We start from the raw sequence: 63,013 nt of genomic DNA on the forward strand, positions 1-63,013 counted from the left end.
GCTGCATATAAAACCTCCAAACTTTACCCTCATAAATTAACTTTTCTCTTTTGAATACAATACTTCACACACTGCAGATTTGGTTTTTGAATACATCAGAGTCAGTTAATGGGCTCAGATTATTCCTGCCCGGGTTTCAGCCAAAGCCAAAGTGGCAGCAGTACGAGATGCAGCCTCCAACACGTCTTTGAGCAGAGTCCTGCTGTCTGCTGTGCAAGGATGACTTGCAAAGTAGGCAGATATAGTTCTTATGAATTTCATAATGCTGGCACTCAGATGCCATGGTGCAGGGTAATCCCAGGGATCATGGAAGGAATATTTTGACGGCAGAGCTTCAAAGCAGTGTCTAGATGCTGCAGGAACTGATGCTGGCATGGATTTATTTCCCAACCATCATTTTCTCTGCTCTTTTCCTAGCTACTACAGCCCTTGTTTTAATCTCAGGTGTCGAAGCAGGGCAAAGTGGATCAGAGGCAGTCAATTCCATGGCTAGAGGGGACAATCCCTGCTTCCTATGCATGTGTGAGCTGGGCACACAGGGAGGGAATCTCGAATTTGTCACCCTCCAAGCCAGGCTCACAGGTGCTTCTCATGCTGTTACTCCTTGTGCAAGCACTCATGAACCTGCTAGAGCCTCACAGCAGCACCACAGCTCTGTGTGTGGAGGTGCTGCAGTGTGGTAGGCACAGGCTGGAAGGCAAAACCAGCGTGGGCAGCTTCTGTGAGCAGTTCAGCGGTGTCCAAAATCCAGCCACATGCACACAAAGTATGATCACACACCAATAAATAAGATAACAGAGTTATGGTGGGCAGTGCTCTCTACTAAACAGGCAAAGTCCTATTGGGTTATAGGACAAAATCAACATCATCCTGGCGAGTAACTTGGGAAGTAATTAAGAGCAGTTTAATAGGTGCCAGATCCCGCTGAGCGATAGACCAGTAAAAGTGTGTCTGAGTCTTCTGAGGGATGGATGTGAGATGGAACACACAGGCCAGGCTCACACTGCAGGTGTGGCAGTGCCTGCCCACGCCCACCTCCTCTGACACCCGGAGAGCTCAGGGCACTTTACCTGGGACCCAGTTTCCCTCTCACTCCTGTGCTCCACATTCGGGACTGGCCCCACCTGCTTTGGAGCTGATTCACACAAGGCACTAACCAAAAACAAAGGGCCAAAAGGCCAGACCAAAACCTTTCAGCAGTTAAGCTCTGAGACCACAGTGAAGGAGCAGTGCTGCCAGGGTGGGCATTCCCTGCCTCCCTCTGACCTGATCGCCAAACACCTCCAGGATGCGCATCCAGAGATGGAGGTAACCGGGAAGAGCCGGGGGTTCCCCCAGATCCAGGCTTTGGGTTCCAGCAGCTCAGCCCCAGCAGAATGGGCAGGAGGCTCTTTCCAAGATGTCAAAAGGAAACACCGCAGTGGGACCCACCAAGCCATTGGGTCCTCGCTCCCTGAATCCCGCAGCCAGCGCTGGGCTGACCCAGCACCAGGGCCCAGGAGCCAGCTCATGTTCCCAGACCAAGGCAGCATTTTTGTCGTGCCAGTTTGTCTGCCCAAACCCTCCCACACTTCCAACATTATGTAAATAGAAGTGAATTAAAATGATTTTTTTCCATCACTGTTTGAAATGTGCGATGCTCTTGCGATGCTCACATGAGCAGAAGAGAGTGGGGACTGAAACAGTTCCCTGGCCTCCAGCCAGGTCCCAGCAAGTACTTTATATCTCACTTCAAGACAGTCAGAGCAAGGGTTTAAGAGGCTTTGAACACAAACAGCGTTAGGTTAGTTAAGTCCTGCTTTGACCAGTGGTGAGCAACGGAGACATAAACAGATTTCATTTGAACCGGGCTTAATGTAGCTGGGTTTACAGAGTCCCAGCTGATTTCCACATACATCAGAAGTGGTGTATATTTAGGGTGGCGGCGTGGTCCCAAGGGGAGGGCAGCCATCCGTGTAGGTGCCCCGGCGCCGGCGCTGACCCCCCGTGCACCTCTCAGCGGTCCCCACCACTCCTTTATCTGCAAAATGGAAAGAGCTGACCTACTTCACAGAGCAAACCTGGAATCAATTAATGTCTAGCCTGCATTTAGGAGAGGCACAACACTATATAAACATTATGTATCATTTAGCTTCTGAGGAAAAGCCATCGCCTGACAAAAGGGGCCTCTCCTTTCCATTTTATGAAGTCTGGTTCACACTGGTGCAGGCCTCCTTGACTTTTTTTGGCCTGGTCCTAATTTTCACCAGCCCAGATTGCGGGAGACTCCAACTCACAAAGTGCATCAATTTCCCTCAGGAATGAGTGGGGTCTCCTTGCTGAGAACCCCCATTCCTGATCTGTCTGCCCAGCGAGTGTCCCCAGGACAAAGCTGAGGGCCAGCATCACACTGTCCAGCACCAGGACGGCTGCTGGCTCCTCCCGAGAGCAAAGACATTGTTCAGAGAGCTGCCTCTCACTGCCCTGACTGCCTGAACAAAGGAATTGAGCAATATCCCAACACACCACTTCTCCCAGCAACCTGTGCCAGTGCCTCTCCACCTTCACAGGGAAGAATTCCCTTCCAGTATCTAATGTAAATCTACCCTCCTTAAGCTTAAAGCCATTCTTTCTCGTCCTGTCACTTCACGCCCTTGTAAGCAGCCCCTCTGCATCTCTCTTGTAGCCACTTTGGGCACTGGAAGAGGATCTAAGGTCTCCCTGGAGCCTTCTTTTCTCCAGGCTGAACAACCCCAGCTCTCTCAGTCCATTGTCATGATTCTACCACTCTCTGCTACTTGTGATGCCTGGCCCCGAGTTACTCACCAATGTCATTGTTGCACTCTCCTGCCATTAACATTTTATTTTCAGTTAAAAAATACCTCCAGAGCCTTTATGACACGTGTCCCTTCACACTGGTTGCTGTCCTGCATTCTCCTGCCCTTGCACACAATTCCTTCAGCCTGTCTGAGCCCTTCCTATAAATGAAGGAAGGCTCAGGATTGTTTTTCACACTACACAAAAGTCTTCTCTCACCACTAAAACAGTGAAAGCCAGGATTACCAGCAACCCACATCCTGAACTGGGGGTGCCAGGCAGGGTGCTGCTGCTGCAGGTGCAGTGCTGCTGGTGAGAGCCAGCCCTGCATTTTTGAGCACCCAGGGACAGCAGCAGTCCTGGCTCATGGATTGAAGGTGACCCTCGTCACCCACCCAAACACAAATGCTGCAGGAATTGTCCCTGTTCAGTGGCAACAGTGGTGTGGCCCAAATAGAGCCAGTGATTCTGATACCTCAGTCACACCCTTTGTAGAGGGATTTGCTAATTTAAATAATCAAAGGTCCTTTAACCTTGGCACCATCAGCTCTGAAACCTGCAATAACTGTTTCCAGGGGCAGTGTTTGCTCCCCCCAGTTAGGCTCTGTCCTTGAAGCCAGCACAGGACCTGCAATCCAGAGAAAATTCCAAACAATACTTTTCGTGTCACCCACAGGCCACAGAGCTGGGCTACCCTTAGTAAAACAAAATGTAAAAAGGAGGAGAAAAAGTTTAAATAAATAATTGGCAAGAAAAACCGCCTGGTGTTTGTACATGCAGAGTTATGTGGGCTGTGCTTCTGGAGGAGTGAACATGGCTGGGGGAAGATCAGGCACCCCACACCCCACTGATTTTCCATCTCACTGGACCATATGCTGTGGAGATGTCAGAGGAAAGCAGGTTTTCATCTCATCTCTCCACCAAAAGGGTCACATCATGAATAAGAGCACCACATATGTTTCCATCATGTTGGCTAAGTTTTAGGAAGTATCCCTCATAAAACACAAAATGATTACAAATGAGAACATGAAAAACAAATTCAGCAGGAGCTTGTGTCACTGGTTTCTCCCTCACCCTTTTACGAGGAGCTCCTGTTCTCAGCTCTCAGCTGGCTGGGGAAAGGCTTTGGGGCACAAACACTACAAATGGCAACCCAGGGCTGGGACTGGAAAGGCAGATTTTGGAGAGCAATGCACACGAGCTCTCTGGGGATGGTGAGAGGCAGGCACAGCCTCAACAGTGGCAGGAAGAGCTCTGCAAGATTGACCCACTCTGCTCCGTAGGAGTGCATCAATAATTTTGCTTAGATACTGCTCATGTTGGGGTTTCATTTATTTTATGGTTGAAGGCCATAATATAGGGGAAAAGACGATATTTTCTAGAAGTTCTGCCCTGTGAGGGTGGTGAGGCACTGGCACAGGTTGCCCAGAAACCTGTCAATGTCCCAGCTTGGAAGTGTTCAAGGGCAGGTTGGACAGGACTTTGGAGCAGCCTGGTCAGGTGGAAGGTGTCCCTGCCCATGGCAACAGGGCTGAAACTAGAGGTTCTTTGAGGTTCCTTCCAACCCAAACCATTCTGGGATTCCGTGTTCCTCTGGCAATGCTGAACTCCCGTTGATTGTGCAGAATCACAAGAAATGGTCATACAAAACTGAGAAAAACTCACCGATGTTACACCAGCAATGCCATGAAAGGCACAGCTTGTGGCTGCCTGATGGTCAGGTCATGGAAGGTGTGTGAGCCCGTTTGCAGAGGAGCAGAGGAGAACCCCTGAGCCCCCAGCATCCCCGCTGCAAGGCACACACGCCTCTCCCCCCACCACCCAGCCAAGAGAGACCAAACCCCCAAATGTACATTCCCCCCAGGCACTTTGCTCCCCTTGGTCACCCCCACAGTCATTTCTTGGTCCCTGCCATAGCGCCAGAACGGGAGACTGAGCCGGGGGCAGAGTGAAGCTGTGCAGCCAGTCCTGCTCTGCCAATCCCCACTGCCTGCATGGCTGCAGGGCTCAGGGTGCCTCAGCCTCCACCACCCCTGGCACATCGGCCTCCGCCATCCAAGTCACCGTGCCCAGCCTCGGGGCGCAGCTCTGTCCTGGCACGCCTCGTGCTGCACACGGGAACGGCCGCTGCCCCCCGATCTCCTCTTTCCTCCCCCAGGTACCCCGAGCTGTGTGGGGGTGTTTGCACTAGAACTGCCAGACGAGGCCAAGCAGGTTGTTCCATGGTGCTAACCAGCATCAGAGCACAGGAACGAGCTGCTTTGCTCTGAGGCATCACAGCCCATTTCCTCGGTGCGGGTTGGTTTGCTGACCCGGAGCGGCTCGTCTGCTGTGCCGAGGCTGCTCCATCTTAGAAAGAGGGAGCTGGCAGGGAGAGCACTGGAGGCCTGGGCTCTAATCCCAGCCTCGCCACAAGGTTTCCAGGAAAAGGACCTGGGCTGTGATCCGTTCCCAGCCCACAGCTGCTCCAGCTCTCAATGGCGACATTCCTCCTCCCTCCATCAGCAGCTGCCCTGAGCACAGGGCCCAGAGCTGATGGCTGCACTTCCACACATTTAGCTCACAGAAAAAAGAGAAGATATTTTCAGAATTCTTTTCAAATATAAAGGCTTATTCGTTGATCATTCTGGCTTATTCCAATGAAGGTTTGAAGCACAGGTTGTAGGCAGAGCTCTGATGGCTACCAATGATCACATTCCTGCCCTTGTGTGGGACCCAAACCACTGACCCACTCAGTCTAGTACTGAACCAGAGACTTTCTGGCCCAAAGGCAAGAACACTCTCAAACGAGTCATCCTGAACTGGTTATTTTGAAATTACATTTGCTAAAAGCAAGAATGAGCAGAAGAGATGGGGGAAGCAGGGAGTCACATTGCTCTAATCATTTACATTTCAGTGACAGCTTTACTGCATTTATTTCAAGACAGCTTTGCAAAAGCCCTTTATCAAGCAGTGGAGGGCTCTCCTGCAGAATGTGTTTCAAGTCCATTTTGGATATGTCACAGCACAAGATGTGCAGGAAGGAGCACGACCTCCTGCGAGCGCTCACAGAAAGTGAGTCCGAGCCATTCTGGACAGGGCTCTTGGCTTGGCATGACCTAAAAGGGGTTCTTTCTGAACTCCCCTTTGAAGTTAAACAAACTCTTACAAATCACAACAAAACTGATTAAGAGCTTTCCCCCACCTTTAAGGTCTGTGTGCTATTTGAATACTTTTAGCTGCACATGTGATGAACCTACCAAGGAGATATATAAGATCTACAACCTGGATAATTATAAAAGTGAGCAAGGAAAGAAATTTTTTTTCCTCCACTGAAAGTAGTTTATCCACATCTTTCCCTGCTAAACAACACCTGACATTTGCAGCCAGTGCTGACTGTCCGCAGCCCACCTGCTCCAGTGTGACAGAGTTGCTCATGTTCTGAGCGCAAACTGGAGATAGAACAATATCTCTGCTGCCCCAGTGCCTGGCTGCTCCTTCCCTGCCATGCAGGATGGCTCAGGACGAGAGACAGGAGTCTGCAATCATCTCTCACCTCTAAACCTACTGAGTTTGGTAGGAACTCCTGGAGGAGCCAGCAGAGACCTTTCCTACCTCCCTGCACACCAAGGTCTCTGGCAGGCGCAGCCTGGGACCAGCAGGGGAACAAAAACCGTTCAGCCCCCAAATCAGGCGACATTTTTGCCAGGTTGTGTCATGACATTGGGCAAATTTGGGCTGGGGCACACGTTCATAAAGAAAACCAGCCACCCAGAGCTGGGGGTGACAGAGGGGCCATAAAAGTCTCCCAGCAACTGCAGGCAGGCCAGCGCCTCCCATGCAGGACCATCAGCTCAACTGGGGCTGCCAAGGATTCTTCGCCTGCTTCAGGACCTGCTGCAGAGTCCTGTGAGCTCTTATTAAGAAGGAGCTTTGTGGTTCACAGCCTGCACAAGCAGTAAGCTACATTGGAATTAATCCCAAATATATTTTTAAAAAGGAGAAAAGTTGATTCTTTTAAGTTTTCTTCCCGCCCGTCCCTGCCCCTTCTTTTTTCAGAGAAAAGCCTGGCTTTTTGAAAGTTTATTTTGAAATTGAAATAAGGTTGAGTGGGGCCTATACTGAAACAGGGATTGCAGCTAACAGAACGTCTCTGTATGGAATACAACAAGGAAATTATTTCCTCAAGGTGGAAATTTATTGCTCCAAGGTGGAAGGCAGAGTGTTTTAAAGAGGTTTTTAATTAATAAAGGGAAACGTGCCAAGAATGCGTTGCATGCTTGAGCTCTCTGCATTAAATACTGCTAGCCTTTTGAGGACTAATTTAGGCTTCGATTAATAAACAACAATACACACAGAGGCATAAACAGCCTCCTGCACCTTCAGCAAAATGCATTTCGATGGCTCTATCGCATTTTAAACAAATTTTAGGCAAAGAGGTGTTGTCTCTTGGGGTGCCAAGTAGCTCAGAGCACTTGTCTCCTCAGGCTAGGGCACAAAGCCAAGTACCAAATGCCCATGGAGCTGAGAACAGCAGTGTGGTAGGGCTTGGCAGGATATTTATAGCATCCCTGGAACAGGAAGGGACTGTGAGACACTAAAGAATTTTTCTGTTTGGCTTTTTTTCCTGCAGTAATGCCATTCTAGGCATTCTCACCAAAAGCCAGGATGCAATTTCCCAGTGGTCCCAGTCCCTTAGGTGTTAAGTCTCACTGACTTCCATCAAAACCTAATCCTGCATGGCCCAGATTTTCAAAGGCATTTAGGCTCTTAAACTTGCAGATTTGTGCTGAGTGGGATTTTTTCCAAAGCACCTCAACATTTTAAATGTCTCAGGGGGGATTGGTGCCAAATCTTATCCTATAGGTTTTCTTCCTCCTGGTCCCCAGGTGAGGCATCTCCTGGCACTGGGTTCCACAAGTTCAGAGTGTGAGGCTCCACCAACAAACACACACGTACTCTGATTTAAATTTCTCCCCACTTTGCCTTGAGTCAATTTTTTCTCTCATAGACAGTCAGCCCCAACTGGAGCATCTAATCCCCCATGCATAAATCATTCATTATTTTGTGCACTTCTGCATGTCCTCCCTTCTCCCAGCGACACAGAATAATTAACATATAAAAGTCTGGTGATAAGTGAAGTTTACGATCCAAACTAGAGGAATGAAGGCTCAGAAGTGAACATTATAAGAGCCCTGTGCCCGTAAACATCCCACTTCTGGTGGGCTACCCAGCCAATTAATTACAGGCTGAAATTCTGGCTGAGCATTCATTGCCGACATAAGCTCCTTGCTGAAAAATAAACCTCCAAAGTTGTCAGGAGAAAACGAAGTAGGAGACTGTGCTGGAGAGAAAAATAGGAATAGACACGGCCTGTGTTTTATAGGGGTTTTTTTGTGTGTGTGTCTACTCCACTGTAGTAAAAAAAGGAAAAGCCCCCTCCTTTAGGGAAAAAGAATACAATGGCCAAGCAACAGGCTTCTCAAAAAATCAGGAATTATTAATTTTCACCTTTTCTCATAAGCTAATAAAAGCACCAGCCCTCTTGGACCAGGTGGCCCCTGACACCTGGGTACAGGAGAGCCTCACCAGCTCCTGGGTTTGGATCCTCCTCTCTGGTGTGGCTTAACCATTAAGCAGAGCTCCACACCCATCCCTCTGCTGTACCAGAGCAGCCTGAGCATGCAGAGGGTCTGGAAACCTTTGGTTGTCCCCTCCAGGGTGTGTGTGGTGCTGTCCACAGGTGAGACACTCGGGGCAAAGGCAGTGAGGAGCATGATCTGAGATCACTGAACCCCAGAATGCTTTGGATTGGAAGGGACCACAAACACCATCTCCTTTCACCCTCGGCCATGGGCAGAGATGCCACCCACTAGATCAGGATGCTTAGGGCCTCATCCCACCTGGCATTGAACACTTCCAAGAATGGGACAGCCACAAATTATCTGGGAAAACTGTGCCAGTGTCTCATCACCCTCAGAGTGAAGAATTCCCTCCTAATATCTAATCTGAACCTGCCAGTGTGAAGCCCTTCCTCCTTGTCCAGTCCCTTCAGGCCCTTGTCCAAAGTCCCCCTGCGGCTCTTTTGTAGCCCCTTTAGGCACTGGCTGGGGCTCTCAGACCTTCTCCAGGCTGAACAGTCCCAACTCTCCCAGCCTGTCTCCAGGGCAGAGCTGCTCCATCCCTCTGGGCACACTCTTGTCCTCCCCTGGACCCGTTCCATCAGGCGCACATCTTTCTGTGCTGAGCACGCCAGTGCTAGTCACAGTGCTGCAGGTGAGGTGTCCTGAGAGTGGAGTAGAGGGCCAGAGTTCCCCCCCTCGACCTGCTGCTGCTGCTGATTTTGGAGCAGCCCAGGGTGCAGTTGGCTGGAAGAAGTTGCAGCGCTCCCTCAGCAGGGGATGGGAGCTGTGTACAGCTTCAGCAGAAGCTCACTGTGTAAACAAGGAGAAAGATCTGTTACCTGGAGAGAGGGGGAGATGAGCCCAGACAGCTGCCTGTGGCTGCCAGACCCTGTAACCGAGCCAACACGTTCACTTCATGTCCCAAACCACATCTCTCTGCCCACAGGGACCGTTTCAAGTGCGAGGCAGCTCACTCTGCCACAGCCACCATGGGTCAGTGCCCAGTGTGGGAGGGTCCTGTCCACACATCCTGCACCCCACGGGCCCTCGGAGCCCAGCACGGGCCACTCACTTCCCTGCAGGGAGCCTGGTCCTGCAGCCAGAGCTCTTAGAAACCTCCAGTGCTCGTGACTGGCTTTCCTGACGTTAGCCAGGCCTGGCTACATATTACTGGGATATACAATTAAGGCTCAGAGGTTTGCAAACAGTAGCTGGCTTTTGTAAGACAAGGAAATCGAGGAGTGTGACCAAGAGGGATTTTTCAATGTGAAAATTGAGTATTAAAAGGGTGCTTAAGGCAGCTGAGCCAAAACCACAAGGGGGAAAGGGCTGCCTAGTAAAGGAACAAACAATAGCATTTTAAGAATGGTAAGTATCAAACAGGTGAGGGGATCTGAAGCTGAAATGCATTTCATACAGACTCGGGGCCAGTGCAGGCAATGGCACAGGGGAGGACAGTGAACTGGCAGCCACCCCAAGTGCCCACAGGGGCCAAACCCCCATGCCCTCCATCCATCCCTTGCAACAGCCTCAAGCAAATGTTATAAGAATATAGTAAGAAAATTGGAGGCAACATACCTAGGAGGGAACTGGATGCTCCATGTGCCATTTCCACAATGGCTCCATGGAACAGCTGGGTGCTTCTTACCATCCCCAAGGGACTCTTGGCACAGCTGGGAGGGTGGAACTTGCTGTTTGATGTCACCACCTTAGGAGGGCACTTCCAGAAGAAACCACATGGGCAAATGCTGGGGCAAACTCCTGGACAGACAAAGTCCCGGCATTAGCATGGGCTGATATTCTTAATTTACTGGGTTTGCATTGCTGAGCAGTTTAGGACACAGCTGCTCCCATCAGGAGGAGGAAATCAGCCATGATGAAGCTGTCATGGGATGACATGGCTACCATCCCTCCTGGCATCCCAGGGGAGCAGCCTGCCCCCATGCAGTGAGATGCAGAGCATCCTCCCACTCTGTCACCTGCCTAAAAGCAAAACTGCTGAGCACTCCCACAAAGAGCTGTGCCTTTGAGCTTTAGGGGGTTATACTCCCTTCTTTGTGCACCCATCATGTCTGGAAGCAGGGCAGGAGCCCAAGCACAGAGCTTTGCTCTCACTGGAGCCCTTCCCAAGGCTCCAGCATCCCTGCAGTCTGTGTGGACCAGCTGACTCAGAGCAGAGAACCTCTGGCAGCCATCCCCGGGCTCTATCGAGTTCACTTGCAAACGAGTTGCCAGTTCCTCACCAAAGAATCCAGCTCTGTGACAGATCTTCAGCTTTTATGTAAACATGCCAGTAGGATAGCTCACATCCACAACTGCTCCTTGCCTTGGATCTCTGGGAGAAGGAGCATTAACAACTGCCAATTTACTTCAGTTAGTCAGCAGCTCTGTGCTGCGAGTCTGGACACTCCAGGAGCACTTGTTCCAGGACACACACACGCTTCCCGAGGTGCAACTTTGAGCAAGCCACAAGTATTTGTTTCTTGGAGCAAACAGTGGTGAAAAATCAAAACTAGCTCATGCAGAAGAACTCATTAACTTCATTTAAATGACATCCCTCTCATTAATCTGAGGCTGAAAGGCCCAGAGGAAATGCACATACCTAGAAGCAGCTGTGGAAAGTGCAAAGCTTTCAAAGTTGTTTTGTGCAGGATTGAAAAACCTCTCAGAGGAGGGAAAGGCAAAGCAGGGTCGAGGACCTGGCAGGCTACAAGACAGCACAAAGACAGTGCTGGAGCAGGACAAGCTCAAACCCAGGAATTGTGCTCATCATCCAAATCCGTGGATGCTGCACCCCTGGCCTTGCACTGAGCCATCTCGTGCACATAAACCAGCCAGAAATTCCAATAGGATCCATGCTGTAGTTTTACTCTGCTGAACCCCCAAAGCTCCAGACAAGGCCAATGAAGAGGCAGTGATGACCAGCACAGCAGCCCAGACATGTCCCAAGGGTGCTGTGATCCCTCCAGCCCCACCCTGGAGCCAGGAATGTGTCCTGGACATGTTAAAAGTAACCACATCAATCTATCCTTCCAGCCTGGAGAGCTGCCTGGGTGAGGACATGCCCTCCTCAGCCTTCTCATGTCCAAAGTGTCCGAGGTGAGAGGTTAATTAAAAAGAAAACCCAACTCTTCAGCCACTCCAGCACCACTCTGGGCAGGAGGAATGCCGCTGCATCCAGACTGAGCCATAACTTACAAACTTTTGCTTTTTAATGTGCTCCTGCAGAGCTGTGGGACCCCATTCCCAGAGCCCCAGAGCACATCTGATGGCACTGCCTCTCATTTCAATATGATTTTTGCAGTTTACTGGACCTGAGCTCCCACTATGGGGAAAGAAAAGGATTATTCTCTGGCCCCGTTTCAGAGCTGGTGCTGTGAAGGAGCTGAGCAGTGATCCCAACACACAGCACACCGCAGGCATCCCTCCTACTCCGCTTTCAGCCTCGAGTTTTTGCTTTTTAATTTCCTGTGGCCACAGAGCACCACTGGAAGGTCTCCCAGGGACACAGTTTCCCATACACCACCGTCTATGTTGGTTATAGGTTATATCAGTCTCAGCACAGGGAAGTTGCCAGCAAGAAGGCTGCTCCTGATGGATTATCCAAATATTTCAAGCCACAATCAGCCTTAAAGCAAAAAAAAAAACCCCTAACACTTAAGAGGAATATTTAACCTTGTGGCTTGGTGATCTGAACCTGGAAGCAAACAGGGAAAGGTGACTGCAGGAGCAGCAACACTCTGCCTTGGGGGGCAACTTCATGGGCTCTTGAGGAGCAGGTACCAAGCTGCCCCTGAGGAGAAGCCAGCACAGCAGAGGAAGCTGCATTTTGGGCAGCTGCTTGAGCCCTGTCTTCACAGAGCAGCACAGCTCCAGCGATGCCACCACCTGGGAAAGGCCCAAACCTTGCACATGGGCTACCTTTGCTCAGAGCAGAGCACATTATGATCTTCTCAAAAGGAGCCTTAGGCTGAGTTTCCTGCCCCCAAACCAACACTTACCACCAAATCCTTGATGTCCAAGTTTGCTGTGAAGTTCTACCTCGGAGAGACTGTGCATTCCTTCCCCACTGTCCTATTTTTCTATTATTATTTACATTTCACAGCAATGCTCACCCTGCTTACAGGTCTCTGGGATGTCCCAGAAGCTATCAAGAAATTACTATAGTATGGCTAAATGACTAAAATTATGGCTAAATAAGCACTGACCATAAAACTTGAAGCATTTCAAAGCCATCATTCTTATTCCTGAGTATTTCTGCCTCTTTGCTGGTCAGGATTCTCAACACCCCCAGCACAGCTTTGTGCCATAGCCAGCCAGTGCAGCTCTCTAAGCTGAATTAGTTGACGGGGATTTTTTTCCTCAGAGTATGTAAATAAATATCAATATTCTAAACCAAAGACCTCCCAGTAACTAAATATTATTTATCTTAAATTTATCTTCAAACTAAACAGCTTTGTCACATATGTACAATAATAAAGAAACAAATTACAAAGGAGGAATTTGATTTTATTGGTTTTATTCAAAGCCCACGCATTATGTATCAGTTCTGAACAACAGATTTTCACAGCTCATTAGAGATGTTGTCAAAACTTTGGGTGAAGCTCATTTCACTTCCCCACCAGAAAGACGAGACATCACAGCCCGGTTGTTTTAGTTTTATTAGCTCTTCACAACAGTGACAATTTTCATACCATATCAGGGAAATCCTCCACTTCACTGGGGAAAGGCACTTGTGAGAAAAGAACAGCCGAGCACGTAGTCTGAATTTGGGTCTTTTTAGGTATTAACTTGATATCCCAAGCAGGGTTACTGACAATAAACCCCAATATCTCGCTTCCTGTGTGTGACCAATTAGCACGTGACGGCGTGTTTGCTAAGGACTTACAAAAAATACCCTTCTCATTTTATCCACGCAGCCACTTGGGTGGCAGCTCATGGCATTTTGCATCCCAAAATATCTGCGAGGCCACACACCTCGTGCATACCCCGATATAGATTCCGGCCCATCTCACTCCTCGGTAGCTGGTGGCTGTGCCATCCCAGCGGTGACATCCCAGCGATGCGCTCCGGCATTTGGGAGGTGTCAGTCTCCGGGGAACGCTGCTCGCAGGGCATGACAGAGCACGCTGGGGACACCCAGCACGGGGAGAGGCCCTCCTGCAAGCTCTGAGCAGGGTGAAATCTCCCTGCCGGCACTGGAAATCTGTCTCGGCGAGGATCATAGGATAAAAACAAAGACATTCGAACCACGGAAGGAATTATTTTAAATGCTGTCAGTGGGATCTATGGCTCCTGCAACAACGTTTGCAGTAAGTAATTCTAGCTATGAAAGAAAAAGTGGGTGAGCATAGCTTCAGTCAAGCCCAGCTTAGCAAGAATCCTGCTAATGCCGCTTTCTTCACCCCCGGCAGCCCTGGCCAGGGCTCAGGGCACTTGGCCAAGCCACTCCCTCCTGATCCAGTAGGTACTGGAGCATTACAACACCAACAGTGGCTCAGTCCTGCAGGGTGCTGAGCACTAACCTGGCCAAGCACTTAACACATCCTTCATTTAAAGGTGTGGGAGCTGGGAGCTCACCGAGACTTTTTTGTATTTGTTGTACCAGCGCTAAAGTTTTCAGCAACTCCAAGATCCAGTCCTGCACCTGGGAGTGTCCAAGCCAGCCTGGATGGGGCCTGGAGCACACTGATCTAGTGGAAAGTGACCCTGCCCACAGCAGGGGGTTGAAAGGAGATGAGCTTTAAGGCTCCTTCCAACCCAAACCAGTCTGTGGTTATGTGATTCTACACTGTCAGATGGGGAAAGGCTCTCAGGCAGCAACTCTGGATACAGCTGTTCCTGCCAGTTGAGCTGCAACTCCAAGGACACATCAGCAGCAGCTTGCACTGCTCTCCCCAGTGTCCTTGCACTTGTCACTGGCAGAGATGATAGTACCAAGCCAGAGAGGACTGACCTGGCCAGGCTGTTCTTACACTGTTTGAAATGCAGAGATGTACAAATTTATAGGAGGGAAGTGGCCAGGAACGGGGGAAGCTCATATGGCAGCTGCCACCCGTCCCTGTGGGCTTGGGAACACCAACACACATGGGTGGGCTCCTGGTTTTCATCCAGTTCAGTTTAGTTTCTAAAAAGGGATTGTTCAAAACTTATTTATTGCTGGTTTATCCACCACATCCTCCTGCAGAGCCAGCAATAGGAAAGGACAAGCACACACAACCAAAGGGGTCTCAAGACTAAGGTACTGAAGGTCAGAAAAGCTCAGCGACACCTTTTACAAAATATCTATCCTCTACGGGTTTTGGAAGACAGGATTACAAGGAAAGAGGGATCCCATTTAAACACAAAATATAGGTGGACACTGTATTAAAGCTATTTAAATCCTGGTTAAACTGAGGCAGCAGCTTTGTCAATAAACTGAGCCAGCTTCACGTCTCTCTTGGTCAGCCCAGCGCAGTCATGAGAAATCAGAGTTATCTGAACCTGTCACAAAGGAAAAGAGAGAGGTTACAAAGGCAGTTTGATCTCTGACATCTAGGCTGAACAGCAGTTCATTGGAAATGTCGTGTGAGCGGGTTTTACCCGGTGCTCCTGGCAAGCTGGACCCTCTGTGCTCATGTAAACCAGAAGAAGCTGTAGGTGAGGAGGTTTTACAGAGCCTGGAATCTCACCACATGAGCCCCTTTGCAGAGTAACACAGGCTTTGCATTCTTGGGCTTCATCCAAGAAGAGGTGTCTGATTAAATCATTCAGCCTTCACATTTAAATTCCATGGATCAGTTTCATGGAGAACCCAGGCTAGTGACCAAGCTGCCAAAAGCTGGGTAAGGGGCTCACATTTTGTTAAAAAACAGCATCCCAAAGGTAAAAAAATTCTTAAGCTTGCTGCAGATTAATGGGAAAAAAAAAAAATAAAAGGTCTTGGTGACACAGCTGCATCACAGGTCTGTTTAGACTGAGCCAGATGGCAAGTTGGGCATTGTTTTGTTTTGCCTTTGACTGAGATTTTGGGAAGACTAAAAAGGGAAAAAAAAGACAAATTCTGAATATTCTAGAAATCCAAGAAAATCAGGAAGAGTGGATGATCAGCTTTTTTTTCCAGTGATTAATTAATGTCCCTTGAACAGGGTCACATGAAGGGCTGATGAGTGAGAGTCTCTGCTGGGAACTCCAGCTGCAGGGAGAGGTGGGATGTCCTGCTCTGGGGGCGGCTGCTTGTCCACATGTCCTTTCTTTTGGTGTACTTCTAGTGGGATTGCCATATATTCACTAAATGCTACAACAAACAATGTGATACAATGCAATGAGAAGTATTAGAAAATAAAACTGAAGGGAGAGCAATAATTTTTCCCTTCACACAGCACCTTTCATTCGAGGGTTGCAGTAATCCTTGTAACCCTTGTAAATATGAGACCACCATCAGTTAGGTAATATTATAAACAAATTTTATAAGCTGCTATGTTGAGACATAGGAGCCTACAATTTTTAACAAATCAAGTCTAAATTGAGCCTGCCAGGCTCCCATTAAGGTACCAACAGTCTGCTACCCTACACCGCTGAGTTCCTGACTTGCTGCACAGAAAGGAGTGAGAGCAGGCGAGTAGTTTTAAAACAGTAATTTATTCAGGTTGGCTAAATAAGATTTTAAAGGCTTCTGTTTTATTTTTAGATCTCAGCCAGAGAGGTGAAGCCACAGGCCCCAACTATACAGCTGGCAGCAGGCGCGAAGAGCTTCATTCTTGATTCCTCAGCACTGCAAATCTCAGCATCTCTTTAAAATCTCAGCATCTCTTTACAGAAACACTACCCACTCCCTTACCTTGTAGACAAGCTACAAATAAAGGCAGAGAGAATGGGCTGGGGGTTTGGTCTCCTTAACTCCACTGCTGTGTAAATAACTAGAGTTGGTGAACACATTACCTTGCTGTAGACATTAAACCATTCTGGGTGGTGATTCATCTTCTCTGCTTGTAGAGCAACACGTGTCATAAATCCAAAAGCCTAGGGAAAGAGAGAGCAAAGAGGAAAATACTCTACCTGCCAGGATTGGCACTGGATTGGCAAGATTCACTCCAGAATCTCCTCAAGATGCCCCAGATGGCTGGGTCTGTGCGTGCTGAAGAGGCATTTGAACTTCTCACGCCACTGGTGCATTTCCCAATATGGTGAAATGATCCCCTGCAGACCCCAGCAAATCACCCTACTCAATGGGATTTAGCCCAGGACTCAAAGCTATTGCATGACAGCAATAATTTTACCTCTAGCATTAGCAGGGATTTTAAATATCCATCCCAAGTCCCCCATCCCCTACTACATCTTAGAAACGTGCCATTTCTAATTAAGCCCCGTGCCACAGTATGACCAGCACTGCTTCCAGAAACACATCCCTCCATTTAACCATTTTGCTGTTTATTTCACTGGAGAGAAAAAGGCAGCAGGTGAGCCTGCCTCTCTGCTTTATGAGATATATTTTCCCTTTAAATCAGTTAAAATAGGTTTTCCAATCCTCTGTCCCTACAAGTTCCCCCAGGACACAGGTTTTAACATAGGCTCAAAAGGAAAATAATAGCAGGCCCTTGCCAAAATAACTAAGGAGCAAATCACTGCATAATAAAGAAAATTAGAATGTCCATGCAAATCAAGACTGTGATTATGCGGCGGGGCCTGGGCCTGGGAGCGTGAGCAGGACGCAGGCAGCAGGCTTTGTTCATACCAAGCTCCATCCATCGGGTTCAGGACCTGAATTAACATGCAAACCTGGAGGAACATCCTCGTTACAGTCTGGTTCAGATTATAATACTCGCTACACAAAACCATACCTGATTTAGGTAGGTTTGTAGTGCTAATTTATGGAAGAGAATGTATATAGCCCACATTCCACCAAGCGATGGCCATTTCAAACAAACATGTGGTCAATGAATAACATATAATGGTTGATAATAGTTTCAAGTCTTTTTCCCTCTCACAAATTGCAAAAACCTTTAAGGAAAAAAAAAAAAAGAATTGGTGCTTGGCTGAAGAATGACTTTGTTGGTTGCTTTGCCAGTCAAATGAATGCAAACGTTATAATCAGAGAAAATCATTCCAATGAGGTTTGTCATTTGGAAATCACCAAACTGTCAGCAATTAAAAAGCTTTTTTTCTTTGACCCAAGAGCTTTCCAAAATTCAGAAGAATCTAACTTCCCTTGAAGCTCTCGCTTGGTTTAGTTTTACTTTGAGTGAACAATTACTTTTAAAAATTTGCCCATGTTTCAGCAGCAGGCTTTGAAGTAGAAAGCTTCAAGTTGTGCATCAGATGTTAGCAATGATTTGGAAAAAATTCTCCATTAATAGTGTTGATTTAAATGTTTCTGGAGTGTCCGTGATCTTAATAAGAATGCTATTCCCAACAAAGCAATTTATAAACAGATATATCCTCAAAAGTTTAAAACAGTGATGTGTCTGCAACCAAACTGCCTGTACAGAAACAAATAGCAAGGGAAAAAATAAAAATAAATTTATAAAACCCCCTAGCAGGTTTGTGTGTGCTCCATTGGTGTCTGTTCATCCCAGGAACTCACCCCCCCATGTACAGACCCGGGTCACACTGCAGTCACTGATGGTGAGACAACAATCATTGCTCCAACGAAAGCACACAGAGAGAATTACACCAGCAAATTACTCTAAAAAATTAATTTGCTCCATATACCTTCCTCCACACTTCAGACAAATCCTCCTCATCAGGAGACCACCAAATCCCCCAGTCAGTGTACCAACACGACATCCCAGTGACCCTTCCCCATGGAGAGTAGAGTCTCCAGCTGGATAAAATGATATCGGCCACAAAACCGTTCATCCTACCGAAGAATGCTCAACTTGAGGCTGTCCAACTCATGAAAAGGGATAAATTCCAGCACAGAGGACTCTTCCCAGGACACGTCCTGCCGCTTGTTGCTCCAACTGTCCCAACCAGGGCAATCCAGTGTCACAGAGAAGGACAAAGCCTGCCTGCCTTCGTACATGCCTTGCTCTGCTTGGAGACGTTCTCCCCCATTGCACATTACCCACAGCAACTTACCCCTTGCATTTTAGTTTACTTTAATTACACACAAAATGTATCCCTCACTAAAAAAATGAGCTATGGTTCTACTGAGCAATTTCACCAACACAATCTCCATTAAGGTCTTAAATACTTCCTTTGCTAATTAAATGAATTGGAACGCTATTGTTTATTAATCACCTTTATATTTGTAGAGCCTTAACCTTTCTTTGGGAAAATACAACTGGCTCTGGAAGGAAAAGATCTTTAGGTTTGATTAGATATGAAAACACTATTACACAAAATCAGTTTGGACATTTCTTCACGTCTTGAAACTTGATCGGTAATTTGGTCTAATTGGTGATCAAGGAAACTATCTTGTGATCAATTAAAGTAATTACCGCATTCCGGCAACACAACCAACCTTAATTTGAGCAGGAGTCTGCACTTCTTCAACTTTAATTAAAAATAATGAAAATTATTATGCAGTCTGCAGTGCAAGATCATTGTCAAGACTGCACTGATGGGCAGAGTTTATCAGACCATCACACATTTCTTGATGAAAATGGGAGAACCACTTCACTCATGACAGTGAGACCCAACACAGTCTTGAATTTCACTCTGTTAATAAAAGGGATCTGCAGTCACTTGGCCCCAGACAAGAACTTTTTCTGATTTTTCCCTCAAAAATAAAGACAGGAGAAAGAAAGGTTTTGTGCATTTTCTAGAAGCCACAAAGAAGTATTAAAAGAGACTTCTATGTAGTAAATATTATGAATTATTCTGTTTTTTTCAGTAATAGGCATATTACACACATTTTTAACCTAACCCTTTTAGGACATTTGGGCTAAAATAGTATCCAGACATTCAGGGAACTCCACATAAGTAGATCACACCACCCAAGGGGTGGCAGAGAGCAGAGTCCCTGCAACAAAACATGAAGAGCAATATAAGTAAGGAGTGAAGCAATGCTGCATGGGCAAGATGCCTTGGGTGCGCTGGTACGTCTCTTCCCTTCATGTCTTTTAAGATCATGAAGAAGGAACTAAAAATTAACAGTGTTTCAGTCATAACATCACATCTAAAATGTTTCTTAAATACTAGCAACCCTGATATGTCTCCATGAATTAAAAATTAGGGTTACTCTTGGAAAAACAAGCTAACCTAAAAAAGTGAAAAAAACCCAATGTAAACTTTAAAATAATATCTCTTAATGCTTTGTGACTGGTCAAGCTGCTGAAACTGATATAATCCACTATCACAAAGTAAGACTTAATGTTACTTTTGTTGCCTGAGAATGGGAAAACCAGGGCCAGACACTTTGCTGTCAGAACTGGGAGGAAAGATGAAATTCCATCCACCCCTCTGCTCCACACAGCGCTGCACAGATCTGGAAGAACCGCAGGATCCCGGAGCTAATCTGCTATTTTTCTTCCTTTCACACTTCTTAAGCAAGGAATCCATTCATCTTAATACTTTTTAAACACGCTGCTTTTGTACAATGCTTGCCAACATTATCTTGATGAGTTATACATCAAAGGCTCACAGGTCGTTGTGCTGCGCTCATACATCACCCACCACAAGTCCCCCGTGATGGATCACCCCTGTGCATCTCCAGAAGAAAGCAGCTGTCAGTACTTGACTCAAAGTGGAGATATTTAAGCAAAACAGCTGAAAAGCTCAACAATATAACTATGCACACTTTTTATTTGTTTGTTTGTTTAAAAATGAAGTGTGCACTTGGGCTTCTTAAATCTTCTGGATGCCCAGCCAAGGAAAGCATGTGCTAATCACAAGTACATTAAGGTTTCTGCTCCCATCTGTCATTATAACGCTGGAGGTAGCATTAACCCTGACCTTCTGCGGTGCGAGGGCTACCTGTCTTCCCTTCCCCTGCCACCCAGGCTGCATCTGTACAATTCACCAGTGGGAAATTAATAAATTACTCAGGTTACAGTGACACTGTCACACAGGAGATGACTACACCTCACACATTTGCTCTCTCCACTCACCTAAGTAAAAAGTACCCAGGGTACAGCATGTATTCTCCTTAGCAGTTTGACACTTGTAACAATAAAATCAACCATTAAGGTTCACTCCCAAACTCCAGAAGCTTTCACATATCCAGCTGACACCACTACCTAACAGTGAGCTACAGGCCAGCAGATAAAAGGAAAAAGCTCTTTAAAGTCAAGATACTGTAACTCAGGATTAGCTGCTAGTCATGAGGGCTCTCACGACATTTTCTCTTGCACTGTCAGGAAAATATTGGATTAGTTTTATTTTGATTCTATTTACTCCATTACTAAATACTTTTATTGTATAAATATTCATAAATCGTGTCATAAAGCTACACTCTTTATTTGAAAATGACAACATAGTTAAAATACAAAAAAAGAAGAATCTAACTAGTATTTATTTAGGAAGGTGATGGCAGCACAGAAGGACACATATTCATTCCCAAAACCACATGCCCATATTGGGATTCTTCCCTGCTGGCATCATCAATCTGCCTGAACCATCCTCCGTGACGCTGGATCCACATGGCATTAGATATTTTCCTCCTTTTTTTCATCTGTGTCTGGATTCATACACAACATAAATTAGGTGAACATCTTATCATTGCTGCCCCCCTTTTTAACATCAATCCATGGATAGAGGGACAGTAATTAAGAATGCAGATAATCATGCACCAAAACACAGCAAAACTCAGGTTACTCATGTCCCACATCTCTCTGCTGAGGCTTCAAGGCACGGACATGGCAAATCAGGCCCTGTGCCTGCAATTCCCTGCTCTCTCCATTCCACCTCATACTGGCATGGGTAGCCAACAGGGTCTGAAAGTGAACCATACCTGATGAACCACTGGTAGAAACTTGGTTTTCTCCTCTTTAATAGCTTGAGCAGCAAAATATTGTGAACGGAGGCAACCCTCTCATTCCACAGCATCACTTGAGACTGGGGAAAGCAGTGCTCTTAACTCTGGAGGATATTGAGGGGAAAGGATGGAAGAATAATACAAAAGACACTCTGGACTGAGATGCCATTTCTGTCTTCACAGCAAAATCTGAAACTGTAAAAACCCCTAAAGCTCCAATTTCCAACTGAATTGTCAATGCTTTTCTGCATTTACAAGGTTCTTTGAAAACCCAGAGGTGACCACTCGCATCCCCCGTGCTTATCTGCATACATCATTTACACAAAAGTGCAATGCTGCTTTACACTCTAAAAAAAGTTACCTATTTATATTCCTATTGCATCTGTAAACATTGCTGCATTAGATGTGCAGCGGAGAACGTGCAAACCTTTACACCATGTTCTCCAAAGAACGCCGTTTCTGTCTCCCAACACTTGTTTACAATTATGTCAGTGAAGAAACCAGCTTGCCAGCTCTATATCAAACATTTTTGACAGCAAAAGCACAAACACTGATCTATTCTAAGTAGTTTGCCACTCTGTGTAATCTTGGAAAAGGCATTCTTGCCTTTGATTCTAAAAATGTTTATATTTCGTACATTATGCAAATAGTTTTTATATATTAAGAAATAATGCAAGCAAAGCTCAAGTTAAATTAAATTCTTCAGCAATAACCTTGCCAAAGCACTGATTTTCCTATTAAAAAAATTATTCCAATTTGTTGATCTTACATTGGATGAAACATACTGTAACAATCTTCATAATTTATGTCCTGTTGGGACACTATGATTTAAAGTAACATAATACAGACCAGCATCACTGCTAATCTAAACCACCTGACCAGATAAACAACAGTTTCCCCTTCTCTCTTCACTGAGAGTATTTCTGTTTATTGTCATATGATTTACCAATCTGAAGAACGTGGAGAATAAATGGAGGCAGAGGGGAGTGGACTGGGAGGCACAGCCTTGCCTCGATGGGGACGTTTCTCACACAGGTCCCGGTGCAGCGTCAAGAGCCGCAGGAGATGACAGAAGGAACTTTCAGGAATGCTGTCCCAGGAAAACCCACGCCACTTGTGGCAAAAGGAAGTTTGCACTCACACAGTACCCTCCAGACACAGCGCAGCACTGGACACAACACCCTTCTGACAGTGCTTGAGATGCAGCTCTCCAAAGGGGTTGGAGTTCAAGGCTTCATCTTCCCAGCTCAGCACTGGCCTAAGCTGTGACATCACGGAACCAGAAGGACAGAATGGTGGGCTGGAAGACACTTTAAACACCATCCAGTTCTAACCCCCTGCCACAGGTTGGAACATCTTCCCCTATTCCAGGTTGCTCCCAGCCCCATCATGTTACCCTGGTTTTTCTGAGTTTCTTTATTAGCCTTTTGATTTTCATAGATGGAGTCAGATCTTTTAGTTACTGTAGAATATTAGAGCAGTTTTCTACCTTTCCCACACAAATAATATAAACAAATCCTTTGTTTTTCATTCTCTGTCCTTTGTTTGCATATTTCTAACCTGAAAACAATTGTAACTGACAATTCGTCTGGCCACTGAGGCTGAGGGCTGGAAACCCCAAAAAGCCAATCTTCTGCTAGACCCACAAATGTATAAAAAGTAAAAAATAAACAAAGGGGTTTCTTCTCTCCGCTCTTTCAGCTGGAAGCTGGATCAGAAGAACCTCTGCGAAAATCTGTCCGCGTGTGATTGCTTTGTGTGTCTCAGTGACACCATCAAACCTGGTCTTGAACACTCCAGGGATGGAGCATTCACAGCTTTTCTGGACACCCTGTGCCAGGGCCTCACCACCCCCACAGAGGAAAACTTCTTTCTATATCCAATCTAAATCTACCCTCTTTCACCTTAAAACCATTAACAGTCATAAAGCAGATGCAAGTGTCATTTGCCCCATCTGAGATTCAAGCAGTTTGAAAAGCAAATTCAATTATTTTGCTACGGTCAATGGACATGGATCAGTGCAAGGAAAGGGACTTTGAGGAAGGTAGAGAGCACTCAGCTGCTGCACTCAAATCCTGCTCCTTGCTTTGCTCTCCTCCTCCTCTCAAGCTCATTAAGTACGTAAAAAACCCCTTGTGTGCAACCTGCACAACAAACCTCAACCTGGTCTTTTCTAAGCCTGTTTATGTCAGGATTTTAACAACTGCTGAATTTAGGTCTTCTTTCTCTTATTGATAATAATAAATCACAAAACGTTACACTTATTACCTTCTTCTTCATCACATCTTTACTTTTCCAGCAGCCTCCATGCTGAGGATAAGGAAAGTGATTACACTTGCCATGGCTGGCTTTCATGAACAGAACACCAATAATATTCTTGGTCATTCAAGAAACAGACTTCACACTAAAACTAATCACTTCTTCCACCTGATGGAGTAGAAGTGAGGGAATATGGAGATATCTTAAAGCAGCATAAAAAACTTTCTGGAAGTGATAAAAGTTTCAATGCCAATACAAACATATTACAAAATACATTAATTTGTTTATAGGTAGATAAATGTAATGATAGTTGCCCATAACAACTTCTGCAAAATAAGTAGATACCCTAAGACCCAACCACACCTGGAACTAGGTCAAGTGGTATTTGTGATGCATCATTTCATATCAAAATATAGAAAATAAATGCTTTTATTCTTCCTTTTATTTCTCCAGGTCCCTCAGCATTTATAAATATAGACTTATAAATATAGACTTATAAATATAATTTTATTTATTAAAAATTGTAGATCTCTAAATTTCATTTTCCAGAAAAAAGAGGGAAATAATCCCAAGTTTCAAGACTGAACTAGAACATGGAAGAAATTCTTCAGCCACATCATAATCTCAATGCAGCTCTCCACCTCCCAAGCCATTTTTGTGTGTTTTGTGTTAAAAAATGGCATATAAAGGTTGCCCTTAGGACGTTTGCACCAAATAAAATAGCTATTTCAAGAAACATGACTTTTTAAAATGAGCTTTTTGCACCCTACCTAAAAACATGAAATAACACAGTGAAGTCCCCATTAACTGAGCACCTGCTAAAGTAATCAGGTACTTAAAATAATAAACTCTCTTGGCTGCACAACTGAAAGAACAATGATAATTTGACTTGTTAAAACTAATGTTTGGTCCAGTAAACTAAAGCCCTGGCTGTACTGTAATAAAGCCATCACACAAACCACTATAAAAGTAAAGTAGTAACAAGGTGCAGGGAGTCCCCAGTTCCAGCCTTCTGAATTCAGGCACCTGAGCCCTCTGCTAAGGCAAAGGGCAATGAATCATCCTCGACAGCACAGTGCCAGCCCATGACATGAAGGTATCGTAAACCAGAGCAAATCAGAATTAATTTAAGTGAATGTTCCACTTCTAAAAGTTTCTCAAAGCCTCTGACTTTTACAGAGTGCAGGTATGGTGTAGAAGAACAGAGTTCATTGTCCCATCGTGCACATTTTGGATGAAACAGATTTGACTGGAGCAGAACAAAATATTCTGCAATTTTCCCCAGTGTTTTTTTTTTTTTTTACTCATATGCGAAGGAATGATTTCATTCCGTAGACATGAAAGTGAAGTTCACATGCCATCTATGCTGTTGATAACACAGGGATGCTCAGACAAAATTCTCCTCAGTCTTTTGGCCAAGAGTACATACACTATCAGTTTAATATCCAACATCTTCTCTGCTGAGCATCCAAGGGCAATCATATCCTGCCTCTGATAATCCTCTAAATCTCTGCCATTTATGATCCTAAGAACACATCAAAGAGCGGTAAGAAAGGTTTTGCTTTATGATGAATTAAGAGAAGATGCTGGTCTCATGACCATTTCATCTTCCACTATCCTGTCAGGTTTTTTGGTTTAGTTTGTTTTTTTTTAAAGACAAGTTCAGCAATTCAAACACGCAACAGGAAAACATGATGGAGATGTGAATATTTGGACAGGTCTTCCCACCATTCTCTTGGCCAAGCCAGAAGCTAAAAAGATCCAGAGATTTGCAATAAAGCAAACTAAGGACCATTTACTGCAGATCCAGTCAGGGAAACATTTCACTGCTGAAGGTGTCCTACTGTACCGTCAGAATGAGTTTTAATGTTTGGACACCTTTTATAGCAGAACAGTTTAGAAGATACAGGGGGGCAGTGAACTCAGGAGACTTGGGCTGCCACTGGGAGGCTGCTAATTTATATTGCACCATAAAATTCAAATGTTATTTTGCAAACAAGACATTTCAAGTCTAGAAACAACAGATAATTTGGGAAAAAAGAGTAGGACAGACCAAGAATTTTCCCAGACAAGATGGGGCATCTTCAAGCTCTGCACACTCACGTCCCTTGCCTGGTTTACAATGCTCACTGCTCCCTCTGGGATCTATAGGTCACCTTGACCTGAGCTTCATCTCCTGTCTCTGCTCTTTGGAAGAATGGCTGGAGAGAAAAGGATAAAAGCAGCTATGCTAAGCTCTATTACTAGGACAAGGCTCACCTAAGTGCCAACAATTCAGGTACTCAACCTGCACTTAACATTATCCACTGTCTTCTGACCCCTTCTTATGGTCCAAGCACATGCCTGGAAGTGACGGAGTATGTTCAGTGAGCAATATTTTGAGAAGTTCTATGGGGGTTTTGTTGTTTTTTTTTTTTTTTTTTTTACCAGAACACAAAGGTTTTTCTGGACAACCCACACTGCTTGTACATTGGTCCATCTGGAAATGGAGACACAAGCTCAGGAGGGGAGGCAAATAGTAATTCTGAGTCCTCCAGTGAACACCAAATTTCTTCTAGAAATTCACATGAGCACACCACAAAGGCAAACCCTCTGTACAACTCGAGTTTTTTGTTAGATTCGGCATTACAAGATGCGTGCATAAACCCAATATTCTGGGCTTGTACAGTTAACAGTATTTTTGCTCACTACAAGCAGCCACCCATTGTAAGACAGAGTAAATGTTCCCGCAACCAGAGGCACCTTGGACATACACAGACATATATTTAATTGCCTGTTGTTATTCTCGCACCAGTCTGAGGAAAATCACGGTAGATCATGTAATCAGGACTTTATCCTCTGATCCTAGGAATAAACAACATTTTCCTTCAAAGCATCCTTAGCAATAAATAAACCCACCAGTGCAGTGCTGACTCAGCACAGGGCTTCCCACTCATCACTGTGTTCCCACCAAACCCCTCCAGGACATCACAACCAGCTTCGTGTCTGTCCAAAACGACTTTTCATTTCAGCCAAACAAAACTAAGGGAATAAAGGGCAAGGGGAAGAGCAAGAAAGGAAGCTCTCCTCCAAAAAAGCCAGGCAAAGTGGGTTTGCAGCTTTATAAAAGAGGGCTAAAAACCTCCACTCGCCTCGCCCTGATAAACGACGGCCCTGCCAGTGGCTTTTCAGAGCAGATGTAACGTTTTAGCCAAACGTGATTGTTTGTGAAAGAAATAATTCTGATCAAAACCCGAAATTGCAGCCAGCAGAAGAGCTGCACTTCGTCACGCTAATCCGCCCTGACGGGGAGCGGCGAGCGGAGATTCCTACTGCGAGAGGAGCAGATGCGAAAGGTCAGCGCTGGCCCGCGACTTCAAACCCCTTAACGTGTAAAACAGTGTGCATTAAAGCCTGAACCGGCTCACGGCGGGATTAACGGATGTCCGCTAAGTGGGTTTGATGTGCTTTTGGTGAGTAATGGTTAATTTTGAAATGGGGGCGTTGGAGTTTTATTATAGTTTATTCTGCCAGCCGGAGTCCATTTTTAATTACAGCTGCAGAGAATAATATCCCAAAGCGTGTTGCTCCTTTGTGGGAGTATGAGAAAGTGTGAGCTGCTGGTGCTAAAGGCAATTTACAGTTTGAAACCGTGGGCAGGCATTGCTCCAAAAGCAAGAGGATGCAAAAGGTTAAACAACCAGGATTGCATTTAATCAGCATCATTCCAGTGCCCCCCAAAAAATAAATTTTATTGCATAAAGGAGTTTCAAGAAACCAGTTTTCCTTAACTGAAAAGACAAAAACATTCATCTGAGTGATCATCTTCTTCAAAAGAGGCAGTCATACTTGCATTTTCCCAAATGAAGCTGTTCAACTGAATTCAAGCCCACTGAGTTTTCCATTCATTTTCCAAAGGTGTTTTATCATGGAAAGTGCCCAAATTGCAGCTAAAATTAGATTGATTTGCTCCCATTTATCTCTTCGAGCACTGTCCATATGGCTGATAGAACATTATTTGTTCTGTTTAACTGAAACAATCAATCTGTGCAGCCGAAAAAAAAAAAAAAGAGAAACTTTTCTTTTGCTACAAATCTACAAGACAGCTTGCTTGTGAGATCCAATAGGCATTCTGACAATTTATTTTGCATTTTCAGATCAATGCATGCAACAAGAATAAGACAAATGCTGCAATAATTTTTACTTGAGTGATAATAAATTCATCTGTTAAGAAAAGCATTTGTATTGGAGTCAACTGGAGAGCAGCCCAAAGGTCAACTGGGCAGATTTTAAGCAGTGGAGTGCATAAAAGGAGATACAACAGGTCTACTGAGGGGGAAACTCAGCAATTAGAAACACCACACCCCAGTAATTATAAACAATATAATAATGGTTTATTCTAGGGAGAAATATGACCTAGCTCATCAAGAAAATGAGTATGTCAAATTACAGTTAAGTCACAAAAAAAAAGTAAAACTGATGCAAATTTCACTACAACCAGGACGGGACATTTTGCCTGATGAAGGAGATGAAGAACATATGACAACTCCTGAGTCTTCAACTGAAAGATCATTATTTTTATTTGAATATGATTCATATCGTGACATTTTAAATAACCCTGGTGGCCTGACACCACTGGCAGTGCCACGATGGTGACATGGGTACTGTAACAGCATTGTCACAGGCAGGTCAGACACGAGGGTGGTGGCACCTGCACACACAAACCCTAGCAAAGAGGAGACAGGATACTCAAGAGCACAAAGAGGAGCCATCACCTGAAGGAGCTACAGGAGAGATGGAGTGACTTCTAACCGGGGCATGGGGTGACAGAACAAGGGGGAATGGCTTCAAACTGACAGAGGGCAGGGTTCGACTGGATGTTGGAATGATATTTCCTCCCTGTGAGGGTGGGGAGGCCCTGGCACAGGCTGCCCAGAGAACTTGTGGCTGCCCCATCCCTGGAGTTGGGCTTGGAGAAACCTGGGATAGTGGAAGGGTGTCCCTGCCCATGGCAGGGGTTAAGAATGCGATGAGCTTTGAGATCCCTTCCAACCCAAACCATTCGAGGATTCTCTGGGTTCGTACACAGCAGGCCATGATGGCTGTGAGAAGAAAATAAATACCTTATTTCCCAACTCCCAGGATTTTATTTTTTCTTAGACACAATCAGATCACATATTTCCACCACTACAGACCTCCAAGCTTTGTATAACTTCTCACCACTGACTGCCAGTTAACTGGAAGCATCGCTGGACAGAGGACACGCTGACCAGAGCTCCAATGTCATCTACTCCTTCTCCAAGCCCAAGGAAGGAGAATCGTAAGCTTCCAAACAAGCCATCTCCCTGGAACCTCTCATTTCACTCCCCCAGACCCTGCAGCACCTTCGTCCCACAGGCAGCAGTGCGGGCAGGTGGATCACGTCCAGGTCCACAGCTGTACCCTGACCTGCCGACTCAGAGGCGAGACTCTTATTTACTCAGTCAATCCCAAGAATAAACTCAAGGAAGGTGTGACCATCCAGGAATCATATATTTTTACTGTGCTTTGCTCTGAGACACTTGATGCAGTTCATTGACTGTGTTTCAGCCTGCAGGTTAACCTCTGCCAGTCCCAGAAACTTCACTATCAGTTTCTAATAAAAGAAAATGTCAACAGGCAAATACACCCGAAATTCATTATTTTCAATACAAAGATATTCCGAACTCTGTAAACCCACTCATAAATAATTCTGATTTATTATAAATCGGTTATTGTATTCATAAACGCTGGGAAGTTAGTGAACAACATAACTACCAACAGAAATACTTTCATAACTTTGCAGGTGCACAAATCACAGCATATGGGAGAGGACTCAAAGGATAATGGAAAATGAAGCAGTTTCAGAAAGCCTATATGAAAACCAGCACCTACCTAGCTGGATAAAAAAATAATTTATTTTTAGTCGACAGGCAATCAAATGCAAAACTCTAGCAGAAGGAGCTGGCAGAGCAATACTACATTAAAAATAGGAACTCCGCCCAAAATGTATGAAAATGGGTCCAACTTTCGTTTAGCAGAAGTGACAGTTGGGCTGAGGCTGCTCAGGCTTTGAGGTTAAACACAAGTGACACAGGCTGCACCTGAATCCAATCACGCCCCGGGCTCCGAGAAGATTCACACGCGAGGACTAAATTTGTCACAAATGGGTTGGTTTCCGATCCTCCTGTAGCCAACTTGCTTTATTCTGACCCCCATTTAACAAATCAACTTAATGGGCACTGGGAGTGCAATAAAACTTAACAACGGAGTGACTTTAACTTTTAAAATATAGTTATGAAGCAAAATGTTGGAGAGCTCCTTCAATACTGGAAATCAAATTAAAACTAGACATTTTTTAACAGTCTTGACAGATATAATCCTAGTTACCATGTAAATTTATGGTAAGCTGCTGTGATATTAGCCACAGGTGCTACTTTTAATATATGGCCTGCATCTGGCTGGGAATAAAATATCTCAAGAGGACTGAAAATGACCTCACTATCAGACAATGGAGAAGAAAAAAACCTACAAGACCGCTGTGGCATATAAAAAGCTGGAGATGTGATCCACAACTGAATATTTACCATAAAAATCATTTTAACTCTGCAGATTGTAAGTTAAAAGATATAACGTTTTCAATACATAAAAGGCATGGACGTGTTTCAGACAAACAGCCAAAAGATTAAATACATAAAGCGGCAACAAAATACGCTGCCTGTATATATAAAACCAAACTTTCCAACCTTTGATGAATGTAAAAAACAAAGCAACGTGCCAGGAGTAGAAAAAGGACGGATGGACCCAGATTATATTTAAGGCACTGGCACCAAGGACTGCCATCGAAAGAAATCAAGAGTATGCATTGCATATCCTACCAAATTCATTTGATGTGTAACTGGGATCATACAACAAAGATCATCAATTTAAAGGTACAAATCTGAGCATGTCTTCCTACAGCCAAAGGAAAAAAAAATTGGCATCACCAGGAGGGAGGAAAACAGGCATGTACCATAACATGCTTTGTGTGATTTTCTTCTCCCAGATTCCAGCCAAGGGAGATAGCAAATCTGGAAAGGAAATGCAAAGTGAGAATAATAACATATTTAATACTCCCTGACTTTCTGCACATCTTTAAATATATTTTCAAAACCCAAGACACAAATTGCACTGAGACACATGTGCCTCTACTCTTAGTGCACAGCATTTCTCTGCCACCCCCTCTACTCAGGCTCATCTTCCACCTCCACCCTCTTGCCCCAAAAGACAAAAAAATGTATGTGAAATAGCTTTAAAACTCTTAGAGCATTTGATTTCCTGTCATTTTAGAAAATGACGTTAGAGGTCTTATGGAGACTTCCTATATGATCTTTTTTTTTTTTTTTTAAAAAAAAAAACAAACTTAATTAAAAACTTACCCTATAAAAGAATGCAGCTGTAAATTCTGAACCTGACCATCAGCAAACTTGCCCACCTTTGTAATTTCCTAACTGCATTTGCTGCCTTGGTGTGATTACCTACGGAAACGCAATCACACAGGCAGTTGCCCCTTAAACCCTCTGGTCAAATCCAACCAAGTTTGACAAGAGACATGAAAGTCTCAGAGCTAAGATGTTCCTGCAAATTCAGGGAAAGTGAGCAGCTGGATATAGGACCCAAACTGAGCACTTGGCATCCTGCACTCACAGCTTTTCGCCGCCCAGGACAGGGCTTGAAATTAATCTTTAAACCAGGCCTGTCCCCTCTTCCAGATCACTGCTCCCAAGGTGAACTGACCCGAAATGCTGGGAGAAGTTACTAGCATGATCTGGAGGCATAAATTAACTTTTTATTTCAATTCCCAATTTTGTTTGAGCAGACTGGAAGCAGAGGGCCTGCTCCACTGGAAGAAAACCGTTTCAGTAGCACAAAGGTGTGAATGGATGAGAGCATCCCTTCATGATGCTACACCATGGCCTGAAAGCCTTACCAGCCACTCTTCTCTGCCCTGCAGCTTGGGAGAGAGGCCCCATAGAAGCTCCCTGATGTGGCTGTGAGGTTTGTAGAGGCTCAAAAGCACCCAGATCCATAGTGGGGATTGAGACTTGCCATGGAGTGCTCCAAGCCCACCTCCTTTCCAAAACCTCACTCACAGCCAGAGGTTTCTGCCAAGCACATGCTCCTCTGAAAAAGTGACTCAGCCCGGGGGTTTTAAGCGAGTGCACCCCATCGAGGGTCCTGGAGGGAAAAGACTCCAGTCTTAACTCATCACTGCCTACCTGCCACTCCACAGAGGCAACAGCTCAGGGCAATTGCAAAGCATAAGGAGGCACTGGTGCCATCAGCAGAGCTCTTCTGGACACAGCACTCTCTTCTACAGTTGAATTGCATTTTCCCCCCACCACTGGTGTATTTATTTTATACAAGATGCAGAACACCAACCCACCAGGAGCCTGCCTCATATGATGGGAACATACGGCCAATGCCATCCAGTCCCCCAGGACTCGTGCTTGGTGGGCATCCACAGCAACAAAACCAACCAAGGGCTTTCAGCAGAAACCCCAGGCTGGCTTCCAGCTTACTTCAGAAAATTGTACCAGCAAAGTCCATTTTCATGAAAATGTATCTTCAGACTAACAAACACCATCAGTGCTTTCAAATTTTGGGTTACAGATTAATTCCCTGAGCCAGAAGTGTCATTAGCTTGTCAGCCTTACAAAGGCAGCTCACTGCTGATCGCTTTTAACTGAGCTAATCTCAGCCTGAAAGCTTCAGGAATCTAAATAACTCTTCTTGTTTCACAGAAGTTTCATTTCATTCTCATGCTGAAAATAATATACATAAACCAAGCTCATGTCTACACATTTGCACAACTTTATAATAAAAGTTGTGTTTATATTCTTAACATCTGTTGACATACACAGACTTTGTAAACCTGGCATAGATTTTGAAGCCACAGAATTTTCCATGCATCATGAACATTATCTGCAAGAAGCAATAAAAATAAAAAAGCAATGAATACATTAATCATACCAATATCATCTGCAAAACATAAATTCGAAATACCTTTCATGTCAGCTCAACTACTTTTTTTTTTGTATTTTTGGCGGTGATTTTTTTTTCCACACCTGATTTTATGCCATCTGTAAAATGGCAGCAAGAAGATCACCGAGGAAATGACATTTCTCAGTCCCCTGACTTTTACAAAATACTTTAAATCATGTAAATAGAATATTTATTACATTAAATGAAAGCAGTTGTACCTACAAGTTCCATTTTTTCATTGCAGGACTAAATTCTTCCCAAGTATAAGGCAGTTACAGCCCCACTTTTGTCATTTGTTTCCTAGGTTGTAGTAAACACAGTATTTACTAACAGTCATTACAAATACAAGCATACGTGCATAATTTAATAAAATTAAGCATACATGCATTATTTAAATTTATTTTCAGCTTGAACTTATCGAAAGGCAAATACCTGCTCTCTAATACCAGCTAAGGAACAAATAATGCCCTTGGGATCTGCATGTTGAGCCTGCTCCTGGACTGCGAGAACAGGAATGATTTCTGCCCTCTGCAACTGCAAAGGGGATACAGCAGTAAATCCATAAAAATCAACAGGTGAAATTCTGCCCTTAGATACTCACATCTATGCTTGACCCAACCAGAGCTGCCCAGAGCACCACCTGCGCGGCTTTTTCTCCTAACTGGGGGCAGAAATTCCATTCTGAAGCCAACTCCCAGCCTCTGCTCTCATTTCTGCCTTACATCCATGAAAGCAGCTAAGAATGAAAGACACTGTTCTAGTATTTCCCAAACTATTTAAGTGGCAATTTTTTAAAGTACTCTTCCCATGACCGCAGGTACTAGAAATATAAACATATAGTTGATCATTTACCAATAAGCGACTTTAAATATACTCAATTTCTTATATTGGAATGTGCTCCATCCACCTTCAAATCAGGAAGACATATGGATATCTACCCATGCTGTAAGATAAATCTACACTGTAAAAAAAATACAGCTTTGCAAATTTTTGTCAAAGCAATGCATTTTTCCAGATATCTGCTGGCACAGGACACTGATTTGTCTAAATCCATCTGATCAAACTGAGTTACTCATCTACAGTGAGCAAAAGCACTTTTTAATTAACTTTGGGGGCAACTTCATTTCTAGTTGTGCTGAACCAACAAAGACTTTGACCATAACCAGGCAGAGATGCCATTTCATGAATATGCAAAGTCAGAAAATCTCAACTCTTCCAAGGGTCACTTCTATCCTGCCTCACTCCTGGTTGCTCCAGCCCCCAGCTGCCTGCACATCTCACCAAGGCTTCCTGTGAGCTCCCTCCCACGTGCTTCTCACCTTCACTGGCCTCTGAATGAACTGATCTGGTTCTATCTGCTCTGTATTAACATTCAGGTTAAAAATGTACTCAGGGTTCTGGACACGCTCCCTGGACCAGCATTGTCCTGCTAATGAGCTGGATTTTTCTGCAGTTTTCTCTTTTGCTTTCTCCCAGCTCACCTCACCCACCTTCTCTCTACTAGAACAGCTACTGAAACAGCAAAAAAAAAGGGCCAGCATGACAAATTGTTGTTTATCCAGCTCACTGTGGTTTCCTAAAACATCTTGTTCTGGGTTTAGGCACAGCCATAGAAATAAACAGCTCACAGCACAGCTCCTGGTCCCTGCACACACCAACAAACCCACAGCATCCCCAAACTGAAGCCTGCCATGTCTCTCTGTAGTGAGGGAAAGAACCAGCTCAGGGAGACCAATCATCCCAACAAACCCCTGGAAATCCTTTCCCTCCCAAGAAAGAGCTCACCCCTCCCTCAGAAATAAAACAGAGAGGAAATGCATGCTCTGGGAACGTGACTTTTTCTAAGCAATGTCATGATTCCTTAGAAGGGAATCTTCAGGGAATGTAGCTGAACAGGGATCTCAAGACAAATTTAATATTTCTAAAGCAAGTTTCTAATTGATGTCTGAGACAAGTTCTTGTGAGGGTGAGATGTGGCTCAGGATCCTGTCTCCAAGAATCCAGTGAGGTAAATAAAAACCAGCACTCTGTGCACTCTGTGTGCCAAAGACACTGCAAGATCAGCTATTACAACTCAATCAAGGATATACTAGAACTTTGTCTTCCTGTTTAGAAGATGAAACGTTCCTATTTTCCTCAACTTACTTGCCAGAAGTTTCTGTTTTTTCTTATATTTACCCATTTTTCTTACATATTTCCCTGATAAAAATGATCCCCACAGCCCAACAGTTATGTATTTCCAGGATTTATTTATGAGTGCTAGTAATGAAAAAAAAAAAAAAAAAAAAAATCAGGATCAAATACTGCTTTGTCTGACTCCACAATATCAACCTTGACCCTGACCTGAATATTATAATCAAAAAACTGTAATATTAGAACAAATCTACTTATCAGCTACAAAATGGAATTAATTTACTACACCTTATGAGATCAGAATCTGAGAGTAATTCATCAGGGTAAATCCAAGAGGATTTGGCCCCACCAGGATACTCCCAAACTTCTGAATATAAATATTTTCCCATCAGGTTCGTATGGAAATTAAAGCAATTACATTTCCTTTATATTAAAAGTGGCATATAACAATCATTACCTGATTAAAATTTTTGAAATTGAACTCCTTGTAGATGGCATCTCTTTCTCCCAGCTCAGACCAGCCTGAAGCTTTGAGATCCAGTAAAACTTGGTTCCTCTCCTCTGCTGTCAACCAGTGAGACTGTGAGGACTATTGTGGGAAAAAAATAAAGGCATGGCACAAGTGAGGCTGAGGTTCTCTTTTGTACAATAATAAGAAAACCACACAATGAAATTGTGGTCATGTATTGTGCAAAGGTGAGGATGTGGAAAATTCACTGTGCAGTTTCTTACAGTTTGAAATTTCACAGACCAGTTTAACCTAAACCAGCCAAACCCTGCCATTTCTGTTTGGGCAAGTAAGTTCAGCCATTTGCTTTTTGCACAAAACTAGTGAAAAGCAACAGACTCTTTCCCAGGAATAAGATGGACAACAGCATACCTGTACTCTTGCTCATCTGAATTATCCAGATGCTGCAACACCACATTTAATTTTCAAATGTTCCATTCTGTCTGGTAAGTAAAGGATGATTTACATTATTTGCTAAATGTACAATCATAAGGCTAAAAGATATCAGGAAATACCTATTTCAAAAGAGAGGAGAAAAACAGGAGATTGCACTCTACCTACTTTGTATTTTACTATTTTAAGAAAGTGGGAATGGGCTTTTAAGACAGCACACGCTGAGGAGTTTTACAAGGAACAAAGAGCTTTGTAAGTAAATTAAAAGAAAAAAAACGGCAATATGGACACAATTACAAAAAGTTTGAAGCTACTGGTAAAAGCACGAGATTCTGCAAGGCACCAGTGTTTAAGTATAGCTCACTTGAAGTGACAGGAGTCCTCCTGATGCCACTGGGAGCACAGACATGACAGATTAACACTCTGCTTAAATATCTGAGTCATGGACTGAACCACACACAAGGCCAGAGCCAGACACAGAGGAACATTCTGTGGGGTGTTTGGAAGAGGTTTAATACCTTTTCTAAAAGCAGGGACTAAGAGCATGAGCCCTTCCTCAGATGACACATTCTGAGCAACGGGTGTCAGACTAATGATAAATGCAATGCTTTAGTGGGAAGAACCTTTCTCCCCGGCAGAGCTACATTCAAATTGCTTTATTCTTTTGTGAGATCCTCCAGAAAGGCAGTTTTGCTCCAGAGGTTCACTCAGACGTGGGAGGCCAGTGAGGACCTGCGGCCAGCTCAGCAGCGCAGTTTTCACCTTTGCCAGCGGCGCTCCAGCGGGAGCCCCGGTGCCACCAGATGGGGCTGTGAGTCTGAGCAGAGCAGGAATTAACACAATTAATGCGACCTGAGCAAGGCCTTAAGATACACCAGGGCCAAGGAGCAACATTTTCACCAATGACATAGGGTAAAAAGCCCCAAATGGAGTAAATCAATCTAACAGCAATACTGCTGCTGTTTGTGTTTAGGGGGATACAGAGAGGTAACAAGAGATGGGTTTCACAGGGGGCAAACTGAACTAATTTAGGCTCTTTACACTTCAAACACAACCTTGGGCTTGCAAGAACACAAGTTTCAGATTTGTCATTGCTATAACTGCAGTCATAGGCATAAATTTCTTATATTCTTCTCTTTTTTTCCCAAGCACGTACAAAAATCACCAAAGCTACAGGCTGTCTTGAAATGTACTGTTTTATCTGGCACGAGATGAAATTAGCCTTCAAAGGCACAAAAAGTCATGAGGGTGAGTGTTTTTTCTGAGATAGCAAAGTCCAGGACTGCGACCACGATGCAACACAAAGTCCAGTCCTCCAGCTGGCACAGAGATGTCCTGTGCCAGCTCTGGGGTCACTGCGGTGCCCTCCTGATACCTCCCTGACACACGGCCATTGACGTGACAACGCTGTGACGTGAAATTCGATCAGAGTTTTTAACAGGAATATGGAGACCACGTCAGATGCAGGCCACGGTGAGCACTGAGCACGTTTTGCATTGTGGGGCCAGACCTGTGTCAGTGCCTTGACACGTCATGATGTTCAGAAATGTAGCAGAAAGCAGCAAGGAAAAAGACGAAGTGGGAGATTGCAGTTGCATTTCCACACTGACAGCCCTCAGCAGCTCGTCCCAGGCACGGCCAGAGCCCCAGAGAAGCAGGAAGGGGCGCGGGGTGCCGATGCTGAACGAGCACCCGAGGTGTTGGCACCTGAGCCACGCTCAGGGCACAGGGGCTGTTGGGTGCTGGGGTTGACCGAGTGATCGATAATGTTTGTTTGGAGGGAGCTCAGGCAAAACAGCCACTAAGTACAAAAAAAATTAGAACTGATTCTCATGCCTGAGGGGTGAGGGTTGAACCCTGCACGTGCTGTTCATTATTAGCTTTGTGTAAAATAAAATAATCAGCCGTGAGTTGGGATAGCAGGGGGACACAGGGAGAACACAGAACGATTTGGGTTGGAAGGGATCGTAAAGCCCATCTTGTTCCGTGCCCTGCTACGGGCACGTCCCACTATCCCAGGTCGCTCCATGCCCCATCCAGCCTGGACGAACGCTTCCAGGCATGGGGCAGCCACAGCTCCTCTGGGCAGCCTGTGCCAGGGCCTCAGCACTCCCACGGGGAAGAATTTCTTCCCGATATCCCATCTAACCTTCTATCAGCGTGAAGCCATCCCCCCCTTATCCTTTCCCTCCACGTCTTTCTCCAAAATCCTCTCCAGCTGTCCCCATGCCTCCTCAGGTAATGAACCGTGGCAGCCAGGTCTCCCCGGAGGCATCTCCAGGCTGAGCATTCCCAATTCCCCCAGTTCCCAGGGAACAGGGCCGGGGACTGATCCGAGCCCGCGGGCCCGCGGCCTGTCCGTGCGGGGCCCGTCCGCCCCCCGCCCGCGGCGCGGTCCCCGCTCCCCCTCACCATGGCCGCGGGGCTCCCGGCGCCGCCCGCCGCCCGCCGCGCTCCCAGCAGCGCCCGCCGCAGCCCGGCCCCGCCGCCCGGCATGGCCCCTCCGGCCGCGCCCGCCCCCGCCGCGCCCCGCGGGAGGAGCCGCGGCGGAAGCCGGAGCTCCGAGCGCGCCGGCAGCGCGGGGAGACGGGGCGAGGGAGGAAGCGGAGCTGCCTCCGCCGCAACAGCCGCCCGGGGCGGCGGGGGGTACGGGCAAAGCGGAGACCGGCCGGGAGCGAGGAGGCGCGGGCACCGCATCGCTCTGTGAAACTCCCTGGAAGGAGGTTGGAGTGCGGGAGACCGACCTCTGCTGTGCCTGCACTGAGAGGACAGAACCGGCCTAAAGCTGATTGCAGGATTCAGATCAGATATTAGGAAAAACCTTTTCGGTGCAGGATCAGTCGGTCGGGCAGTGCAGCGGCTGCCCAGGGAGGTGGTGGAGTCACCACCCCTGGAGGGGTTCAAGAGGAGCCAGGATGTGGCGCTGGGTGATGTGGTTTGAGGCTGCAGTGGCGGTGCTGGTGGAGGGTTGGACTGTGCGGTCTGATCTCCCAGCGTTGATGATTCCACGATTTGTGACACCTGCCTGGGAGAACGGCCGAGCAGAGCTGCCGGCCGGGGCCGCGGGGGGATTCTGTCGCGCAGTGAGCAGGCAGCTGTCATTTCCAGCCCGTGGGCCCGCACCCGTTCTGGTTCTAAACACATCCCTGTTTCTTTAACGGTGCGGACACGAGCACCGGGGACAATCCAGCCCTGCGCCTCTCAAACGAACCAGGCAGCTGAGGCAAGAATGCTCCATTTTACTGTTCACAATCTTTATTAATGACGTCCATCCTAGCTTTATCTTCAGTCACACCAAAGTTTTACCAGTGGGGTTTCCTTTTTGGACACAGACACACACGACCTCTGGTTTCCGAAGGAAAAAATAGAGGCAGCAGAGAAATATGTGAAGAGTTATGTTGCAGGGATATGAGCTGTCAAACAGTAAGTCTTAAGACTGTCTTTGTTTTATCTTAGTTTAATTTGCTCTCTGAAGCACCCCATCAGGGCGCAAGCCTCCACCATGATAAATGCTATGCAATCACATACTCCAAACCCCGCATACCAGTGCATACCTTATCCAAAGCCGTCCATACTAATCATAACTAAAAAAACGCATAAATTCTTTATGTAGCCTCAAGTGGAAAGTGTGGAACTAGGAAACATGGTATTAGAAATTTAAATAAACATCAAGACTGGTGTTGCTAATTTAGGCAGGTGAGCTGTAGTTCAGAAATTGCGTGGGTTTACTTCTGAAAGAAATCAACTTAAAAGGTTACACTAAAAACCTGATTTATTTTTTTAAAAAAGGACAATTAATACAATTTCATTCAACAGTAGTGTGGTAAATTAGTTGTATACACACACAGAAATAGTAAGGTGAGCTTGGGAAGTGACTCTAAATCTCATGAAGAACTGCTACTTAAGCAAAACTCAGAGGAAAGCAAATGAGAAAAACAGCACTGAACCTCAGCGCCAGAGATGGGAACAGTCACCTCCATGGGAGTGAAAAATAATTTAAAACATCTTCATAGTTCATTTTCCTTGCAGTGCCACGCACAGACCAATGTGCTGTTAAATTCTTCCCTGATCTACAAATTGATCCACAAATGTACCACTAATTACGTCGCAGTCCATCAAAAAGAGGTCAATCAGAGCAGCTTAATAAACACTTTAGTTCGTTTTTTCATACTTGTTCACTTACCACTGTAATCACCACAAATATGCTCGTTACAGATTCAATAATTGATAAATAAAGCAAATTTTTAGTCATTATTATAAATTACAACCAACAAACTCAACAGTCCATTCCTAGGTACTTCTAGTCCATAGAAATCCCCACTTCAGCAATAAGTGGAAAATTTTGTCCCTGTTTGAACATCTGCGGTTATTCCTGATGCTCGTGCTCTTGTCCCGGGATGAGCCAGCGGATGCTGTCCGTGCGGATGGTGGCGTACATGACAAAGCCAGCCAGGAAGAGCACAGAGAACAGGAGCAGCCAGTCTATGCCCTTCGTCAGAACGCTTGGCAGGGGCCCTTCCCAGTCTTCCTCGGTCACAGCCACATCGCTTTTAGCTTCTATCCCTGAAAAACAAAGCACTTGGTCAACATCATAATCGCTAATACAGAGAAGCTGGTTCTGTCTCTTGTTCTGGCTCTCTGGCTAAGGCACAAACACAGGTGCACTTAAAATTTTGGTGAGATGGCCCTTGTACATAAACATATACCCAGGATATGAGTTACTTATGTAAAAACTTAGTGAGTTTTATGTGTATTTGCATAACAAGAGAAGGCTTGTTCTGTCCTCCCATAGCACTGTTTTGGATAAGTTGTGGGGGTTTTTCAGCACATGGGAATTTAATTCAGTGTTTTTTCAGGAATCTCATTTTTGTGCATTTCTGGAAATGCAGATCCACACAGCACTTCAGTGTGGATTAGAAGAGAGCTAGCTGAGTGGCAAAGAGAGTTTAATTTATCTCATTCTCAATTAAAACTTTGGGCAGGAAGATGTTCTCCATCCTTCTGGCAGCCTCTCTAGCTAAACCCCACTGTTCCTCCTGCTCTGTGACAGCAGCCCAAGGAGCTGATCTTCAGCTCTCAGTGCAGGCTGAAATCCAGCTCACAGCAACAACTGATTAAGTGAACCTCTACCGGGTCCTCTCAGGGTCTTTATGACATTCTGTTTAAAGAACACACACTGGGACAGGAAAGCCTGGTTTGGACCTTAAAGCCAGCCTGTTCTTCCCACTGACAAACCAGGGCTGATTTACACACCTGTCTGGTTAAAGATGAAGTCTTTCAGGGTTTCCAGCGTTCTGTCTGTATGATTAAATCTAGCCATAGGTTTAGCACCTTGGAAAAGGAGGATATTTGGTACAGCCACAGTTCCAAATCTAGTTGATAAACTACATAAAGAAAAAAACAGTATGAAGGAAATTAAATCTTCTGGAGGAAGAAATAAAGACAGTCACAATACCAAAAGCATCAGTTTCACTAAATAAAATTGTCACTTTATGTAGAAAAAAAAGTCACTCGTATTTTTAAAGCTCACAGCTAACAGAAATAAACTGCAGCTAGAGCATAGGGAGCATATGCTAGAGCATAGAGTGAGTTACCTGCTGTGCTGGGATGCATCCAGTGCCAGGAAGCGAAGAGTTGGAAATGCTCGGGGCAAAGAGTTAAAATGAGGCGCCAAGCTGGCAGAAAAGCGGCACCACGGTGTGTAAAACAGGACCAATGTACAGTCACTGCTGTTTGGGTTCAGGAACTCCATCAAGTCCTTGGACAGAGCAGAAGAACAAACACGAACAATTACATATTTAACAGTTAAGTTCTGTGTAGGAATGCAGCATTAAGTAATTGATTAGGTACTTGGCAATAGTGATCAAGCAGCCGCACCTTTTAAAACAGGTGGGGAATTGTATATAAACTTTTTTAAAGGTTGTTTCAAAAGTTTATCACTTAAAAATATACATAGACATAATCGTTACAAGAAACAAGCTGGCACTAACTGCCATTAACGATTTCCAACAGAAACACCCATCCACAGAGCAGGAAAGCTGCAGTACCCTGCAGGCACAGAGATAACATACACAGGCACATGAAGTGCCTTAACTCCCTTTTCCCCTGCTCAGAATGGCCCAAAAAGCCTCCTTACCCAGTCGTATCTTTTCTTCGGTAGAACAGAGGACCTTACACAAGGAAATTTACTAAGTCAAGCACTGAGAGCAACAGGCTGACGGGGCATCTTCCACCACCCTCACGCGTTCACACCCACACCGGGCACTAGCGGGCCACCCGCGTACCTGGGACACGTTCAGGATCTGCAGCGTGAAGCGCTCGATGCCCGTCGTGTTCCTCTCCTCGCAGTTCACCTTGGGAGCCTTGGCGCTGTCGGTGCCGTTCTGCTCCTCAGCGGGCGCGGGCAGCACGGCCTCCAGCACGGGCTGCTCCCGGGCCTGGGCGGCCGCGGGGCCGCTCCCCGCCGGCCCGCACGCATCGCCCGCGGCCGCCGCATCGCAAGCCCCCGCCGGGCCGCCGCTCGCCTCGGCCGGCACCGCCGACAGCAGCACGGGCTGCTCGGCCAGGGCCCCGCTGCCCAGCATCGCGTCCGCCATCTCGGCCGTGCGGTACCGCACCGGCTCGGGGCCGCCCGCGCTCCGCTCCGCCGCCGCTCCTGCGGGGACAGAGAGGGACGGAGGGAGGTGTCAGCTCCGCGCCCCGCCCGCCCCGCCCCGCGCACCCGGAGCCCCCCGGCCGCACCTGTGGGAAGGGTCGTGCAGAGCCAGGCCAGCGCCAGCAGCAGCCGCCACATCCTCAGCCCCGGCCCCGGCAGCCACCGCCGCGTCTCCCCGGACAACGACCGCTTCCGCCGGATCCCCGGGTCACTTCCAGTTCCTCTGCCCTTCGTACTTCCGTGGGAAGAGCCCTCAGAGCGCTGGGGGGGGGGGGGGGGGGATAGATCCTTCTTCGTGTTAGGTATGAAGCGGGTGGGTTTAACTGAGTTTTCTCGCGGCCCCGCCGAGCCCCGCATTGGGAGTGTTCAAGCCTGGAGAAGGCTTCGGGTGACCGAATTACGGCCTCCCAGTACCTGAGGGGAATTTACAGGAAGGATGGGACGGAACTATTTACAAGCGCATGTCACAGGACAAGGGAAAACTGTTTAGATCAGATATAAGGGGAAAATTTACTAAAATTTACTAAAAATATTTTAAGAAAAAAATTACTGTGGGGGTGGCGAGGCCCTGGCACAGGTTGCCCAGAGAAGCTGTGGCTGCCCCATCCCTGGAAGTGCTCAAGGCCAGTTTGGACGGGGCTTGGAGAACCTGGGATAGTGCCAGGTGTCCCTGCCCATGGCAGGGGTGTGGAACAAGATGTTCTTTAAGGTCCCTTCCAACCCAAACCAGCCTATGGCTCTGTGATCCCGCCTTGCAGGGCTGAGCCCGGACGGTGTCACCGGAGCCGCTGCCCGGGCCCGGTGTCGGGCTGCTGATGCTGCTGGAGGCGTTTCGCTGTTGATTTTAAATTGGTTGTGGTTGGAAATTCTTGGAACGAGGCCATCCCATGGCTTCGGCAGGCTGCTGTGACTGAACAGCGACTGAGGGCGCATAATGCACCCTGGAACCAAAGCCTGTTTACAAGCCGGTGTTGCAGCCCCAGCTGCCTGGAGAAGGATTTGCCTGCTCCCACCCTCGTTAGGGAAGCACGGTCCCGTTTGGGAGTTGTGTGCACACAAACCGTGCCTTAACCTCCAGCAGGCTGGGGTAAGGGTAAAATGCGGCAACCTAAAGGCGTATTTTTAAAAGTAAACAGAAGAGTTCAGGTCCAGCAGCTTATCAACCAAAGGTCCCAAGCAGAAAGGCAAGATAAATACTTCCATATTCCTTTTCAGGAAATTCTATTTTTCCTGTTGCAAAATTAGTTTTTAATTTATTTCAGTTTAATAGTGAAGCCTCAAGACTATTCGGGGCATTTTGAAAATGAAGACGTTACTTCAAGTGCTGATATCTTTTTTAACACACTTCCTTAAAACTGCCAGGAGTGCACAATGAGATTTTGCCAGAACCCTGCATCTGTCAAAACCTGATAGTTATGACCTAGGGGAGCAGGAACCATGCACACTGGAAAAGGGCAGGAAAAATGAAGTACACGTGTATAAATGAAGATGAGGGTAATTTATTACAGAAATGAGATTTTTTGGGTTTGTTTGTATTCAGGTGTACTTCTCCAACTGTCATTCCTTACAGCACACATTTTCTCGCTTGAAGCTTTTTCTTTCAAAGTCCAATTTGCATAAGCACGAATAATGAGGACATATTAAGTCTAAAAATAGAAAACATGAGGTTTGCACATAAAAGGAAAACATTTAATTAGATTAGCTGATACAGAGCAAGCCTGAAAGCAAAAGCACAAAGGGAATCCAAACTGTTGCAGACTAGCAAAAGAACAAGCTGCCCCATTACCCCTCGTCGTTATGTTTAAGTCAAAACAGCATTTTCAACTTGAGAACAGCTTCTTATGGTGAATTTAAGCCTAACATAATATCCTTCCTGCCATAAAGAATCCATGTTGCTCATGCAGTCATGTCCAAGAGCTGAGATTTTTAGACCAGTATGTAGCAGACTCTGTTTGGAACATACCTAGTCATCTTGAAAGCCAAGTATATAGAACTATCAGAATGGCCAACCAAAAAAACCCCAATCAATGCATCAAATGTCCTTTTCAGGTAAATTCAAAGTCTGCAAAATAACAGCAACTGACATTTGGAATGTTCCAGCTCCAGATGTATTCAAGGCCTTTGAAAGTTCACAGAAAAGAAATCACAGGGTGGTGGAAGGCAAGCAGAGGATGCAGGCGTGGGAGTCTGGACTGCAGCTTCTGGTGGGTAGGACTGCCTGTTCTTCCCTAAAATTATTAAAAAACTTCAGTAAAGATAAAAAAATAAAGAGTTGCAGAGTACATCTTACCAACACAGATAAATTGGAATATTCCTGGAATACAGAGATAAATACATCTTATTCATCACAGAATAATGAATTATGACTACCATTCCATGAAAACCTTATTTATGAGTACTTTCAAATTGATTTCCACGTGCAACAGAGTAAAAAGTTAGCAGTTGACTATTTATCCATACAGGGTTATAGCTCCTTTCATCCCCTTTTCTCCTATTTGAGTGAAAGAACAATTAAGTTACTGTTACACTGTTATCATTTAATAAAAAATAAGCGGCATTCCTCTATCTCCTGACACCTTGCAACTCGTGGAGTCTTTCTGCCTTAATGCAAATATGCATAACGTGTCCGTAACAAGCAGGTAACGCTGTCAACTGGCATCTTCAGCCAGTATTTGAAAGGTACTAAAAAAACAACAGGGAAAATGGTTAGGTTTTAAAGTATTAACTTTATTAATAAATATACATCCATATGATGATGTAAATACAGATCATGAACACTACTCCATTCCCATACACATAATTGCACACGAGTAGCTCAAGTTCATGGACATAAAACCATACACAGTATCTAATCAGGCTTTTTACAGCAGAGGACAGGGTGCTGATACTAGTTATTTAACAGACTACTGTTACCCACAAAGTAAACCTGTGGAAAAACAAATGATGAAAAGATTGAAGGAACAGAAAGTGGTTCAAATTTCAGAATACAGATTCTTCTATTTTGAAAAAAAGTCACAAGGAGAAAGGTCTAGTCTCTACTAAAGTCATAAATATATTTAGCGGTGGTAAAATATATGCATTAAAATAGAGAAGAATAAACATTTTGTAATCAGAAATGAAGTCTGCAGTTCCAAGTATTTATGATTGTTATCAGCTGTTTTAACTGTCAACTCTAAGGGTAGCATGAAATATTATACTACATATAACAAAGAACAGCAGAGTCACAGCTAATGAAACCATTGCACAAATGACTTCACATTGCTCTGCCTTTTAAAGCTCTTCAAAATGGGGGAGGGAGTTAAATTCTCATCTGAATTACTCGGTGTATTGTAGTTCCAGGTAATTCTCTTCACAGATGCATCACTGACAAGGCTTGGTTTTGTCCTGACTGAACATTAAGATCCTTCAGACAAAGTGAAAATATATTCATTCAGAAGAGAGATCTTTAATGGCTCTAGTTAATTTGATTACTTTAAACTAAATCCAAGATATAAAGAACGTTGCTTTAATGACAAAGCTAAGTGCTGATTTTAAAAATATCATCTTTGATATCAAAGTCAGCTGATTCTGGTGGTATCTGATTTTTTCTGCCCAAGTATCGTGCTAGCATCTTGAATCTGTCCAGTGCAAGACTTTATAGTAGCAAAATTATTTGGTTTAAAAGTTTAAGTAAATTTAATCAGAAAATGAATAGTAGTTACTATACGTATCTTAAACAGTGAACTTTATAGCATCATTAAGGAATAATAGCAAGCTAATACATTTCATTTATGTATAAATAAGACATTAGAAACTTGATAATTAAAAGAAATTATTAAAACCTAAACTTGACATGTCGGTCTTCTGAACAGTGTTAACACACAACAGTGATCCTAGCTTATGAATAGCTGAATTATGATATATAATATAAAATAAGCAATTTACCTTACAAGTAATGTTTTCATACTATGGGGGGAAAATGCCAGTTTTCCCATTGGTACTAATAAAGTTTAGGCATTAACATGCTGTTTCAGTGTTTCTCATGGAAAGAAAAGTGTTGAAAAAAGCACAATGTATTCTGCAGAGTATACATAGGAAGAACAGAAGTATTTGAAAATTCCATTTCTAGTCACGTTGAATCTCCTCTTTTTTTTTTTTCTCCCCTCACTGCACAGCACCAGTGAACTCTAGTCAGATATAAAATCAAGCAGAATTAGGAAATGCCAGCAGTGCACTTCTGGTCTCATTCCTAAATCCAGAGCACCAAGCAGCACACTGCAGGCTCTCTGAACACTTTTCTAGTTGATGCTCATCACTTCACAACTGACAACGTTAATTAGTTTTTACTGGGATTATATTTCATCTGATATAATTAATAAACACTGTAATGAACAGAAATTGCTTAGGTGATTTCATTATTTCATCAGCATACTTGAATACAAATTATACTAGCAGAACAGCAATACATCTGCATTATCTCCTGACGCAGCACAGCACCATTGAGTGGATGCACAAGTGAGGAACGGACAGGATCAACAGGAGGAGGTAAGGAGTGGAGCTTCTCCAAGGTACAGTGGTGACATGCAACACGTTCCTTGCCAGCGAGGTGTGACACTCCTGCAGTTATACATTCAGCTGAAGAGGACTGCTTGCCCAGCTGAGTTCAGGAAAGAACTTAAAGCAGTCTTTTGCTGAAAAATTATCTGATTAAAAACAGCCAATACAACACAGATCCTGAGGGTGAATGAACTCACGTTAGCATTTTGCATGTGTCAGAAGTTACATCTTCTGAGAGAGACTGCTAAATTTCAGACTTGCAAGTTTGTTGAGGAACAGAACATACAACTGGATTTCAGAGCTTCAGCATGAAGAAACTATTCCTTAGTAGCAATTTAGCTGCCATCAGTTCATCTATCGACTAAGGAGCCATCCAGTATAAGTTGAGGTTCATTGTCTTAGTTGCCAGTGCATACACAGTTCCCCCAAAACAATTCAACACACCTATTGTAAAGTACAGCAAAAGTCCAGCTCAATATGTGTTAGGCATCACTGGAACACCTGAAGGCTTGCTGCTTTTTTCCTGATAAAAAAGGTATGAAACATGACATCTGTTTCTTAAGTTGTCATCAGTGAAATCAAGAGGTCTAGTCAAAATTACAGCAGGCCAGAATAGCATTTATGTTAACGAAAATGACCGTCATCATTACCCATTCAGTACAGGCTCAATTAACCCAAATTTTCTTCTCCCCCAAATCTGCAAACTCTACATATTCCCCCTCCCCGGGTATTTCAAGCTATAAATTTATCGTAAAGTCATTTTATATGTGAAATGACTTAAATGTAAACTTTCTTCCAGATTTAAAAAAAAAAAAAAAAAGTTTTTGTTTCAGGAAAAATAATTTAGAACAAACAATATGCAACAATGAGGACTGTTTTTTTCTTTAAGTCTAGATGAAAGTATTTTACACACTCACACTTGCACATTCTCCCACACTTAAAAAAAAATTACACACATCCAGTTGAAAAATGTAACATTTCTTTTGGGAGGAGCGGAGGTTTTAGTTTGAATCAAGGAAGGTATTTATAGTTAACCAACAACATTTTTTTCCAGCTTGCATGCATAGATGAATTACTCTATATCTGGGATCTAGCAGTGCAGTAAACTGCATCCTGTTTGCATCAGCTCTACAGTTTGCTTTTATAAATCATGAAAATGGTGTCCTTTGGTAGATATATAAGCTTCCATAACTTAAATATAGTATAAATGTCTAACAATGAAATAACTATTTCCAGGAATATCTGGCAAAACTGAGTCTAAAAATTTGGCAACAGTGTCTATTTTAAAAAGTTTAATTTGTAAACATTATAAGTTATTACTTTAAAAGCTATTAAACTGTTGCCATCTAAGCACAGATTTGAAAGGCAAAAGCCAGCGTAAATAGCTATTTACAGATTTAAGAACATACTGCTTGATATTAATCAAGTGCCTAACTAGAATGAACCGTACTTAATTTCTTATAAAATATTTCAAATTTCAAAGAATTATTTGTGGTTTGGTATATGTACTATTAGGCATTTCAAAATTACCCAGCAGAATCCTGTAACAGTGTAACTAAAAGAACAGCTCTCACCTAAAGGCAAAGTAACTTGTCTTAGTAAGGCGCTGTGAAGCTGTAATGCACTGTACAAATGCTCAGGTTTCTTTAATATCTTCCAAAATATTTTTGGAGCATTAGTTGAAATTCACTTAATGCTACAACTCCAGAAATGAAAGCCACTGGAAATCACTTTAGAAAAAAAGGGGTTTTTTTGTTGTTGTTAAGTTTTTAAGTATATTTTAAGTCTATGTGAGGTCTGTAGAGGGCCCTGCAGAAGTGGAAAATGTGGCTTGCCACTTTATCAATTTTTCTTACCAAGTAAGAACTTAACTGGCTAAATTGCTTATTGTGGGACAGGCCACATCATGAACCATCAGCCAGCTAATGTCTGTCCTTCTTATTTTAATTATTTAATGCACAGCCACACATCTAGATTTATGAGAAACTGAACTTAAAATTAGGGACACGGACATTACTTAAGTATTGACACCAAGGCATAATGTATCATTGTAGACTTCCTTATAAATTATTATTTAAAACAAAAAAAGCCTCTTTAAACCAAAGCCTTCTCAACATTCTGTAAAAGTTATTAATTGCACCCCTAGGTTATGGCATTATTGAAATAAAAATCTAGAAACTCAGACTTAAACAAACATTACAAGAAAACTCAAGAAACATGCCCAAAATCAGCATAAAGCAGATTAGTAAGGAGTTACTCATTCCCTCCCTTCATTCATTAGGCTGTTTGATTTTGCTGCTAGTTTCACCAGCAGCATGGACTCCTCTGTTATGCACCATAGGGTAAGGAAAAGCTGCACTGCCACAGGTATAATTTAGATTTGCAAGCCGTGATAGAGCTTTAATGCTACCTGGAGGTCTGCCTGGGCTGACTTTGTATCCTGCTGCTTTAGTTGTACCCAAGGGTCTGCCTGGACTTGTCTTAAATCCAGCTGCTTTGGTGGTCCCCAGGGGTCGACCTGTGCTGGTTCGGTACCCTGCTGATTTCGTGGTCCCTGACGGCCTTCCACGTTTCCCGGAGCGGTTGAGGTTTTTCTTTTTCTTTAGTTCATCTTTTGTCTCTATGTTCCTGCCACTTGTGGTCTGCAAGTGGGGGTCGTTCAAGGCATCTTGTCTCTGGCAGGCAATGGGTTTGTGGCTGACTGCGTGGCTGTACTTGCTCTGCTGTGTGGCGTAGAGGTCAAACTGATCTGCAGCCCTCACATTGTCTTCGTTCAGGCAAGAGCTCTTGCCGGTCCCACAGAAAGCTGGATTACTGCTGGCAACAGGGTGCATCATTTTCTACCAAAAACAGGAGAGGGAAATAGGTATCAATATATCATAATACTGCAGCGTTCCACAAAAAGCGAATCTTTCAAAAGCTGTTTCATAAAATTAGTCCAAACTACTTAGTCTATTTTTAGCAAACGGTACTGATGTGAGTAAATTACTTTTAAAATTAGTTTTATTAAGCCTTCACTTGAGGTTCTGCACAGTAACCTTTACACATAGTTTAAAAGGGCAGTTTAAACCACATATTATTCACATAGGTATCATTAGGGAAGAAGTTAAAAAACTGAACAACGCCATTTCAGCAACCAAGACCTACAATATTTGCTCTTCTACAATTCCAAAACCTTTCTAACCAAATCTCATCTACATTTTAGTTGTTCTAGCTCTAAGATTAATATGTGACTCAGCTGTACGCCAAACAAAGATATGTTATAACTCTCTTGGTATAGTAGATATAGGATCTTAAATGTTTTTTTGTTTGCTTAACTGCAGCAAAACAACAGTGCTAATCATTTTTCTTATTTCATGTCACAATTAATGTCAAAGAAAGAAACATATAAGGCATTTGGCAACACAACGGCGCCATAGCTGGGAAAGCAGAGGGATGAAATGAATTTGTAACAAAGTACAAGATGCTGGATTGCACAAAATCCCACTGCTGTCCTAGTTAGGAGAGCACATACAAACTGCTAGCAATGCCAGCACTGAGATATGTTGGTACTGTTGGCATTGCCAACAACTCTGGTAAATAAAGCAATCACATCTTCCATTCAACTATACTGTTCTACAACTTCAATAAGCTGCAAATACTCAAAAGTCTAAGATAGTAATATTTAGCCATGCTGAAGACAAAATTAAGCAAATAAAATCTGGCCCTTCAGAGTACTTCTCTGTCTTACAGCCACACTTAACACACCAAAAACGTCTTCCCATGGTAAAATTTCACACATATAAAAGGTCTGGAAGATTTATTATCTTTTCCCTACAATAGCTCTGGAATATTACCTACAGCAACACAATTTAAACTCTACCATTGATTACTGAATTTATTTGTCAGTTATGAATGCTTCCTGCCAGCCAGAGAGAATGCACACAGCACAGTCTATTTACCCTGGAGTAAATCTCCATGCTCTTTTCTCCTGATTACAAAGGATACATTCCCTGTTGGAACACTCAATCTACCCTGGCTTGTCAAAGGCACATTACAGTGTACATTACTCTTGTGCAAATATATGAATATGGGTTAATGTCAAATAGTGAAATTATGATAGTAATATAGTTTAAATATTAGATGTTCTAGCAGAGATAATCCAAGTGCTACAATCCTGCTGCATTGCATGAGGCACAGTAGAACAAAAGTAAAACCACTGTTATTGCAGCTGTTAACATCCAAACAAAACAATGAAGAATAGTTTGCAAGCCTGCACTTAGCAAAGGACAAAGGAAATAAGCTCAGGTCAATAGACCAGAGAGACTTTTCTGTGCAGCAATACAGAATGAAGCTTAAGGTTTCCTACAAATAGCAGTCAAAAAAAAAAAAAAGTTACCTTTCTTTAACCCCACTAGAAAAGTGCCTGCAATATCACAAAAAAAATACCTGAGATTTTTCATGATATGTAACTGCAAACATGAGGGTTCTATAATCTCCTTTTGCTGCAGAGAGAGTAAAGCCCAGCAGCTCTGAAAGGCTGTTTGTTGATCCACTAGAGACACTTGGAGTGGGGAGCAGCATTCTTGTCTCAGTACTCTTTTAAACACAGGAATACTGCCTTTGGCCCCAAAACACTGCTCCAAGCTCAACTGCCACAAAGAAGGATCAGTTGAGCTGCCCAGTTTCCAAAGAACACACCAGAGCCAGGAGAAGGCACTCAATAAAAGCAGAAGCCCCTGGTATTTCTCATGAGACCAACCACGCTCACCCTCACTCTCACTCCTGTCTTACATTCTTACTCTCTGCTTTTTTTCCTCATTACAGTTGGGGCGATTTTTCCGTCCATCTTTCTGGGGGAGAACCATCATAAGTACTCCTAGACAGTGAATATATTCTGCTGTAGCTGACAAGTGCTGGAGCTTCATCACCATATGCATGTGCTCTGTGTCTACTGCAATACCACCGACAAACACTGACTTCAAACACAAGCCCTGGCTGATGGTACTTGACCTTCCATCTGGCAACAACCAGCATCACTGGAATGGATGAACCAAGAAAGACAGTACAAATCAGTAACTGTTTACAATTTCTTTCTAGAGGAAGGTTAACAAAACCCCCAATCTCAGTGGAAGACTGCCAATGGGATTTTTTTTAATGCTTTCCCCCCGCCCCTGCATCATTTTCATCAAACCATGCAAATTTCAAGTAGTAGCCAAGGTTCCTCTTCTATCTTCTTTGAGACTTTTTTTTTAAAAGTTTTTAAAAGGAAATCTGTAATCAAGCTTAATTACCCTAACATGGAATCTCCAGCATAATTTTCCTTCATTCACATTACAGTGGGGAATAAAAGAATGTAGAGAGTCTATCTGTAGAGTGGAAGCAGGTTTCTTGGCAGGGAGATATACAGTATAAAAGAGAATTGGTATAAAATGTAAAGCTATGCCAACTTAAAAATTACACTCTAGCTAAATTATATAGCTAAACACATACAACTTTGTGTGCAATCATTCTTGAATAAAACCCTCCAAAAAGTTTCCAACAAGATAGAACTTTCTTGTTTTAAACCTGTAAATAGACATGTAAGAATATTTGAGACAGTTTACTTAAATCAGTTTTTAAACTGATTGAACTGACTGGCTAAATAGCTCTGTATCAACAAACAGTTAAGACGAGGCACTGCAACAAAGAAATCTAGTTGTATTTCAAAAAGATTTGCTGGAAAGTGACTGTGGATGATTTTCTATACAGATCTTTTAGTACCTGGTAATTTATATCTATACAAAAGGAGGAGGCACTCCTCCTTTTGTATAAAAGCTGGCTTTGGGAAAAGAAAGGCAGCTTCTCATGCAACAAAGCACAGAAGTTTCACCACTGCTAGAAAGAAGCAGGACAATCCAGCTGGGACCCATAAAGCTTTGCTACAGGGAGATGTCTGGACATGGTGATGACCTCTCCTCCTATCCCTAAAATACAGCTTAACATACAGCTCTAGCTCACAGCTGCTAAGGCTCCTGGTATTGTTATGGTCCATCTCTCTCTCCAGGCTTTCCTCCTGAAGGAAATGCCCATTCATGACCTGTTCACTACACAAAACTGTAATATCAAAGCTACTCTAATCACATTACATAAAAACATCCTCTTGGGCTGTGCTGTGATGCCATCCTTAGGTTTCAAACATCACACCATGCCTTCCTCATGGGCATGATTTAGCTGCCAGTGTAGACAAGATGAAAGCATTGATAAGCAGAGGAGCTCACAAGCCCCCCCAAAACAGGCACTTGCAGTAGTTATTTTAAACTGAATACTGGACCTGAGACCCATTATCTGCACTGAGCAGAATAATCAGTCCCAGCACAAGCAGCAGTCAACTGCTCTGCTCTCAGCCACCCCAGCCTGCCTTCTGTGGCGTGGTGAGCACCAGGACAGCAGACCTGACTCAGCAAGTGCCTCTGACTTCTGCTAAAACACACCTGAACCACAGCAGAACTGCACAAAACTCCAAGTCCATCTATATTACAGCTTTTCAAACAATGAATATCAGGAAGGGTAAACTCCTCACACCAACAGGGACAATTTTGCTTTTAATGAGCGTTAGTATACAACACCCACTCGTTTTTCTGAGGTTTTTCACCGCTGTGCTTGCAAGAGTTCCCACAGTATCGATGGGGCTGTGGGAGGCTGTAGCAGCACATTTTCATCATCACCCAACACATACAAAGTATGTGACTTGCTACTTAACAACACACGCAGCCCACAAGCATCATTTGTGCACAGCTCCCTGAAGGTCACTGCTGCCAGTGAACGCTGTGGGAGCGGAGCACAGGCCCGGCTCTGTTCAGGATCCCTCATAAAGGACCCTCTATGCTCAGTTCCACGGCTCTGGGGAGCGGCACAGGGCTCCTTTGCTTTGCAGGGGGGTTGAGCAGCAAAAGCAGCAGAAGGAATATTTTCCCTTCCAAGACCACAACAGAAATATGGTGTTAGTTCTGTTCTTCTCTTTTAGGACAGCATGTGTGAGAAATCCTTTCATCACTCACTGAGAAGAATTAATTCTATCAATTTAAATGTTTTTCACATGTCCCTTTTATTGTCAGCTCCTTTTCTACACATTAACTCTTGCTAAAGTAGGGCATTACCCAGTTTTTAAAACCCTCTAACTGCTTGCTTTCACAAAGATGCACCTTACCTTGAGTATTCACATAAATGTAAATATATTAAAAATACTAAGTAGGAAATTCTACCAGTGGCACAACTTACAGTGTAACACCTGAACCTACAACTGAAATCTTATCTACTTGTGAAGCTTGATTATCAGCTTTTCCACACTCTGCTTATGAAGCCCTTTCCACAGCTGGTGCACAATATGATTTTTCTCACTGTATGACACCTAGTAAAATATATTAAAAACTGTCAAAATATAAGAAACAATTTCTTTACTGCAGTGACTTGCTAGAGTTACTACGTGACAACATAAGACTGCAAATCAAGAGACAACATAATTTTGGAAACAGTTTCTTTCTCAATTATTCTTAGAAATTAAGAGTTCCCCAAGCAATACAATTTAAAAGTATGGAACTTCTCCTGGTGACCCAGAGTCATTTTCTTGTATGACAGAAGTTAAGAGAAGAGTTATTTGGAGCTGAAACACCCAGATTCAGAATTCCCCCTCCCCAGATGTGCCAGACAGAAGTGGGAGCCTTCCCTCACCAGCATCTGTGCCTCCTGCTCCTCACCAGAGAGCTGCAACTTGGGTTTGGTCACTGTGCCCCCGGGAGTTCAAGTCTTTTGACTCAGACACCCTAGGAGAAACGAAGCTCTCCAAAGCCTAAGCACCAGCTTTGTATTACAGACAAAGCTCAACTGCTCTCACAAAGAGTTGATGTTGGCAAGCACCACTAGGCTAAGTGTCAAGTAAACTGAACTTTTAGGGTTCACTCATTATTTGATTGCAAAACCAGGCAAACAAGTAATTGTTATGCTTTCTGACCCTAAAAAACAAATAAGCCATATCCAAGGGCAGAGTTTCACTAGATGCTGATATCAGCAAGGATGTCAGCTGACTTCTTCCCACCCCAAAATTAAGATCATATATGATGATGATGATGAACAGAACACCTTGAAAGGCTTAAAACAGCTTCAGAAAAATTAAGGAAGATGGCATCAATGATTTAATTACCTGTGCACCTCCAGTCACACTGACACAACTAAGTTTGGTTTCATAATCAACAGAAACCACTCTGCATCCACCCTTTTTCTGAACGGGACAATCCTGCCTTTTCCTTTTCTCCCACATTCACACTCCTTCTGCCAACACTAACTATTTTGCAAGAGCAGAACAAATCAACACCAAGGATCTGATCCAGGTGAAAACTAATCCAACAAGAAAGCAAAATCAACAGTGTGTACGCATGGGGGCAAGAGAGTAACAGAAACTCACATTTCCATTAGCACAGAGACACTCCCAGGTCAGCCTAAGCCACATTACCCACTGCCTGCCACTGACCCCACTCCCTGGGAATGTTACTTAAAATAAATAACAAGATCTCAAAAAGATGGTCTTAGTGGACTTGGAAGATCTGGATGACAGGCATGACACGTCCCTAACACAGCACAGGGAATGGAGGCTGGAGAAAAACCCCAGAGCTGGGGATAGAGAAGCACAGAATCCAGCCGCCATCAGGCCAGACAAACTGGCTCAGGAGAGTACCCTGAAACTGCACCCTCATTATTCTGTGGTTCTGCAATTACCAAACTTCAAGGCAAACCAAATATGCATATGAACGATGGAGCAGGTAGAAGTGGATCTTTATAAAGGAAGATTAGTTTGTGAATTGTCCATTCACCTCAGGGGGCTATTCCCAAAAAAAAAGGAGCAGTCCTTGCCGTAGCCTAGAACAAGGCCTTCGAGGAGCTGGAGATACTTGTTCATCTCCGTGGGTGTTCTCGCCCACCCGCTCTTCTCTCCAGGGCTGCGGTCTCCAACAATAGCTCCAGAGGTAAGAGGTGCTCATTCATCTCAGTGGGTGTTCTCACCTACCCTCTCCTTTCCCTAGCCTGCTACCACAAAAGGACTTCAAGCATCTCCTTCCTGATGTGCATTTCCACAGTGTTTCTCTGTGACAGGACCGTGCAGAAGGCTCTGGACACCTTCCACACACCCAAATCCTGCCACGACAGTGTCCTTGTGTGAGACAGTAGAAAGATAAAGTCCACTTGTTGAATCTGTTCAACAATGGCCAATGGAAAAACATGCTGGGCGTTTTTTTAATTTAAAGTTGCATCTAAAATACGAGGGATACAGGTACAGACACACACACAAAATTCTAAGAGGAACTGTGGCATCTGAAAACTGAAATAAAAATAAACCAAAATTTTAGAAATATTTTAACAGCACTCCTCCTACCCTTTCATTTTACACAAATAAAAACCACACGGATCAAAATAACTGTTAATTCAGGAAGAACTGCACACAAATTTAAGGCTCAACTGTTCACTAATTAATTACCCCAGGACTATGCACAAAACTATGCATAACTATCCACGAGAATACACAGCACTGACACTCGTTATGTCAGAACGCAAAGAGGCACAGCAGGGACACAGTGAGGCTCTCCAGGTACCCCGATGTGCAGGTGAGCGAAGGCATCCGCTACTTAGGTGTGTCGGGAAATACACCCATGGGCTGTACGCACATATCCAGATGCCCCACGCGAATGGGAATATGCTCTAAGTAAACAGCCCTGCACACGCACCAGCCCCACGCACGGAGCTGCGGGTGCTGAAGGGAAAGAACAATTCCCGGCCGCAGGCTGGACAGCAGGAGGGCCCAGCCCCACCTGGAGCGGCCAAGGGCCGGCTGAGAGGACAAAGGGGCGGCACAGCCCCCTCCGACTGGGCCGCAGCCGGGGACACGGCGCCGGGAGTGGCCTCGCGTGTCCCGTGCGGGGGGCACGGACAGGGCCCGGCCCTCGGCCCGGGGCACGGCCGGGCGGGGACAGCGGGGCCGGCGGCGATGGCGCAGCTCCCCTCGCGCGGCCCCGCGGGGCCCAGCACCGCACCCCGGGGCGAGGAGACCGCGGGAGCGCCCTCGGCGACGGGGAGGGACCGAAGGGTGGAGAGGAGAGCCCCGCTCCGCTCCCCTCCCCCGCCGGCCGCGGCTCCATCTTGCCCGCCCGCCACCTCCCACCGCGCGGAGCAGGGGCCGGGGCCCGCGGGCCCGACCCGCACCTACCTAAGGAGCTCGGGGGGGCGGCGGCGGCGGCGGGTGCAGCGGCCGCCTCCCACACACCGCGCCGGGCGGCTGCAGGGAGGGGACGGGCGCAGGGGAGGGAGCGGCGCGCTGCGGCGGGCGCGGGCGGCGGGGCGAGCGGGGCGCGCTCCCGAGCGGGGCCGCGCCGCGGGGGCGCGCGCGGGGCGGGGCCGGTGAGGCCCCTCCTGCCGCCGAGGGTCGGGGCCGCGCGGCCGCCGCCATTTTGTGGGGCGGGCGGGAAGCGGTGAGGGCACACACGGATCCCGAGTGCGTGAGGAGCTGTGCCTGGCTGCGCACATCCCTGGCTGCGGCTAAGGATTACTGGTGCTTCCATCACCGCCGTTTGGATGGAGGAGTGTGGTACCTTCTGTGTCAAAAGTACACACAGTCACAGGCTCACTTAGGTTGGAAAAGACCTCCCGTGACTGACACCACGTCATCAAACAGACCATGCACTGAGTGCCACATCCACTCAAACACCTCCACTCCACCACATGCTGCACTCCATTACGGCATAGTCCAGCCTCAGGGCTATTAGAACGATGTATTAGGTTAGTTCTCTCCCTGCTGACTCTGCAGTGGGAACAGCTGCCATTTCCAGCGTAGCTTACACGGGGTTGGGTCCGGGCATGGACCATCGGTGTCTTACAGCGCCAATGTGGGACTGCTGGTTATTAAAGATTTTGCTTTGTTTCATCCATCTGTGTTCTGAAGAGTCCAGTATTGCAGTAGCACTTCCTTATAAACACAACTTCATACCTGCAAGTAGGAACAGCAACTGCAGGATTTGCAACTTCAACTGTTTCCAAAAACATCCCACACAAACATGAATTTTAAGCACATTTCACCATCTAACCTTTTGCCCACTTGGGGAGGGCTGTAACCAACGTATTTTTTTAATCCACATTTGTTAATGACTGAAAGATTCCTGCCCTTCATTAGCACCCTTGGTCCAGGGTCTGAATGATCATATTGGTCCTTAAATGGCTGGCACACAAAAAAGCCTGAAAAATAGGGTGTACTATTCAGACGAGGTTTTAGAAAATAAAAGCAAAAAAGACCAGGAAGCAAGAACCTGCAGCTTTCATAAATGGTTAATTCTGCTTTTAAAAATATTTTCCTCTCCTGCTGTTGTTTGAGGAGCAGACTGCTGTACTCCAACACTAAGATATTCCATTTCTACAATACTTGGAGCTCTTGAGGCCGAAAATGGCTGTGAAATATCCTGCCAAGACGATGATTCATATTCTTGCCATTTCTTCCTAATGCATGCAGGAATCCTCACTTGTAATATAAGGAATCAGCAGGGAAAAGCAGCATTTATTTAGCTTAATTTAGCAAATGATTCAGTTTATTTACAAAGCTCATCTTTCTGTTGTTCAAACGCCTGTTGGAAATGCTGATGAAAAATGGTTCAATCCAATACCTTCTCAGTGTCCTGTTATCTTCAGTATTTTAATCTGGAAGGTGATGGAGCCAGGCTGGGGTCAGCCTCCTGATTTCTGCAGAAATTGTGGTCTCAACAGAACACAGAAGCCATCAGACCCTAGAGGAGTGGAAGTGCAGTGTGAGGCAGTGAAAGGCTCCATCCCAAGCTGTGAAGCTAGAACCCAGCTGTTGTTGAGGTTGTTGTTGGCAGAGCAGAGCAAGATCTAAGTGTCTGACCCAGAACTGGCCATGGCTCTGTGAGAGCCAAGTTGGTGTCACTGCCCTACACCAAACTCCAGGCAAACCTATACCAGCTGAGCCAGCTCAAATTGTCATCTGGTAGCCACGGGGCCAAGTCTCCTCGTGTGAAACTGTGCTAATAACAACAGGGACCAAACACTCATAAACTGCTCTGCCACCGTCTTCTTTTGTCACAGCTCCCAGGACCTGAAGCACAGGTGTTCTCCAGTTGTGAATCTGCTTCCTCCTTTTCTCCCTCTAAAAGACTGACTCATTAGCAGTACCAAATGATTACATTAATTATCTGTAAGATAAGTGATGCAATGAAATGTTGACCCTTCCCATATCCAAACCACAAAGTGCTGTTCTCCTCCTCTCACACAGGAGATCTCACAGAAGGATCCACATTTTCAAGGAGAGGAAGGGCCTCAAAGCTCAAGTTCCTTCTTCTGCCAATACAGGAGCTTCTCACCAGTCCTGGACTCCAGAGCATGCTGAGCAAACAGGGAGAATTCAGCATGGGAACTGCCATGACCTCCTGTCTATTTCATTGTGAATTATCTGAGCTGCTAATTTCAACAAATTCACTTCCTTGCTAACATGCACAAGCAGAGGAAATTTAGGTTTTAATGAAAATCCTTAAGATTAAGTCTGAGTGTAACATTTTTCTTGCTTGGCCATTAATTTCAGAAGAGTTACCATGGGGTATTTATTATTTTGAGAAACATTTGTGATGATGAAAATCTTCATACTTAGAATGGCCAAAGTATAAAACAACTTAATCATATGCTCACTCCGCAGTAGGTTATAAATAATTTCTTAGCTCACTAGAACAACTTAGATTGGAGATGTTAATTAATTTACCTCTGCTTATGCCGGTCAGCTTAACAATCTTGTATCTCTCAGTTTGACTAAAGAAAAATATTTAAATCTGTTTCAGATGAAAAGACTCAGAGAAGCAATGTTTGGGTGGCAATCACTCAAACTAATGGTCATTTATTTAAAAACAATTGTTTCCACTGTAGCTAGAACTATGAAAACAAATCTTCCTGCCTAGCATTGTATAAACATTGTACAAAATGTACATTTTGGGACAAACTTGAGTCCAGCTGTGCCCCTTTTATTTTTGCATTTTTAGGTTGCTCTCTGCCTCCACTCCCCCATACAGCCAGCCACAGTTAGCTGGAAGCCAGAATTCTGCAAACACCCGAGTTCTAAGAACACAAACTTGTTTAAGCTGAGACCATATTTGGAAAAGATCTGGGTCAAGGAAAATAATCAAAGGAAAGTGCATTCCTGGAGCATCACGTGAGAGGGACAGAGCCTGCACACAGGGCCTGGCACTAATGCTCAGGGATGACCCTCAGTACCTCCCTGCCACTGATGGTCACCCTGAGAACCACCTCACCAGCAAACTGAGGCAAAGCCAGGCCCTTAAATGAGGTGTTCAGCAGCACACCCTCGACAGTGCCACGACCATGGCAGGAAGTTCAAAACTAATCCAGGCCAGCTCCACAGGCTCCATCCTCACAGCCACAGGTACCTGTCTGTAACCCTGCCACTGCTTTGGCTGAAGTAACCACCATTTCTTACAACTGCAAACATGCCTGAAGGACTGAAACACCAAAATATTTTCTCTCACTCCCTAAAATTCCAGCATTCTTCTTCTTATTTTAAGAAGATCCCAAATCGAGCCTTTGGTGTTTGTTTTATAATCAGCTGCCACAACTGCAGAATTTCAGGAAAACTTTGCTTAACAAAATTTTTTTTACTTCCCCTTGGAAGACTTGAATTGGAAGAAGCTCCTACAGATGGTAATTTGAGCCTCTGAATTTTTAATTAGCAGCCAAATGCACATTAACTAAATTGCAGTTCTTTAATTGTACAAGTAAAATCTCAAGCAGCCAGCACAAGGAACAGCTACAGAACATGTTGGCTGTGATCTACACTCATTGCCTGGGTTTATGTTTATAGCATAAAGTCAGCATACAAAATAGGCCTTGAGCTGCCTGTTTTAAACAAAAGGTGGCAACCACGTACCATTTAGTTCAGGAGTATAACATTCGGAACGGTGATAGCACATTTCCCCCCCCCACAAAATACTGGATTTAGTCTCTCCTGTTTTCCTGGCTAGGGCATTAATCCTTCACAGTGGTGGTGGGGGGTTACTGCTGTTTGAATCTCTGGTGGGTCAATTGCATGGAGAAGGAGGGAGCTGGGCTGGGAGCAGGGGTCTCGCTCTGCCTCCCCTCCCTCGTGGGGCCTGCTGCACAATGACACCACCACATTATGTAATATGCAAGAAAAAGCTCATTCATGATCCCATGCCAAATACTTTTATCACTTATCCACCCCCAAAAAAATCACTGTTCACTCAAGTACTGAGAGCATAAAGGCAACCTTGAAGCTGGCAGCATTACCACCTGGGCAGTAACAGAACAAGCTCTGCTTATGTGTATTAAAAAAAACCAAAACAAATCCAAACAAAACCACAGTATCCCTGTGCTCTTCCCGCAACTGGCAACATGAATCTGACCAGGGCAGATTGCCTGGAAAGTAGTCAAATCATGTTTATAAAGGTCTTGTCTATATCCATGGACACACTTGTGAAGAAATACATATAGCAGTTTCCATTATTGAATTGTATCTTCCCTAAACTTTTATTCTCATCTTGTTTCTAGTGTTTATTTCCCTGTGTATTTGTTGAGAGCTTCTTTTCCCCTGGCTTTTATGCATTTTGCTCATGTTTTCACATATCCAAACACCTTCTCTGTGACTTTCTTAACTGAGTCTGGGCTGTATTGCATTGCATTTCCAGCACAAAAACAAAAGTACAAACTGGTGTTCACATCACCCTTCTCCAAACAGCACGAGGTTAACTGTCATAGGAAAAAACACAGAAGCAGTGCAAATGCAGAAAACAGAGGAGCTATTCAGAAAGACAGTTTCTGAAAAATATACATTGAAATTGCTTTTATTTTTGCTGGAATTAAAAAAACATAAGAATATTGACATTGTATTTAAAACCCCCAGGAAGTTAAAGATTATACATTTTTGCATCTCTGAAATCCAATAAAAGTATCTCCATCATGCCTTTTTTAGGATATATCAATGTATGAACATTTCAAACCAAGATTTTTCAAGATATGTCAGGCTGTCCAAACTCCGCAGTGCCCTTCATTAAATATACAAAATGTGTCACTCTTCTGGGAAGGGACACTGACCAAAAGTTAGATGATTCAACAAATAATATCTAGGAAAGACATCAAACTCCAGTTCTTAAGGGAAGAAAAACCAATGTATTTAAATCACAGAGTTCTAGTTTAAGATGTCTCTTTTAAGTTTTGAGAAGTGTTACTGTGTGTGCTGCTTCTCTCTGCTCTACTCCATTTATTAATACTGGCAAGTACTACATTAGGAATATTCTTACCCAAAAAGTAGACTGTTAAAGCTGGTGTTGTCATTCCTTTGTTTCCTCCCTGTACTGCAAATAAGGTACACTGACAGGGTAACAGACAGTTGTATGCAAACACAAAGAGTCACTTAAAATACCTGACGTTTGGAAAGACAAGTTCTGAATTTATACAGCCATGATGCAGATTGTATGATTTGTCTCCACCAGGGTTAAAGCAGTATATACACAGCTGGTTTAAAATGACACATTTCTTCTCAGTGTCAGGTAAGAAAAGCTTTCTATGAAAGTCCTTTTGAAAGTCATCATCTTGCAAAGTCTTGCAGATGCTAGAATGAGACAATTCAAACTGCTACTGCCTCAGCTCCAGACAAGCAGAGAAGTCAAATGCTTAGGAGTAGAGTCCATCATGAATCCTACTGGTTATGGGGATAAGACCTCAAAAACATCGGTCTTGCCTGTCCCAGTAGTTTATTGACTGCAGTGATAGTATTTGTGGAATTCATTCATAAATATCACTATACATTTTTACTTAAAAGTGATGGCCTAACCGTAATAAACATGACAATCCTGGGGGAATAATCACATTAAATGTATATATAAGAACACTATAAAAGAGTGACAAAGTTGTATTTCATTACAAAAGAGGTTTCTCCTTTTTTTTTCTGTGAATTCCTTTTTAAACTAAAACAGAGTTTCATTCTTACGTCACCAAATGAGGGGAAAAAAATCAAATCCTAAAATTCTGATGTTTAGAAAAAAACAGGCAAACTATTATCATACTACAAAACATTTCACTTTACAACGATTCCATAGAGTTATCTATTACCAGGATGATAAAGAAAAATTGGGACATGAGGATAAAATCTTAAAACAAGACCGCGAGTATTTTTGGATATA

At 44.5% G+C, this 63,013-nt stretch overlaps 3 protein-coding genes across 6 annotated transcripts; all 3 read right to left on the reverse strand.

Moving 5' to 3' along the window:
- Nucleotides 1-12,901: 12,901 nt before the first annotated feature.
- Nucleotides 12,902-38,451, reverse strand: PCBD2 (pterin-4 alpha-carbinolamine dehydratase 2). Of its 3 annotated transcripts, none has more exons than XM_040078609.1 (4): nt 38,433-38,451; nt 35,168-35,299; nt 16,320-16,400; nt 12,902-14,882 (listed from the first exon to the last, which is right to left on the reverse strand). In XM_040078609.1, exons 3-4 carry the CDS (start codon nt 16,386-16,388, stop codon nt 14,787-14,789), a joined length of 165 nt encoding a protein of 54 aa, XP_039934543.1. In that variant the 5' UTR covers nt 16,389-16,400; nt 35,168-35,299; nt 38,433-38,451; the 3' UTR covers nt 12,902-14,786. The 3 variants fall into 3 exon arrangements, with proteins under 3 accessions (XP_039934543.1, XP_039934541.1, XP_039934542.1); XM_040078607.1 differs by lacking the exon at nt 38,433-38,451 and adding an exon at nt 38,024-38,107; XM_040078608.2 differs by lacking the exon at nt 38,433-38,451 and adding an exon at nt 35,591-35,660.
- Nucleotides 38,452-39,365: 914 nt separating this feature from the next.
- Nucleotides 39,366-42,419, reverse strand: TXNDC15 (thioredoxin domain containing 15). The gene is made up of 5 exons (XM_040078320.1): nt 42,353-42,419; nt 41,896-42,266; nt 41,206-41,369; nt 40,865-40,995; nt 39,366-40,174 (listed from the first exon to the last, which is right to left on the reverse strand). The coding sequence occupies exons 1-5, from the start codon at nt 42,402-42,404 to the stop codon at nt 39,978-39,980; spliced, it is 915 nt and encodes a 304-aa protein (XP_039934254.1). The 5' UTR covers nt 42,405-42,419; the 3' UTR covers nt 39,366-39,977.
- A 2,553-nt stretch (nt 42,420-44,972) lies between these two features.
- Nucleotides 44,973-57,122, reverse strand: C14H5orf24 (chromosome 14 C5orf24 homolog). 2 transcript variants are annotated; one of them, XM_040078333.1, is made up of 3 exons: nt 57,016-57,122; nt 49,213-49,642; nt 44,973-47,325 (listed from the first exon to the last, which is right to left on the reverse strand). In XM_040078333.1, exons 2-3 carry the CDS (start codon nt 49,637-49,639, stop codon nt 47,285-47,287), a joined length of 468 nt encoding a protein of 155 aa, XP_039934267.1. In that variant the 5' UTR covers nt 49,640-49,642; nt 57,016-57,122; the 3' UTR covers nt 44,973-47,284. The 2 variants fall into 2 exon arrangements, with proteins under 2 accessions (XP_039934267.1, XP_039934265.1); XM_040078331.1 differs by lacking the exon at nt 44,973-47,325 and having other exon boundaries at nt 48,199-49,642.
- Nucleotides 57,123-63,013: the final 5,891 nt, after the last annotated feature.

Source organism: Hirundo rustica, chromosome 14 (genome assembly GCF_015227805.2).
Source record: "Hirundo rustica isolate bHirRus1 chromosome 14, bHirRus1.pri.v3, whole genome shotgun sequence".
NCBI lineage: Eukaryota > Metazoa > Chordata > Aves > Passeriformes > Hirundinidae > Hirundo > Hirundo rustica.

Bases quoted from the DNA above. Each gene is read 5' to 3' on its own strand.
- PCBD2 (XM_040078607.1), bottom strand. From the start codon at position 38,107: ATGCCGGGCGGCGGGGCCGGGCTGCGGCGGGCGCTGCTGGGAGCGCGG. The intron at 16,401-35,167 runs GTAATGATTGTT...CTCTTTCCCTAG, and splicing joins ATTTCAAAAATTTTAATCAG to GCTTTTGGATTTATGACACG. The intron at 14,883-16,319 runs GTAATGTGTTCA...CCTTTGTGACAG, and splicing joins GGTTTAATGTCTACAGCAAG to GTTCAGATAACTCTGATTTC.
- TXNDC15 (XM_040078320.1), bottom strand. From the start codon at position 42,404: ATGTGGCGGCTGCTGCTGGCGCTGGCCTGGCTCTGCACGACCCTTCCC. The intron at 42,267-42,352 runs GTGCGGCCGGGG...CTGTCCCCGCAG, and splicing joins CTGCACGACCCTTCCCACAG to GAGCGGCGGCGGAGCGGAGC. The intron at 40,996-41,205 runs GTAACTCACTCT...TTCTTTATGTAG, and splicing joins GATGCATCCCAGCACAGCAG to TTTATCAACTAGATTTGGAA.
- C14H5orf24 (XM_040078331.1), bottom strand. From the start codon at position 49,639: ATGATGCACCCTGTTGCCAGCAGTAATCCAGCTTTCTGTGGGACCGGC.